The sequence below is a fragment of the Osmerus mordax genome, chromosome 2, assembly GCF_038355195.1.
Source record: "Osmerus mordax isolate fOsmMor3 chromosome 2, fOsmMor3.pri, whole genome shotgun sequence".
NCBI classification, from domain to species: Eukaryota; Metazoa; Chordata; class Actinopteri; order Osmeriformes; family Osmeridae; genus Osmerus; species Osmerus mordax.
In genome coordinates, this window is record NC_090051.1 from 639,986 (window position 1) to 711,235 (window position 71,250).

General features: G+C 47.3%; 5 protein-coding genes and 1 long non-coding RNA gene across 7 annotated transcripts in view; 1 reads left to right on the forward strand and 5 right to left on the reverse strand.

The window, feature by feature from the left end:
* Positions 1–14,097: 14,097 nt before the first annotated feature.
* Positions 14,098–16,898, reverse strand: LOC136933557 (uncharacterized). The gene is made up of 3 exons (XR_010874815.1): positions 16,835–16,898; positions 14,560–14,612; positions 14,098–14,178 (listed from the first exon to the last, which is right to left on the reverse strand). It is a non-coding gene; the product is annotated as an uncharacterized lncRNA (long non-coding RNA).
* Positions 16,899–17,404: 506 nt separating this feature from the next.
* Positions 17,405–23,635, forward strand: LOC136933547 (polypeptide N-acetylgalactosaminyltransferase 5). Its single transcript, XM_067228988.1, has 10 exons — positions 17,405–19,001; positions 19,675–19,841; positions 20,054–20,173; positions 20,780–20,915; positions 21,210–21,329; positions 21,411–21,528; positions 21,612–21,938; positions 22,627–22,710; positions 22,911–23,057; positions 23,378–23,635. Exons 1-10 carry the CDS (start codon positions 17,809–17,811, stop codon positions 23,510–23,512), a joined length of 2,547 nt encoding a protein of 848 aa, XP_067085089.1. The 5' UTR covers positions 17,405–17,808; the 3' UTR covers positions 23,513–23,635.
* A 994-nt stretch (positions 23,636–24,629) lies between these two features.
* Positions 24,630–26,252, reverse strand: LOC136964911 (uncharacterized). The gene is made up of 2 exons (XM_067258878.1): positions 25,836–26,252; positions 24,630–25,636 (listed from the first exon to the last, which is right to left on the reverse strand). The coding sequence occupies exons 1-2, from the start codon at positions 26,224–26,226 to the stop codon at positions 25,347–25,349; spliced, it is 681 nt and encodes a 226-aa protein (XP_067114979.1). The 5' UTR covers positions 26,227–26,252; the 3' UTR covers positions 24,630–25,346.
* Positions 26,253–27,319: 1,067 nt separating this feature from the next.
* On the reverse strand, positions 27,320–31,222 carry cytip (cytohesin 1 interacting protein). The gene is made up of 8 exons (XM_067258958.1): positions 31,013–31,222; positions 30,430–30,476; positions 30,273–30,327; positions 30,004–30,106; positions 29,731–29,824; positions 29,502–29,568; positions 29,141–29,207; positions 27,320–28,784 (listed from the first exon to the last, which is right to left on the reverse strand). Exons 1-8 carry the CDS (start codon positions 31,181–31,183, stop codon positions 28,324–28,326), a joined length of 1,065 nt encoding a protein of 354 aa, XP_067115059.1. The 5' UTR covers positions 31,184–31,222; the 3' UTR covers positions 27,320–28,323.
* A 7,602-nt stretch (positions 31,223–38,824) lies between these two features.
* LOC136957150 (activin receptor type-1C) lies at positions 38,825–53,908 on the reverse strand. The gene is made up of 9 exons (XM_067251183.1): positions 53,818–53,908; positions 50,806–51,033; positions 43,172–43,411; positions 42,547–42,777; positions 42,115–42,282; positions 41,094–41,250; positions 40,604–40,728; positions 40,213–40,343; positions 38,825–39,567 (listed from the first exon to the last, which is right to left on the reverse strand). Exons 1-9 carry the CDS (start codon positions 53,885–53,887, stop codon positions 39,442–39,444), a joined length of 1,476 nt encoding a protein of 491 aa, XP_067107284.1. The 5' UTR covers positions 53,888–53,908; the 3' UTR covers positions 38,825–39,441.
* A 2,902-nt stretch (positions 53,909–56,810) lies between these two features.
* LOC136958747 (activin receptor type-1-like) overlaps positions 56,811–71,250 on the reverse strand; it is a 30,665-nt gene continuing 16,225 nt past the window's right edge. For both annotated transcript variants that reach the window (XM_067252855.1, XM_067252847.1), the window contains 9 exons: positions 70,817–71,110; positions 69,477–69,740; positions 66,997–67,202; positions 62,133–62,232; positions 60,971–61,117; positions 59,982–60,257; positions 59,018–59,215; positions 58,155–58,285; positions 56,811–57,884 (listed from right to left, as the gene is read on the reverse strand). In XM_067252855.1, coding sequence (XP_067108956.1) covers positions 57,750–57,884; positions 58,155–58,285; positions 59,018–59,215; positions 59,982–60,257; positions 60,971–61,117; positions 62,133–62,232; positions 66,997–67,202; positions 69,477–69,740; positions 70,817–71,110 — 1,751 coding nt within the window. In that variant the 3' untranslated portion in view covers positions 56,811–57,749. The remainder of the gene's footprint in view (positions 57,885–58,154; positions 58,286–59,017; positions 59,216–59,981; positions 60,258–60,970; positions 61,118–62,132; positions 62,233–66,996; positions 67,203–69,476; positions 69,741–70,816; positions 71,111–71,250) is intronic.

A 71,250-nucleotide genomic window follows, 5' to 3' on the forward strand; every position in this document is an offset into this window, starting at 1 on the left:
TTTCCCAGAATGCCTTCAGTGTGTCGGCCATGTTGGTGACCTGCAGTCAGGGGCGTCCAGAGGCCATTGTCAGGTCAGACGCTACACAGCCGTGCCGTGTAGGAGGGCCCTGCCGCCTCATTAAGAACAGGACCAGACGTGCTCTAATGAACTTAAGACAACGCTAATTAACGGGAGAGAACAATAGCTGGAGGTTTTTTATAAAAGTCTGCGGGCACTGAGCCTGCTTGTATGACAGCGTCTAAGCCACCTTAATCCGCCGTGCGACGCATCGCGAGGCGCGGGGCCACGGAGGCACCGGGGCACGAGGCGACTCTGGGGCAGGTCGGGGGGAGGTAGCTTCCACTCTGCTGCTGATACAGTCACCTGTGACAGTCCTTTATGGTGTGATAAAGTAAGGGAGGTCCCTGGTGAGGAGGGAGCTGACGGGCCAGGGTGTCTCTGGGGACCAAGTGTCATGGTTGTCTATCAGAAGCTGAAAGGAGGAAGGGGACATGGTACCGGGCACCATTTGTACCGCGCTTGTCATTGACTGATCGGGCCCATTTAGTCGCCTTTCACAGTGAATGAAACCACCTGAATAGATGAAAGAGAGACAGCCTTCCTGACAAACAAGGAGGCCTGGAATATTCATGGAGGGCCTGCAAGGAGAAGATTAATGTAATTAGAAATTAAAATGGGGCCCCCGGACGTATGATCTTGCTCTATCACTTGGCCAGACCTGTGTCACCCGTCGCTAGCTCCTGAAGTCTACTGCCATGCTGCCAAGGTGGAGAGGAATCATCAAGCACCCTGCCATTGTGGTGAGCAGAATAATCAAACTTCACACACCCCCCACCTCTCCCCCCGCCCTCCTTCCCTCCCCCTTCCCCCACCCTCCCCCACCCTCCCCTCTTCTATTCTTCCCCCTCTGCGCTGACAATGAATAATTCTGGAGCCATTTGCAATGTTAACAGCACCTATCTGGGCCATCCATGCCTTTATGATAAGCTCCAAATATGCATTTCAACAGTCTGAACAGAACCTGCTTCACAGGCATTTCAAAGGACACCTGTCACTCATCTGAAAGAGCTGTCAGTCTCTGTCTCACACCCGCTGCCAGGGAAATGGGCCGAAAAGATAATCTTTACTCTCTCTCCATGCTCTTTCTTCCTTTTTCTCTCTTTTTCTCTCTCTCTCTCTGTCTCTCTCTCTCTCTCTCTCTCACCCTTCTCTGTCAGACTGTAACAGTTACATTCGCAATAGAGTGACAAGTGATTTACACCAGAAAAAAAGTCACTGTTTAAACCTGGAAAAGGGTTATTCTCTTAGGCAGGCTTATTCTTCGCTGGTTTACAACTTGTATCAAATATGCTATCAGCAGTGTGATCAGGGCCACGCTGAATGTCATTATGCTTGATACCGCAAGCTGCAGACAGGCTGCTGGGCTGAAAGGTGACAATGATAATTCATATCTCTGTAAACAGAGGGAGCAGGAGACGACCTCAGATGGATCAAACAGGTGTCCCCTCCACAGATCTACCTTCCACGTGTTCCACCTCAACTTCTGATGACTGTGCAGGAGCCTCCCATTAGCACGCATCTCTTACACGATATACAATTACAATATAACAAGCAGTTTAACAGGCACCAAGTGTGTTAAGTCTATGACTTATTCATTGTGAAATCATATAAAAATAAAACATGTTTTCATCATAATTCCTCCTATTCCACGTAAGAACCAGATGTCTTCTTCAGTCTCAGACCTGTGGCTCCATGAAGGCAAATCATCTGTGAAGCCGTTCAGTTGGTGTGCCACAAGCTGTGCGTGGAGTTTCCAGTCCAGTGCAGAGAATGTGTTTGTGCCCAGGCAGAGTAGGCTGACCAGACCTGGGCTCAGTCCCAGATCCCCCTGTGGCCCCTCCAAGGGCCAGGCCACCTCCTCTCACTCACCAGCACATCCCATAATAACACCGACCTCTGTCCTCACATTGGCCATGAGCAGGCACCGTTCAGACAAGTCACATGATTAGGATATTAAGTCACGTGATTAGAATATTAATGGTTTACAAACGCTACTTGCTCTGGTGTGAATCACCTTATGAACAGTAGCATGATGTAACTGGGTGCACACTGGAACATATGAATAGTGACCTAGTGCACCCCCCTGACAGAGGCTTGGTTTGCTCCTGGGATCACAGCCCAGCACAGCCATGTCACTGCAGTGTAAGCCTGAGGGCACACTCCTGTAGCGACCAGCTCCATGGAAAACCCTGATGGAATATGAACGCCCCCCATGCGCACCCATGCGCACCCATGCGCACCCATGCGCACCCATGCGCACCAATACAAAATTCCTCGTAGTTTTTCCAGTGGGTCTGTTCTTTTTCAAAACAGGACAGATTTTGTGTAAAACTAGAATTTCAGACACTCCTCTCCAACGCATAGTTTCCACCCCATCTCTGCTCGTTCTCCTGACAGTGTGGTCATTGTGTTTCAAGATGGGACTCGGTGGATGAATGTTAACTTTGACCTGAGAGGCCGGCAGGCCGGCGGATGTCTGGTCCGCAGCAGGGACCAGCCATGCGGCAGGGACCAGCATGCGGCATGGACCAGCCATGCGGCAGGTACCAGCCATGTTGCAGGGACCAGCCATGCAGCAGGGACCAGCCATGCAGCAGGTACCAGCCATGCGGCATGGACCAGCCATGCGGCAGGGACCAGCCATGCGGCAGGGACCAGCCATGCGGCAGGGACCAGCCATGCGGCATGGACCAGCCATGCCAGCAGGTACCAGCCATGCAGCCTCTCTCCTCCTGCTTCTATATCAACCCTCTTGACTGAAGAACAGTTACATTTTTGCACTTTCACCACAATACTAAATGATGACAGAGACTCTGTAACCAATGTGATTATGTATTAGATTATGAGAAATGACACCCCTGTTGCACTGTGTCGTAACACAGGCAATAAACACTGTAATACTGTTTGAAATGTGCATTTCTGGTCCTTGATTATCATCTGCACTCACTATATGTACTTTTACATAGTTGGTGTGGAGGAAAAAAAACTGTTTTAAATATTATTTGTTTGATTATCTGTTTGTTTGTCATATGATGTTTGTTCATTTGATGAATACATATTCAAAACACATTTAACTGATTTGGTTGCAGAAATTTCAACCACAATGGTCTGGCAAAAAGCGCCTCTTAAATAAATAAATACAATGGAAACATGACCAGATACTGAGCGACACACCAAATGCTGTTGGTACGAACACAACCATGTCCAGGCTGTAGCCATGTAGAGGTTAGGTACAGAGACATGAGTCCAATGTTAGGGCTCGAGAACAAGAGACAGCCCTTATCTCGTCTTCCTTTCTTTATTTGGATTTTTTTCCACTCAAATGGATGTCAATAGATGTGCATGTAGCACAGCTTTCTCAGTAATTATTCAGTGACTACGATTTTGCAACTGGGAAAGACACCGGAACACAATTTACCTGAGTCATAAATGAGTATATAATTGAGTCCTTAGGGAAAATAACTCAGCTTAACTACTGGAAATAATGTGTCAATTCAATACATTTCCTAATGAGCACATTTGAGTTTGCCGCAATTATATTAGCTAGTGTATGTGTGCAGATAGAATTTTGCCGCTGAGCTGAAGTGCACAGATTCAGTGCTCCCATGTATTCATTAGAATTAGCATATGGACCTGTCAACACTTCTCAGAGAAGCATTGTAACAATGCCATTTAGCCCCCCATCCAGCAAGGCCTCTGGAATGAGTGAATGTGGTGGGTAAATGCCCTGCCCCCCCCAGCGACAGGGCTGCACTGGGACTGGCCATGCTGCCTCTGACGGGTTGTTACAGCCAGGATCTGGCCTCTGACCAGGAGACATCCACATCAACACTGCTTACCCTCCACCATGGCTCTGAGCTACTGCTGCATCCAGACCGCCAGACAGCCAGACAGCCAGACAGCCAGTTCAGGGAGAGAAAAGAGGGTGAAGAGGGAAGAGTGAGTGGAAGGGGGGGGGGGAGAGACAAAGACTGGGAGAAAGCAAGAGAAAAAAAAGGCAGAAAGAGAAAGAAACGTAGAAAGAGAGAGTAAGTCAAGTCACAGTCAAGTCCAACAATCTGGTATATATTTTTCTATTCTACATTCTGTCTTTGATATTGTTTTTTATGACAACCACCCTTCATAGGTTGTAAGCACTTACATCCCATACATACGTTCCATCGGGTGAGTTGAAATGAACATCCCCTAAGTTAAATAGCCAAAGTAAAATATTCCTATCAAAAGGTGCCAGATTCAAATGAACAGGCTCCTTTGTTGTTGTTGTGGTGTTTGCGTGGAAGCCACCAGTGAGAGCTGGTATTGTTGGGCACTGGAGCACAGCAGGCCTGCGCGCCATTGTTTGCTGCCAGGATTTTAAAACAGGCGCTAGTTATCAATAGAACACAGACTATTCAACTCACTCAGCTGTGGCTATTGATACACTTCACAACCTCACACACTCTTGCAGCCAGCCATGATCTCACACTATTGGGCCTCTTCTCTGACAGATCCTTTCTTTTACAGATGGAGTCAGGGGTTTCTTTTTGTCTTATTCTTCTGTTCTGTCCTGGATCTCTGTTTTTAATGGATAGACCGGCTCCTCCACCCATCCTGTACTCTGGTTACTCCCTCTAACTATTTTATCGGCTGATCATTATTTCAGAGTGCCAATTTAATGTATTAGTGGCTAGTTTGGATTAAGACATAATTAACCTTGAGATGTGCTTGTGACAGCAGAAAGGTAGGCTCTGGGAAGCAGGCCCTGCAAGAGAAGGGTGAAGAGGAAGACAAGTTCATGGAAAAGAAGGAGGAGGTGGAGGAAGTGGAGGAGGTGGTGGAGGAGGTGGAGGAGGAGGTGGAGGAGGTGAGGAGGTGGAGGAGGAGGTGGAGGAGGAGGAGGAGGTGGAGGAGGAGGAGGACAGATGAGGAGGAAGTGGAGGAGGAGGAGGAGAGATGAGGAGGAGTTGGAGGAGGAGGAGGACAGATGAGGAGGAGGTGGAGGAGGAGGAGGACAGCTGAGGAGGAGGTGGAGGAGCAGGAGGAGGACAGATGAGGAGGAGGAGGACAGATGAGGAGGAGGTGGAGGAGGAGGAGGACAGCTGAGGAGGAGGAGCAGGAGGAGGACAGATGAGGAGGAGGACAGATGAGGAGGAGGTGGAGGAGGAGGTGGACAGGTGAGGAGGAGGTGGAGGGGGAGGAGGAGGAGGTGGACAGATGAGGAGGAGGTGGAGGAGGTGGAGGGGGAGGAGGAGGTGGACAGGTGAGGAGGAGGTGGAGGAGGTGGAGGGGGGAGGAGGAGGAAGTGGACAGATGAGGAGGAGGTGGAGGAGGAGGTGGACAGGTGAGGAGGAGGTGGAGGAGGTGGAGGGGGAGGAGGAGGAGGTGGACAGATGAGGAGGAGGAGGAGGAGGTGGACAGATGAGGAGGAGGTGGAGGAGGAGGTGGACAGGTGAGGAGGAGGTGGAGGAGGTGGAGGGGGAGGAGGAGGAGGTGGACAGATGAGGAGGAGGTGGAGGAGGAAGTGATGGAGAAGGACAGATGAGGAGGAGGTGGAGGAGGAGGAGGCAGGCCGCGCTTGAGTCCTCTGAGCACCCTGACTACCTGCAGCAGAAAAAGCAAATGTAGAGGCCTTGGGCAGGCTTTGATATTTCAGCCTTTCGTCTGCTGTGACCTAGACTGCCTCTAACTGAGGCGGATGGGGTCAGGGAGAATCAGAGGAGAGGAGGGAGAGAAAGAAAGAGGCTGTTAGAAATGTCCCTCCTCCACCTCCTCCTCTGCTGTCCTCCACCCCCACGGGTGCTCCTGAGATGGCAGGGAGAGATCTGGGGGAGACACACACACACACGCACAGACACACACACACACACACACACACACAGACACAAAGACACACACACGCACACACAGACAGACACACACACGCACACACAGACAGACACACACACACACCCACACACAGACACACACGCACACACACACGCACACACGCACACACATGCACAAACACGCACACACACGCACAAACACGCACACACACACACGCACAAACACACAGACCACACGCACACACGCACACGCACACACACACACACACGCACAAACACGCACACACACACACGCACACATACACTTAGACACACACACACATACACACACACAGTGGGCGCATCCGCTGGACTCATTATGCGCACCTTTGTCCAGTATTGTGTTCTATTACCAGTCCCTCCCAGCACTAAAACCATTAGAGCCACCGTCATCCTGTCACACTCCTTATTATAACATTACATATTCACACGTCTGCAGGACAGGTTCTTAATGAGGATGAAGGGAGGACTAATAGAGACTTTCTCTATCCTCTCTTATGACATAAACAGGGCAATAATGAGGAGGAGGAGGAGGAGAGGAGGAGGAAGAGGAGGAGAGGAGGAAGAGAGGAGAAGGAGAGGAAGAGGAGAAGAGGAGAGGAGGAGAGAAGGAGAGGAAGAGAAAAGAGGAGGAGAAGAGGAGCAGACGAGGATGAGAGGTAGAGGAGAAGAGGAGAAGGAGAGGAGGAGAGGAAGAGGAGAGGAGGAGAGGAGGAGAAGAGGAGGAGGAGGAGAGAAGGAGGAGAGAAGGAGGAGGGGAGGAGGAGGATAGAAGGAGGAGAGGAGGAGAGGAGGAGGAGGAGAGGAGGAGGGGAGGAGGAGGAGAGGAGGAGAGGAGGGGGAGAGGAGGAGAGGAGGAGAGGAGGGGAGGAGGAGCATAGAAGGAGGAGAGGAGGAGAGGAGGAGGAGGGGAGGAGGAGGAGGAGAGGAGGAGGAGGAGAGGAGGAGAGGAGGGGGAGAGGAGGAGGAGGAGAGGAGGAGGGGAGGAGGAGGATAGAAGGAGGAGAGGAGGAGGGGAGGAGGAGGAGAGGAGGGAGGAGGAGAGGAGGAGAGAAGGAGGAGAGGAGGAGAGGAGGAGGAGAGGAGAGAAGGAGGAGAGGAGGAGAGAAGGAGGAGAGGAGGAGAGGAGAGGAGGAGGAGGGGAAATCACCACAGTGTTTAGTGAGTGATGTGGATAGCCACTTATATTCGCAACAAATCTTTTTTACCCTGTTTAGATCCAAATATTCCGGTCTACCACATAGTCAAACCAAAAAAATTGAAAATCATTTGACCACAAACTCTTTCTGTGGTCACGGGTGGTGACCAACATATTCAGTCTGACTGAGATTCAAATACACAGCTTCAAATACACATCTTAACAGCTTCCTCTAGCCTCTCTCTGTCTACTTTCAGCTACACTGAATGACCAGCAAGCCTTTCTTCTCCAACACACATTCCCATATAAAGCATTACATTCCCATATAAAGCATTACATTCCCATATAAAGCATTACATCCATAGTTGGATAACAGCAAACAGACACAGACAAAGGCAAATATTTGATGAGTTAAACCTTTGGAAATGGGAGAGTGCAGAACAGAACCTCTTGAATCCTATGACTTTATTCAACATTCAGGGAACTGTGAATGAAGTGAAATAGGATGTTCATTTCTGGAACAAATCAGATTCCTGTCTGGAAATTCCCAACTCTGCTACAACTTCCCATGACAGCTTACAACAACTTTCCTACACACAGTTTTCCTCTCCCCCCTTCTCTCTCTCTCCCCCCCTCTCTCTCCCCCCTCTCTCTCTCTCTCCCCTCCCCCTCTCTCTCTCTCTCTCTCTCTCCCCCTCTCTCTCCCTCCTCTCTCTCTCCCCCTCTCTCTCTCTCCTCTCTCTCTCCCCCTCTCTCTCTCCTCCTTCCTTCTCTCCTTTCTCTCTCTCTCTCTCTCTCTCTCTCCCTCTCTCTCTCTCTCTCTCTCTCTCTCTCTCTCTCTCTCTCTCCCTCTCCCCCCCCTCTCTCTCTCTCTCTCTTCCTCTCTCTCTCCCTCTCTCTCCCCCCCCCCCTCTCTCTCTCTCCCTCCCTCCTCTCTCTCTCTCTCTTTCTCTTCCTCTCTCCCTCTCTCTCTCTCTCTCTCTCTCTCTCTCTCTCCCTCTCTCTCTCATGTGGAGTAATACAACCATGCTCAAATTTCTCTCATCCCTTCAAGCGCAAAATACAAAAAGGCTGGCCTGCCACCACCTGATTCAATCAAGTGTGTTACATGGTATACCCATGGGCTACTAGGCGACTTGTATTTTAATTAATAATGTAATACCCTATTCTCAACGGGTAGGCCCTTGGCACCCTCAACTGAGCCCCCCCCCCACACTCTCTCTCTCCCCCCCCCACACTCTCTCTCTCCCCCTCTCCTGACTCTCTCTCTCCCCCTCTCCTGACTCTCTCTCTCACCCCCCCCCTTTCTCTCTCTTTTTGCAAACACTTTCAAGAAACCAACAAAGATGCTAGGAGCGTTTCTCTGAGTTTGCACACTTTCCATCATGCAACTGTGTTTGATCCAAACATACTTCCTCTTTGGTGGTTTCCAGTGTGTGTGTACATAAAAAGTCGTTTGTAACAACAACTAACAATAAGCCATAAACCAGCCCTGGTGACAGATGCAGCATCAGTAAATATTTACAGTGTATAATAGAGGGATATTTACAGAATTCATTCAGAACGCTCTGAAAAAGAGACGCAGAAAGAGAAGCAGAAACAGAAAGGAGAAGAATCAGAAAAACGAAGAAGAACAAGGGAAAAGAAAGACAGAAAGACCGAGGAGAGGAAGTGCAGAGGGTGTGATGTAACTTCCTGTCTGGGGCCATGAAGACATGGCCATGGCCCCAGGTGAGGGTTAGGGAGACTGAGCACAGTGAAGGGTGAAACGCACGCCTGTGCGGCGAGAACGTCATGAAGGAGCCGTGAGCTAGCCCAGGGGCTTCTGGGATACGGGCTGTGTTCAACCTTTCTCTCCAGTCACAGACCACCCACAGCACATGGTCCTGTTACAGCTCAAGTAATGACTCATTTCTTACCCTTATAAATATCCGTGTGACGGAGAGTGTAAGCTGGAGCTCCACCATGTAGACCATGTGCTGCAGCCAACACTGAGTAGGACTTCATACAGGGAATGCTAAATTTCTGTATTTTTTATAAATACAGTATTAAACATAAGTTAATAAAACCATCCATGTGGTTATAAACAGTAGGATGTGGTTATATACAGTATCATGTGGTTAAATACAGTATCATGTGGTTATATACAGTATCATGTGGTTAAATACAGTATCATGTGGTTATATACAGTATCATGTGGTTAAATACAGTATAATGTGGTTAAATACAGTATCATGTGGTTATATACAGTATCATGTGGTTAAATACAGTATAATGTGGTTATATACAGTATCATGTGGTTAAATACAGTATCATGTGGTTATATACAGTATCATGTGGTTATATCATGTGGTTATATACAGTATCATGTGGTTATATCATGTGGTTAAATACAGTATCATGTGGTTATATACAGTATAATGTGGTTATATACAGTATCATGTGGTTATATACAGTATAATGTGGTTATATACAGTATCATGTGGTTATATACAGTATCATGTGGTTATATACAGTATCATGTGGTTATATACAGTATCATGTGGTTATATACAGTATCATGTATCATGTAAACAGTAGTTTCCCCTACTTGCTACTTTCAGTTTTTTGTTAAATAATGCATAAAAATAGTATACCTGCATAGTATCTCAAAATAAAATTCAAAAACAGCAAGTAGTACATTGCATAATCTATATATTTATATATAAATATATTTAGATTACAAATCTAAATATAATTTAACACACATTACAAAGGAAAAAAACAACAGCATTTTGATTAGTTTGTGTGAGCCTGGATCCCAGTAAATCTGAAGTGATTATGTGTGCCCCTAGAGAAGGGCCCCTGCTCGCTGTCAGAAGGTCAATAATGGCCCCAAACCAGCATGCAGTGACTGACCTGGAAGCACTACTGATGACCCTGCATCCAGGGGCCAACAGAGTTGATCATCTAACATGCAGGCCGCCTGCAGCCATGGAAATCTGACATTTGTCCTTATTCAAATGAACACGAACAATATGCATCTCAGGCCCTTTCCTAACCTGTGCCAAGCAGGAAGACGTCCTGGCAGCCGCATCAGAGCCGCATCCTCCAGACTAGCCAGGCTCAGAATTACACCAGCAGCCTTAACACTCACCGAGCACTGCTCTACACCAGCAGCCTTAACACTCACAGAGCACTGCTCTACACCAGCAGCCTTAACACTCACAGAGCACTGCTCTACACCAGCAGCCTTAACACTCACAGAGCACTGCTGTACACCAGCAGCCTTAACACTCACAGAGCACTGCTGTACACCAGCAGCCTTAACACTCACCGAGCACTGCTCTACAGCAGCAGCCTTAACACTCGCAGAGCACTGCTGTACAGCAGCAGCCTTAACACTCACAGAGCACTGCTGTACACCAGCAGCCTTAACACTCACAGAGCACTGCTGTACAGCAGCAGCCTTAACACTCACAGAGCACTGTTGTACAGCAGCAGCCTTAACACTCACAGAGCACTGCTGTACAGCAGCAGCCTTAACACTCACAGAGCACTGCTGTACAGCAGCAGCCTTAACACTCACAGAGCACTGCTGTACAGCAGCAGGAGTATGATACCAGCTTTCACACTTTACCCATCACATCTATGTCGAGCTGACTAGACAGGGTTAGCGTATGGTGGATAATGTAGGGCCTGTGCTGGCAGAGACAAGCACACTTCAGCATGTTGTAGGAAGCAGATCAGTACAAGGCTGACCAAAACAAGTTATTATAAACGTCAATGCATTTGACTACTGGGAGAGTTTAAACCTTAGTTAACCTCTGCATGCATCAGATTTAACCGTGGTCATTAACCGAGAGAAGTGTTCAGGGTTAAAACATCATCCTACATTTACAACAAAAACAAAAAGCCACAGCATGAGAGGTTAGGGAGAGGGTGGCTGCCACAGGCCAGGTTCCTCCACAGTCAAGTCCTTTTGAACAGCTCTCGCCTGGAGCATTACCTTCCCCTCCAAACGTTTATCCATGTGGACTTCCCATCTCCGGCTGTTAGCTGTGTGTGCAGCAGGCAGGGCGGCTGGGTGATCAGCTCGGGGCTCAGAGCTCAGGCTCTCGTGGCTGGAGGGGGTGCCTCTGTGCATGATCACAAAAACCTGTAGAAAGAACCAACATGAAGCAGACTGTAAAAGATTGAGCCGTAGAAACCCATTCCTCTCCTCCCTGACATCACCTCTCCCTCCTGTTCCACTTCAGTTTTCTATTATGCCGCTTCGGCCGCGTTCTAAAACATAATACAAATCATACTCTGCCCTGGAAAAAAAAATCTAATCATTATATCCCTCAAATGAAAAAAAATGGATAGCCAGTGAAAAATGTAGGGGAAATTGTTATTTTTCACATTCTAATTCACATCACAAAGAAACCAAAAGAAACACATCTATCAGATTGGTTTGGTGCCTTTTGCCTGCAGCCATGCAGTCTGATATTAGTTTTAAATACAGATTTCTGGCAATAACAGCACAGAAGGCTCCTTTCCTGCTGCAGTACACCGACTGGAACCAGGCTTGCTTCCCTATATCTGCCTCTCTGTGAGACACCTTCAATCAAAACAAAAAAATAAAAAAGCTAAAATAAATGTAGTTCTCAGGGTTCTGTCAACTGTAAACGTTTATTGATCCCAACAAATGAAATTTGTTCACGCAGATCGATCAAACACATTATCTGTGTTTTCCAGTCTATTACCAGCAAGTGGAAACTCCAGAGGCATCAATACAGAGAGGCTGTTCACCCAGGACAGAAGCCCTCCCAGCCAGAGGCATCAATACAGAGAGGCTGTTCACCCAGGACAGAAGCCCTCCCAGTCAGAGGGGCTGGAGAGCGGACAGGCAGACATAAGCACTAGTGCTTAAAGGTAATGGACCTGTGTCGTGACTGTGACTGCGCGTTAAGGGCCGGGGTAGCATCTCTGGAGCACCTTCAGTCTGCTAACACCCCCCCAACCCCCCCCAGCATCACACTCACCCCCCCCCAGCATCACGCTCACCCCATCCCAGCCCCTCCTGTGTAAGCCTTCCAGCTGGCATTCAGCTCCTGAATTTGGCAGGTTGGGGGAACATGAGAATTAAACCTATATCGCCCCTGCTACCCATCCTGAAGTATCAGTGGAGTCCAGCTCTTCACCAGGGAACTACAGAGAGGAGAGCATGTCACTGCTACACATGAGACACCCTGGCACTGCTACACTCACAGCTCTGCTGTGAGCCAACAAAGAAGAAAGTTGTCCTAAGAAAGTGTGCTCCAGCCCCCCCCACCCCACCTCCCCCCCCCCCCACCTCCCCCCTACTCTCACCCTAGCAGCAGGGGGTTTCTTCACAAGCAGAAAGAGGAGAGCGTACTGTACAATAGCTAGAATTAGAGATAATTTGCTGTAGTCCCCATACACCAGCCTCAGACAAACACACTGCTCAGCTGCACCATAGACCAGGAGGAAGCTGCAGCCATCATCAGCCGAATTATCAAGTATCCGAGTCAAAACTGTTCCTGTGCAGTGCAATCATTTAATAACAACGTATTTCACGTGGCTATGGCACCTCTTATACACCCATGGAGAACAGAGGCTTCACCTCCCTATAAGGGAGGGACGTACAAGCCTGAGATTGAAAACTATCTTTGTTCACCCTTTAGCTTCTTACTGGGGACAAGAAGTGACAGGCTGTCCACAAACCAAGAGGAGCATCGCCAGCGAGCAGCCAGACCAGCAGCCCTCTGCCTCGATACAGCTCACCTGATAACTCTTTTATTATGGAAAATTATTTTAAACAGCGTAAAACGTTGGAGGCTCCGTTTTTTCCCGTGTTTCTGCCACTATCATCCCGGCTATTGATAAGATGTCTAAATTTATTGCAGAATAATTCTGAGGGAAAAGAGATAAAAGGTTGCTGAATAAAATATGAGCCGAAGGCAGTAAATTGTAGCAATGCATATCATTCCATTCAAATGTAGGACGCAATTACCATCTGCTACACTCATCACGTATCCGCCTTTATGACTTAATTATATGTTTAATGCTATCTGATCAAGAAAAGGGCAAAACAGATGAATAAGGGAGAAAAAGAAAAGATTCCACAACAAGACAAAAGGCAGATGAGAACTAACATAAAGGATGGAATTGATTTCATTTACCGGGAAATAGAAAAAGTTAATTTAGATACAGCGTCCCGTCATCTCCTTTGCCACAGGGAGATAATAAAGTTGTGTAGTTGCCAATAGGCCTCATAGAAATCGCACAAAAGAAGTCAAGTTCCTCAAAACTGGATTTGTGCCTGCCTTCATCTTCAGTAATGTGCCACTGTGAATATTTTAAAACCTTCTGTGATCTGTGCCAAGACCTATGACATCAACACCATTACACCAACTATACAAGTGAACTCAATGGCTTTGATTATGCCGACTCTCTCACATGTTGCATGCAGACAACACGACCCACATGTATGTAACACAGCCCACATGTATGTAACAGCCCACATGTATGTAACAGCCCACATGTATGTAACACGACCCACATGTATGTAACACAGCCCACATGTATGTAACACAGCCCACATGTATGTAACACAACCCACATGTATGTAACACGACCCACATAAATGTAACAGCCCACATGTATGTAACATGTGCACCGTCCTCAGAACACGTCACACACAACAAACAATCATCACGTCCACATGAGGAAAGCACATAGGCAACACAAACTTTCAACTAAACTCAGACAAACTTTTTGTTTATCTTTGTTCTTGTTTGTTTGGATGCATACAGCAATGCTATGCAAAACAACTAAGATGGCTTCCAAATGGCTGTAGGGTAAAAGAGCGCCCAGCGGGTATCCCCGGTGCCAGAGGGCTCCGTCCTGACAGCATACCTTTGGCCAGGACCCATAACAGGGTGACATTTAGGATGGCTCCAGACCATGCCAAGTCAGGCTGCTGGATTGAGACAAATTATGTAGTTATTTTTTTATGTCAGACATTAACTCATGTCCACTGCCAAGTTCAGTGTGTATCACCTTCACATGTCCACTGCCAAGTTCAGTGTGTATCACCTTCACATGACCTGCTGAAGGAACAGGCCTGGCCTCTCCATCTTAGGACTGCTGTATTGTGTTGTTGGTCAAATAAAAAACATAGGATTGTGGATGAAGGTACTTTCAGTTAAAACTACAGTGAAAATGATGGAACCTACCTTAGACAATGTTTACTAGGATTATCTATATACAGTTCATCATGAGTCATGTGATTCAAAGTCGCTCTCAAATATTTATTTTTACTGATTTATACATCTTATTATTTTATTTTATTTGCAACTGATAGACAGAAACTATCTCAGCCAATAATCTCAACAATGAAACATAATTAAAACACTAATACTAACTGATATTAATAATGACTCATTCGTTTATCTCCATAGGAAGGCCATGAACCATTGTATGCAACATTGTAGGCTAGTGTGGGATTGAAAAACTGCTTAACTTTACCTGAACAAAAACGCTGCTGAACGCAGGTGTCCCTCTCCCATCTCCTTCAAGGGCTGAAAAAGGATCAAATACATAATGAATAAACACCCTGAAAACACATAAAACTATTCTTCTTTCATGGTTCTTAATGTAATTGCATAACTCTGGCATAATTGTGTTGAACTAAATTAGGATTCATAATAGCGTTTACATGAGGAAAAATAAATAGCAGAATATCTCTGCACCACAGCCTCTATCCGTAACACAGCGTAATATATATCAGTATCCATCCGTTTCTTGTTCACCCCTTCCAGTTGCTAAGGAGGGTGTTTAACTATGGCACTGGAACGCAGAACTACAGCTCCACCTTGTGGTTGAAGGTGAGTACAGGAATATTATCTGTGCAAGGCAAACTTCGGGATTACAGAACTGTCACCATGCAATGGCAGACACCATGCACTGTCACCATGCAATGGCAGACAGGGATATATCATTGAAAGAGACAAGATATTTGTCAGTGTCAGTCCGTGAAACGAGATTTTCCTGCCATAAATTTAGCATGGTTTAGGAGCGCGTGCAAACTGATGAGTTGGTTCATGTTCATATGTGAAACAAAGACAAACAATAAGCATCGGATGAAGAATATGTTAAGATATTAACAACATAGATAATAACTAATTTAAGACATTTAGAATAAAATCCGAGTTTATCAATGGATATTATCTGCACAAACTGCAAGATCTTACAAAAAGTTTTTTAAAAGGTAAGTAATTGATTTTCAACTAATTGTGCAAAGGTCGCACTGATGGGGCCATCTGTCAAAACAAGATGTGTATTCACTACATCTAATCATAATTAATTAACGGCTAACAAATTGCATACATCATGGTTAACAGTGAGGAAAAACTACCGCAGGAACTGTTATGAAACAAATTAGCTTTAACAATGAAAGAAAATTACATCACATAACCAAATATTACACTCGTTTCCGGGAGCCATATTTCTTAATGAATTCTCTAATTAATTTAATTCACACATTGTGCATAATTTGTAGCTGAAAATGTCAGTGGGTCAGACTTAACCATATTCTTGCTGGCTGTCTGTATCAACGAGAGCCATATTAGCAAAACATGACCTCTATGTAAATTACAGAGACCAACTGTTGTAATTTTAATTCCAAGGTCTAATTAACATGTTCTAAAGATATCAGACAACTACATTCTTACATTGTACACACGGACGTGTCAATTTAAGGGGAATAATTGTCTCTAATTTCTATTTACATTTAATCTCTTTAAGATTCTGGACAAATCTGTTTATTAACAACACAATTTAGGGATGGCAGAGAGAGAGTGTGATCCTGACAGTAGTGTGGACATTCACTCTAACTTAACAACCCAGGGAGAGGGTAGCATCATGGGAAAGGGGCAGACATAGAGGAATTAATGAATACATTTGGCCACAGGAATGGCCCATATAAACTGACACCAGCATTGTAGAGCTTGGGGGCTTTCCTGGGGCCAATCATTTAGCTAACAGACTAATGAAAGCCTGTGTACTGTGGCTAAGGGCAGGTACCAGGGGAGTCGCACCCCGCCTCCCTCCTCGCGCTGGACTGGTAATGGGTTGGACAGAGCCCATGGACTCCCACGAGATGCCTTCTGATGAAGAGGAAAACCTGTTGTTGCCTCCACTAATCACTGCCTAATGACTGCGATAATACAGCTTTTATGAATCTGTGTGCTTGTGTGTGTGTGAGTGTGTGAGTGTGTGAGTGAGTGAGTCAGTGAGAGTGTGAGTGAGTGAGTGAGTGAGTGAGTGAGTGAGTGAGTGAGTGAGTGAGTGAAAGAGAGGCGAGTCATTATTAATCTTATCCTTTAACAACCGCCCACCACAAAAACGTCAGATACAGGCTACACCCGTTTAATTGTATTTGGTTCATGGTAATCAGTCAAGTTTGTGTCACATAAACACATTTGGGGCCACACCTCACAAGCCTGCCGTGTCATTATTACCTTCCACACCTCACAAGCCTGCCGTGTCATTATTACCTTCCACACCTCACAAGCCTGCCGTGTCATTATTACCTTCCACACCTCACAAGCCTGCCGTGTCATTATTACCTTCCACACCTCACAAGTCTGCCGTGTCATTATTACCTTCCACACCTCACAAGCCTGCCGTGTCATTATTACCTTCCACACCTCACAAGCCTGCCGTGTCATTATTACCTTCCACTTCAACTTAATTTGTCGGAAGTGATCTCTTACTATCAGCTATGTAACTTTGTACAGACCTGAGGTCAGCAGACCATAGTACATAACTGGAACGCGCCAACTCGTATTTCCATATGTTCAGTTACAGCCGTGGCCAGAGATATTGGGAGCGACACACATTTTGTGTTTGCAAAGCTTGCTGTACCTTGGCATAAAATGACTGCTAACATAATTTCAGTAAGTCACATTATCAGAACAGGGGAAAGTGTGAACTAGTTCTAGCCAGGTGAAATCACTTTCATTCTGATTGGATTTTAAGAGCAGATTGACTGCTGTAAAAAATGGGACTATTTGCATACATTGAACATTATCGCCCCAAAAAAGCTTTATAAAATATGAAATGTCCCTTATTGTATTCAAGTATTCTATAAAAACGTGAAAACATTTTCCTCAAATACTGAACCAGCAAACTTTGCAAAACACAACATTTGTCATTGCCAAAACTTATGGCCATGACTGTACAGCAGTTTGCATAACATTACACTACCTGTCCAATCACAGCGCTCTTCCATAGGTCAAAGTTGAAACACGTCGTTAATCCAATCTGCCTGAAAGGCGGGGCGGGTGCAGCAGCTACAGCGAAAGTGGAGGACTTTGTAGATGGTTTGCTAATACGTTACCAACCCGTCTAAGGACATTTAATTTTCACATTATTAATAGACTAAACATGTTTGTGACAGCACAAGAATCAAAGTATCAGTGATGTGCTTATAGTACCTCTAGATCCTGCTACACGGAATACAATATAACCCCGATAGAAACACGTCAAAAGTAACAACGTGGATCCCCCAAGTAAGTTTCTCTGACTTTTACGCGTTTATGGTTGACGCGTTTTTTCTTCAAGTATGGAACTTGCATTAACAACAAACCTTTGACGACTCCTCGATAAGGTAATTCGCCCACGTGGAATGCCACGAAGGCAACTAGCCGAGGTCGACAAGTTTTGAGGGAATTCAGTTACCATGAGATTCAGACATTACATTGAGAACTAACGATGTGGACCATAAAAATTAGGAAATATTTTCGGGGTAGTGGGAGGGTACTGGCATTTGTTTTCATTGCTTCTGTCATTTGGCTTCTCTTCGATATGGCAGCGCTTCGTCTTTCAATAAATGATGTTAATAGCCAACTATTGAAAGAACTTATTGTTAAGGAAAGAGAGGCTGTCAAACAACAGTCAACTAAACGAACTGTAATACATAGGGGTTTTAAACACCCAGTGCAGAGAGTTGATTTAGACTTGGACAATGATGACCAAAGTCCCGTCAGAGTTGTGAACAAGGTTGATGAAGTTTATAGAAAGCGGCCCAGAAAAGAGCCCGCGTTGAAGGAAAGCAAAGACGCAGGAGATACCATGAAGTTAGAGAAGGGAAAAGCTGCCATCATGGACCGTCAAGTACAAGTTGTGCAGCATCATATTACATCAAAGTGGCATGTCCATTTGAACACCAATGCACCTGCCAAAAAAGCAGTGGACCTGGGTGTGAACAGGACTAAACCAGAGGAAAAGAGAGTCGTTATAACTCAAAGCCCTAAAAAAGTAGCATTGCCTGTGTCCTTAAACACTACCAGATCGCCCCCTGGTGTTCAGGAAGAAAAGCATGTTGCTCCACCATCTACCTCACACAAGAAACTACAGGAACCGAAGATAAATGTTGTACCACAAGCCAAAGATGTCAACACGGATTCCAAAAATATCAATGTAGAGTCCAATAATGAGAAGGCCTATTCCCAGACAAAAAAGAGTGCCAAATATGCTATTCAGCCAGAAAAACAAGACTACCAGGTAAAAGACAAAGTTGTTGTGGAGCCCTCAGCTAAACCTGTCAAGGAAGAAGCCAAACTCAAAGAGGTGATTAATATCAAAGAAGACAAACGGATTGTTAAAAGTGATGTAGGAACTGTGAAGGAGAGTTTGTCACTGACAGAAAAACCAAACATGCCGCAAAAAGCCTCTGAAGGGAAGGTGTCGGCGGTGCGGAGAGCGAGCGTCCACAGAGTGCAGGCTCTGGACCTGACCGCTGGCCCCAGGAACAGCGGCGCGGTCGGACAGTTCGGCCATGCTGCCGTGGTGCCCAGTGACAAAGAGCAGGAGGTGAGGAGGAGGTGGAACGAGGGGCATTTCAACGTTTTCCTGAGTGACCTGATTCCTCTTGACCGGGCCATTCCAGACACCAGGCCCCTGACGTGAGTCCATCTACACCCTAGATCACTGCAGATCTACACCTTAGATCATTGCAGATCTACACCCTAGATCACTGTAGATCTACAGCCTAAATCACTGTAGATCTACAGCCTAGATCACTGTAGATCTACACCCTAGATCACTGTAGATCTACAGCCTAGATCACTGTAGATCTACAGCCTAGATCACGGTAGATCTACAGCCTAGATCACTGTAGATCTACAGCCTAGATCACTGTAGATCTACAGCCTAAATCACTGTAGATCTACAGCCTAGATCAGAGTAGAACTACCGGTTACTTCTGCATACCACCAGTCTAGATCCTGTTTCTAAACCCACCTCTCCCCCAGCTCCTGCGCTCCTGCGCACAACATAAACACATGAGGGAATACATAATTACCTTCTCTACCAAATTGGATTATGAATGACTTGTTGTTTATTCTTCTGTTTCCCCTTCTAGTTTGCTCCACACCACTAGTTACTGTAATCAGGATGTTATTGTTGCACTATAGTCATTCTTTTTTTCCTCATGGCACCAGTTAGCTGACATGTGGCTAGTAAATACAGTCTATTCCTGGACTCACTTGATGCACTATTTATGTGTTGTCTTGGATAAAAGCTTCATGCTAAATGAATAAATGTCAGATGACTTAGGTCTCATGTGGTTTCATCCAGGTGTTCAGATAACATGGTCCATGATGACCTGCCCACCACCAGTGTGATCTTCTGCTTTGTGGACGAGGTGTGGTCCACCTTGCTCAGGTCTGTCCACAGTGTCCTGAACCGCTCCCCACCCCACCTGCTGCAGGAGGTCATCCTGGTGGACGACTGCAGCACCAGAGGTAGGCTGGGCCTCAGACCAGGGATGTGTCACAATGTGTTTTTATTGAAGTTACTGAAGAATGATCCAGTCAGTCCTTTCACCTCTCACTGCCACCCTTTCTCCATGACCTCATCTGTCTCCCTCACTTTCTGTACCTCACTCTCGTCACTCTCTTTCCTTCACTATCGATTACTCCCTCTCTCACACTCCCTCTCTCCATCCGTCTCCCAGACTATCTGAAGGAGCAGCTAGATGTGTACATGTCCCAGTTTCCTAAAGTGCGCATCATCCGTCTGAAGGAGCGCCAGGGACTGATCAGAGCCCGGCTGGAGGGTGCAGCAGTAGCCACAGGTACACCCCCCCCCCCCCCCCCCCTGGCCCCTGCCTCCTGGCCCCTGCCTCCTGGCCTCTGCCCCCTGGCCTCCTGCCCCCTGGCCTCCTGCCCCCAGGCCCCTGGCCTCCTGCCCCCTGGCCTCTGCCCCCTGGCCTCTGCCCCCTGGCCCCAAGGCCCCTGGCCTCCTGGCCCCTGGCCTCCTGCCCCCAGGCCCCTGCCCCCTGGCCCCTGGCCTCCTGCCCCCTGGCCTCTGCCCCCTGGCCCCAAGGCCCCTGGCCTCCTGGCCCCTGGCCTCCTGCCCCCAGGCCCCTGGCCTCCGCCCCCTGTCACCCCTGCTCAGCTCCCCGACTGACACACACACAGCTGCAGCAAGTACATTTGTGAGTATTCTGTTCCTTCTCATGAGTACGCAGGACTCAATCACTGATAAGGACAATCTTATGATGACGTTTTCACTGGCTTATCAACGTACGTGAAAGGATTCTGTATATTTAAAGGCTGGGTAAAGTCAACAGTCTTGTGCCAACACCCAGAGTCTGCTGTGCCTGTAGACTGTCAGATAGAGAATCCACAGCAGCTGCAGATGGTGTGTGTGCACTACCTGTAGTGTGTTTACCTTCCAGGTGAGGTGCTCACCTTCCTGGACTCCCACATCGAGTGCAATGTGGGCTGGCTGGAGCCCCTGCTGGAGAGGGTTCACCTGGACCGCAGGAAGGTGGCCTGTCCTGTCATCGAGGTCATCAGTGACAAGGATATGAGGTTAACGGCTTGTTCCATAGAAGGATATGAGGTTAACGGCTTGTTCCATAGAAGGATATGAGGTTAACGGCTTGTTCCATAGAAGGATATGAGGTTAACGGCTTGTTCCATAGAAGGATATGAGGTTAACGGCTTGTTCCATAGAAGGATATGAGGTTAACGGCTTGATCCAAACAGGATAAGAATGTTGCGTCACATTGTGGGGTATTCCCGAAACAGTAGCAATGTATTTATTGCTATGTGTTTTATTTTTGAAACGTGCTGCGATGGCTAACTGGGGGTTTTGTTCTCCAGTTACGTGCTGGTTGATAACTTCCAGCGAGGCATCTTCAAGTGGCCTCTTGTCTTTGGCTGGAGCACGCTATCAGAGGAGTACATTAAGAAGAACAACATGACAGATACTGATCCTATTAGGTACTGTACACACACACACACACAGTAGTCCTGTCAGTCTGGCTCTGAGTGGACAGACTTGATGTCCCTGTGGTCTTTCAGATGTCCTGTCATGGCTGGAGGTCTCTTCTCCATAAACAAGAAGTACTTCTACGAGCTGGGAACCTACGACCCGGGGCTGGACGTGTGGGGAGGAGAGAACATGGAGATCTCCTTCAAGGTAACCCTACGCTCCTGTCTGACGGACACTTACCACAACCACCACACTCTGTTTGACCATGTTGGGCCTGGTTGTGCCCTCAGATCTGGATGTGTGGAGGGGAGATTGAGATCATCCCCTGCTCCAGGGTGGGTCACATCTTCCGGGGAGAGAACCCCTACAAGTTCCCCAAGGACCGTCAGAAGACGGTGGAGAGGAACCTGGCCAGGGTGGCGGAGGTGTGGCTGGACGACCACAAGGATCTGTTCTACGGCCAGGGCTACCTCCACCTGCTGGACAGGAGGACCGACATCGGGAACCTGACGGAGCAGATCCGTCTGAGGGAGAGGCTCCAGTGCAACAGCTTCCAGTGGTACCTGGATAACGTCTGCCCGGAGTTGGACGCGCCGCTGGTCAAAGCTGAGGGCCTGGTAGGTAGCAGTCAAAGATGCTGTTAATACACTAACAAGCATGTGTCCCAGCAGGATTCATGTCCCAGCAGGATTCATAGGGTAATATAGTTGTTTTGTTTCTTTGGAGTTATCTGGTCAATACAGGGTTCCTAATGTAAATGAATGTTCTCATGGTTGCTTTAGGTTTCTTGTAAACAGGCTTCTGCAGACTGTGTCTCAGTGCTGACAGGCTGCTGCAGACTGTATCTCAATGCTGACAGGCTGCTGCAGACTGTGTCTCAATGCTGACAGGCTGATGCAGATTGTGTCTCAGCGCTGACAGGCTGATGCAAACTGTGTCTCAATGCTGACAGGCTGCTGCAGACTGTGTCTCAGCGCTGACAGGCTGCTGCAGACTGTGTCTCAGCGCTGACAGGCTGATGCAGACTGTGTCTCAGCGCTGACGGGCTGATGTTTTCTCTTGGAGAAGCTGTTGTTTCCCAGCTCTTCCATGGGCTCAGCAGTCAATCCAACACAGAGACACGATTGTGCCTTCCCCCGAACAAAGACTGTCTCTCAAGGCCTGCATCTCTTCTCTCTCTCTCCACTCTGACAGGCCAGGGTGGAAAGCACATCTTTCTAGTGGCAACAACACAGAATATCTACACATGTCAACACAAGGAAAGAACTTAAGACTGATGTAATGCTTGTGATCCTTGTCTTTCAGGTTTTCAATCGTGGATTGAGGAAATGCCTGTCTGTGCAGAAGGACTCCCTCCTCTCCTTTGAGACCTGTGATCTCAGCAAGCAGGTGAATACTCTCAAATCTGCTGCTGGGGTTAAAACACACTTTCCATGACTAGAACACAACTCCCAGATGTGTGCTCACAATTGAATTCCTTTTCAATTCACACACACGCACGCCTAAACCCATTCCTGCAAACCTGAAGTTACCATGACGCCTAATTACAAGTCTGGCTGTAACTGCTTCTCTGTCTCCGTGACATTCAGAGTCAGCACTTTAACTACACCTGGGTGAAGCTCCTTCGCCATCAGGATGTGTGTGTGGCCCTGCAGGACACGGGCCCCGCCCTGCAGCCATGTGACCGATCCAGATCCGACCTGCGCTGGCAACACAAGGCCTCCAACTCCGGCCTGGTAGGTGTGGGTCTTGGGTGGGGCTGTTTGTCTGCCTTTCTTATCTGTCCAATACATAACCAACTAATGTCTGCCACATGTTCACTCAACCTTTCCGTCCTTGTGAAGGATGTATTGTGTGTTGCTGGGCTGCGAAGATGAGGTTCAGGAGGGTTTAAAGCTGAGCCCATTATGGGCTGGTACAGGCTGCTCATACATAGAATAGATTCACAGTAGCCCAGGTAAGACTCTTGTAAGGATGCAAAAGAATAGTTTTAGGATTCTCACTGTACCTCTCCTTGCATCCCCCCCCACACACACACACACACACACTCACACAGGCGGAGCACCTCGTAGCAGAGAACCACCCCAAAGTCACGTGTCTGGAGGCGGGACCAAAGGGAGACGTCCACATGAGCAGGTGTGAGGCCACTAACACACTGCAGAAGTGGCAGTTCACCCACTACTACACCTAAGAGGAGGAGCCTAGTGGGGAGTAGGGAGGAGCCTAGTGGGGAGTAGGGAGGAGCCTAGTGGGGAGTAGGGAGGAGCCTAGTGGGGAGTAGGGAGGAGCCTAGTGGGGAGTAGGGAGGAGCCTAGTGGGGAGTAGGGAGGAGCCTAGTGGGGAGTAGGGAGGAGCCTAGTGGGGAGTAGGGAGGAGCCTAGTGGGGAGGAGGGAGGAGCCTAGTGGGGAGGAGGGAGGAGCCTAGTGGGGAGAAGGGAGGAGCGGAGGGAGGAGCCTAGTGGGGAGGAGGGAGGAGCCTAGTGGGGAGGAGGGAGGAGCCTAGTGGGGAGGAGGGAGGAGCCTAGTGGGGAGGACGGGTGCAAATGAACTCTTCAGAAGCCCGTGTTCACAACTCTGCTCTGTGGAACAACCTCCTCCACATGGAACAATCTCTCTGTGAACCAAATATGTTAATTGTTGCTCAGTCTGTGTGATGCTGGTGTTGGGATGTGCAATCCTTCAGTGCTTTTTTTCCTTGCATCAAACACGCCATTGTCTGTTGTTATGGTACTCTCAGATTGCTTTGAAACAACAGCTACTTAATGGTAAACCTGTGTTTTAGAATTATTTTATATTAGATTTGATAAACCAAAATGAATCTGTGATGGTCTTTGGTAGACCGTCCGTACACGTGCCTGTTTGCATTGTTTATGTTTGTCCCAGCTTTTCTCCAGCTGGTCACTGGGTTTTATTCTCAGCTAAAGAGACATTTTCAACAAAAATAATGAAACACTATGTTAGAGTTTAAGTGAATGCAATTGAATGCTCAGTTTACTGTAAATAATGTCATAATATTGTGTTTTCATTGTTATGAAGAAACATTATGTATATTTTGGAATGAAATGCATGAAATTGTTTATTAACCTGTGTAGCTTATTCCAACATCACATATCATAGATGTCTTTAAGGAAAATATTTAGCCTAATTTGAAGCCAGGTGACTTTTTGTGCCTTATTGTGAGTCATGGAGAATTGCTGCTCGTTTCTGAAAGTTTGGCTGCAGGTGTTTGTTTTTTGTGTGCAGTTCTTCTTATCGACACTAGAGAGAGCTAAAGCTACAAGCTGTTATAAATACTGTGAGCCCAAGTCTCTCTGGCTTTAATTTTTTTTTGAAAATATGAAACAGTTGTTGGTAAATGTTACAAATATGTAAGCATTTTTCTTCACTTTATTGTTTCATTAGACATGTGAGTAGTCTCTGGATATTCACATAAAGGTGTCATTTATAAATTGTCACATGTTGTTTTGCTTGACTGTACAATACATCACAAAAGGGTTTTTATGGAAGACTTATCGTAATGATTCATGCTTGCAGTGAATTCACACAAGATTCTATATAAGAGCTCTTAGGCAGGTAACAGCCAACATCTTAGTCATAATGTTCGCTTGTCGGATTACAAGCCTTCAAGCCTCTTAAAGTTAATCTGCTGATAAAATACCTGCCTTGCATAATCAAATGCTTCCAGCAATTTTATCAAATAAAGCACTACACCGTGAATAGATTACTAGCTATAATACAACCTGTTATTTGTAATTATTTTCCATCTATTAAGCTATTGCAATACGTACAAGAATCTATGGCAGTGACAAATCCACCTGCTCAATGTGACATTTAGGATTCTTAACATTATTACTTTGGCTTCAGTACGAGCAGAACATCTCATCAGTACAGTTATAACAGCACAGTGTCTGCCACCGGTGTTGGTTACGGTGGGTCTTGAGCAGAAACACAGTCCCTCCCATCCAAGCTGCGACCCCTGCAGCAGGAGAGCGAGCAGAGACTCTGCACCTTTCGTCTGACTGGGGTCAAATGTTCATCATGGACTCAAACTCGTTGATCTTCTTCTGTGTGTTGCCTCTTCTGATCTTGCGGTAGGAGACGGTGTTGTATCTGGAGTGGGTGTGATGGTTGAAGGAGTTCTTCTGGCCATACTTCCTCCCCAGTGACTGAGTGCTCATGGAGGACAGGGAATCCTGGGAGCTTGTGTTCTGCTGGTTGTCCTCGGTCTGGTCCTCCAATACCTCCAACTCCTCAGATTCCTCCTCTGCAGGATTTTGCCGGGCTGATGTCATATCATCTTCCTGGTTCCCTGATGCTGATGTTTAGAAAGGAGGATGGGTTCAAACTCTTTAGACATGACAACTAGTTCAGTTCACAAGAATGGACCTGCTTCCAATGTATTGCATTGTTTGTGTAAAGAGAGTTTAATAGGTTCAGCAAATGCCTATGCAGCCAGTTTTACAAAGTTCCATGATTAAAGCAATCAATTAAACATCATTGACATGTCCTCTCACCTCTCCACTCCCCTGGCCCTGGTTGTGTTTGGAGCTCTGCCAGGGACCATCCCAGGGGCCCTGACCCACGCTCCTCTGAAGCCAGCGTGGCGGCTGCAGGTCCTGCATCACATCTGCCGGGATGGTCTGCCCAGGTGTGGATGTCTGGACGCTCCAGCTCCAACGCTGTGTCAGCATACTGGGGGGGCTGAGGCTCCTCTACAGAGCAGGGGGGTCCAGGGGCCCCTCCTCCCCCGTCCTCGTAGAACACCTCATCGTCCCCCTCATCCTCCGGCAGGGCGGCAGCTCTCTCCACGGCCTCCTCCGTGGGCGCCACGTCTGCCAGGGTCATCTCACTGATGACCTCCACCTGGGGGGTCGTCTTTCCCCCGCTCTCCTGGCTCTCCATCATCTCTGCCTTGGTTGGATCACTTCAACCTCCCGTAGAGCTCCCTCTCGGAGGCTCTTAGTGGTCAGTTGGACTTCTCCTGAACCCCCGGTACTAACCAGTGTCCTCAAACACCCGCCCACCCACTCCAGTCAACCAATCAAAGCTGTCATTTCTGAGTCTCTGTTATCCCATTGGACAGTGAAAGCAAGGGGTGCCATCCCGCATTTTAATGTGTTGTTGGAGGATCAAGCTGTCTCGCAGTGCTAGCGTGCGGTGTGCTTCTCAGAGCAAGTAGAGAACACTGGTGTTGTTCTGGGGCCAGTAAATGGTTCTTTGTCTCTGCTGCGTGGACAAACGGACTGATTGTGCTGTTTCTTTAATCTTTGCAGAGTGACCACCTTCTCCCTGTGACATTTTGAGGCTAGATTAACATTCTGTTAAAGGTTTAGTCCAGTCTACGCCTGGCTGAGCATTAGAGTGGTTTCTATAGGGCTCTGTACTTGTTGCTGGGTTCAGGTCAAAAGGTAAGATACATTCACAAGCCATGCTGGTATATCTGGGGAATATATACAGGTCTGCAACATTGTTGCTGTTGTAAGACTTAACTACACTGGTTTCAGGAAGCTGACTGTGTGTAACTGTAGTCCAGCTTGACTGGCTTCGGTTTCCCTCTTCAAGATTCACTGCTCCAGCCGTCTAAAAAAGCAGAAACTGTAAAAAATGTTTTTATGTACGTAGATGATCTAGACAGATAATTCAATTTAAATCAAATATAGAATTCAGTCTCTGTCGTCAAGGCAGCCAAATGTTTAAATAGATTTTCCCATACTGCCATCTAGTGGATGTAGTTATTGGTGATAATCTGTATTAGTCATAGGCAGCTCTGCAGACACTGAAAAGGCCTTAAACCCAAACTTCACATTCTCAGCACCATGACAACGTGTTGCCGGGGTAGCTGCTGGGGAAACATTGTCCACAGAAGGAAGTTGAGCTCATGGATAAATAATACAAATAATAAATAAAAACGAGTTTTAAAGTCAGTTAAAAAGACATACATTTGTAGTTTACATAGAGGTATTAAACTACAGCTAGTGGACCTAATGGCAAACACTCATCAATTTAAATGTGAACAGTTTGAAGTAACCTTTTATTTACTGCAGTAAGATTTCAGTCTTCACAGTAGCCTAGTTGCCTTGATTTCCATGTCAAACTAAAGAGCACATGACAGCCAGCAAACTGTACTTTCTGACAAAAGAAAGAAAACATCCATAAACGTCGTCAGTGATTTACAAAAAAAAGAGTATTTTATCATACAGTGTTTAAAAACTTTTGTCCTCAGAAGTTTTTATGCAAACGAAAATAGTAAAGAAACTAGCACCTCTTACTGCCACATCCTGTTTTCCTCTGCGGAGGTACCTGGTGGTTTAGAAGCAGTCACATGACAGACGAGCCACACCTCCCTCACAACTCCCTCATTCACATTTATATAGAAATGTATTTATGTATAGTCTCCTTTCCACAAAACATTTACAATTCTAATGAAAACAAAGGCATTGTGAGCCCTGTTTATCTTCAAGATCCAGGATAATTACCCAGCATCAGTGGTCACATTCAGAAGAAGATTGCGCGAGTAAATACAGTACTGTAGCCTTCATTTACAGGGTCCATGCTTTCAGATTAGTTAGCAGAATAAGTATTAATGCTGTGTTAATGTTCGATGGAATAACCAAGACAATGTTCTCCTGGCAGTCTGACATGCTGCCTGCAGTCCATGTCGACAGTCTTAATGGGTGACTCATAAAAGGATCCTCTTTCCATTATAATGCTTCATTTTACCCATGATTCCCTTGGTTGTGTCTGCTACATGACCACAGACTGCATCATGTTAAAAGCTGTTGAGAAGAGCATTCAGAGTCTGTAGTCCACATAATGCACTACCTTCCACCAGGGCAGTGAGCCTTTAACTGCAGATCAACAGGTCCAACGATCAAGCCCCCCCGCACACACACACCCACACAGAGTAAGTCACGTTGCAAGAAAACCCTCTGAAAATGAATGACATGAACACATGAAGTAACCGATTGCCAGTAGAAGGGAAGGCTTCTGTCTGTGTTGGTCTCAGTTGTCCTCCTCCTCCACTGAGCGGTTCAGTCCAGGCAGGAACCTGAGGAGCTGGCGCACGCTGCCATGATGCCGGCCCTTCCTGGGCAGCGTCCCGAACAAGGAGGCGCGGGAGCTCTGCTCACAGGAGGGAGAGAGGGAGCAGCTGTCTGCCAGGCTGCCGCTGCGGCTGCGGTTGATTGTGGAGCGGGGGAGGTCTGTGGAGGAGGAGGGCCGCCCCCCGCCGCCCTGCTGGGGGTCTGAGCTGGGGAAGAAGCAGGAGTCATCGGTGGTGCTGGCGGCGCTGAAGGGGCTGGGTGAACTCAGGTCCCCAAACACGCTGGCTTGGTCGCTGTCCTCCGTCGCCACGCTCCGCCAGCTGCTGTCGCTGGAGAATCGGTGAGCGTGGAGACCCGAGAGAGACATGAGCGACGCCAGTGAGTCCGTGGAGGGGTACAGGCAGCTGTCATTCAGGTTGCCTGGACAAGAGAGAGGGTCTCTTAGATACAGGAGGATACATGTTGTTTTATTGAAGTGCAGTTTATTAAGAGCTACGCTATCTATCCTGGTTTTACCCTTCCCCTTTAAAATAGAAAATACATTTAAAGTACTGAATTAAAGTCAACCTTGAAGGATATAGGCCCCCTGTGTGTTTCGAGTCATGCAGACATGTGAGATAACTTATTGCAGTGACAGGAAGTCAATCCGACAGTTTTTCATTTGATTAATTACCCAAGCAGGGGGAACTCTTAAAGAGTAAGCTGCTTTAAAGTAAGAAAGAGCGAGGTGCTGTGAGAGAGGAAGTGTGGTTTCACAGCTGGAAGGCCCTCCTCACCTCGGGTGAGGCACTTTTCCTGGACACCCAGAGCTTGCAGCTCAGACCACTTCTCTCTCAGGGTTTGCTGTGTAAACAGAAATATAGCATTAAAAGTCAGACTTCATTCTTCAGACTTCAGACACATTTGCAACCACAACCCCCGTTATATAATACTGTCTGTGTTTGATCACTTTACACAAATCAATGGAGGCTTGGGGCTGAATGAGATAGAATAACTTTCAGAGGTTAGCTATCGTCTGGTCTTTCTGACATTCTGCTCTACTCTTCCGAGTGGGTGGAGGGGATGTTTCTGAGAGCATCCATCCGCTGTATGTGAGTTTGGATTCAAAGCTGTTCTGAAGACAAACAGAGGCCCTACCTTGAGCGAGCTCATCTTCTTCTCCAGCTCGATCCTCTTCACTACAGTACCGCACACCGTCTCCACCCTGAAACCACACGCACACACCAACGGATGGGTCATTCATCTGGTATCGAGTATTCATGTTTGAACTACTGTGTGCCGTATGGCTATTCCATGGTCTTAAACACAAGCCACATTTTTGGGGTTGAACTGGTGCACTGCTTATAGTATCATCAGTCAGACTCACTTCAGGAAGTTGGTAGATTCTCGAATCAGGCCAATGATGTGCTGATGAGTGGAACCCTCAATGCTGACCCCATTGATGGTAACAATAACATCACCTAAAATGGAGAGAGAGAAAGAGAGTTAAACCCCATAGATCGTGTGTGTGTGTGTGTGTGTTAGCGAGGTGTAACGGGGTCAGCTTCAGGGGGCAGCGATGTGTGACAGTCTGCAGGATGCTGCAGTCCGGAAACGGGCCAGGAAGTGGGCGAGGGAGGTGGAGGAAGGGGCGAGGTACCTGCGGTCAGCCCTGCACTCTCTGCAGCGCTGTCCTCCTGCACCGTGCACACAAACGTGCACATCTCCATCGCCGGCACGTTTCTCAGCTGCACGCCGTACGTCTGCAACAAGCAGCACCAAGCGGCACCAGACAGCACAGACAGACGAGTCACTAAACTGAGACTGAGACCAGGGGGGTTGTAGGAGCTAGCTGGTGCACTTGTGTTTTATACTTGTGTTTTTATCTCACCTGCTGTGTGTTTGTGGTGTGAAGTTTGAATGTCCTACCTGAACTTCGAAGCCATACGTCTCATTGTCTTGCTTCTCCAGTGTGTGAGTGGTCCTGCACATAGGGGAAAGGCAGTTATACTACGAGCACACCTTCCTATGCACACCACAGCATGAAGGAATGCGTGTTGAACTACTGTTAAAATATGTTATGTACCTCTGAGGGTCCGAATAATCCACGAGTGAGTTGGAAGTTTGCCTCATCTGGAAAGAGAGAAAACCTTCTTGTCAGACCAGCAGGAGAAACACATACGCTACCTTGTTGATTACTCTTTCCTGTCAACTTCAACACATTCAGTGGGTGTAAGTATTTTGATCTTATAGCTGGTCTCTTACATAACCTAAAGATTAGCATTGTCAAACGGATTTATGTTTTTGCAAGCACCGGTATGTACCCTAGTTGCAATAATCGGTTAACATATACAATTTCTATATTTTTATACCAAACTTACTTCTAATTGCTTAAAACCTTATTTATACTGAGTAGAACAAGTTTAGTTCTTTATAATTATAACCAATTAAAAAACAAGACAACTGCATTTGACTTAAATGTTGCAGTTTGGTTGTAATATTGCATAACACACAGTGCCATCTCAATATCTTTCACATTCACACTACCTGAACTTTCAATGCTCAACAAAAGAGTATTTGTGTTTTCATTATGATAAGGAATTAAACAAGACGTTTGCACTGGATCTTTTGTAATCCTCCAGGAGGTTTGTGTGTGTGTTCCCCCTCACCTGGCGGGGGGCCCTGGGCTGGGTCCTTCTGGGGCTCCCTGCTCTCTGCTGCAGCTTCTCCCCCAGGCTCCTCAGAGAGCGCCGGTACCACAGACGACCCTTCTGCCTCAGGGAACCCTCCAGGATGTAGCTGTCCTGGCTGTCCTGCCGCTGGAGACCTACTGAGTTCATGTTGGATGGACCGGAGGAGGCGTACTCACATCACCCTGGTTGCTGTGTTCTTGAGTGGCCCTAGCCTGCTTCAGCTCTCACACTTAACGCAGCGGAGCGGAAATCCACCCCATGTGACTGCGGTAGGGGACCTGTGTTTGCAGATCACAGACACCTCGCCTAGTTTCTTTTCTCACTCACTCTTTTTATCTTTTTTTCTCATGAACCCTTTTTTGTGCTCTCTGCCTGCCAGGAAAAGGAATGTGCTCAGGGGTTTTTCTCTCTACACTTTTTTTTTTTCTACAAACAGTCCCTTTTCTTTGTGCAGTCCTTGCAATTTGATTTATGGTCTGTCAGAAATCAGTAATGCATGAAAAAATGCCACCACCTCTTCTGTGGTCCCTCCACCACCAGTGGCACCTGCTCCCAGCCATTCTCTGGCTTCACTCTGGGTATTCTCAATGGGCCTACCCTGACCTGAGCCGGTGACTGAGCAGAGCAGGGGAGACGTGAAGACAAACAAAAGGCTGTTTCGTTGGGGGCCAGAGGCAGGCTCTCCCCCTGACAGCACGGGTCACTGGACAGAAGCCATCAGACATGGTTAGATCAAGAGAGAAATCACACAGCCCAGCAGGCAGGGGGAAATAAACCACACATCTGATGTGTGATGTGTGGCAGCAAGCTAAGCCATGACACACACACAAACAAGCACACACACAAAAACACATACACACCCACCCACACAACAACAACACAGAGATAGAGAGAAACAGATATACATTGGCCCCTGAAACAAGCTTTAATATTCATACAATGTAAGATAATGGGGAACAAGAACATTGTTGTTATTACATGTGAACATGCCGATTCTACAGAACATGTTAATTTCCATAGAAAGGCTCAGATCATGACTTCAGCTATAAACTCGATCTCTGCTGTACTCAGGATCACCACAGCCGTCAGGTTCCCTCCCTCCCATGACCTCTACAGATACCTTACAGAGCTAAGCTACAACCCTTAGCAACGCCAGTGGACAAGATACCGCTGGGCTTTACGGACCAACATGGACCTCAGATACAGCAACTGTGAGCAAATTAGATTGACTGACAGACAGATTAGTTTGTTTTAGTGAGTTTATCATCCTTGTAAATTAGAAATAGCCTACTATCTGAATTGACAGGGATGTGAATAGACTCCAGGATGAATGCTAAATCCCACCGTAACGCCAAGCCTGACATCAGACAGAAGAATGATACTTTAGGCATTGCGTCCTACTTTAGAATTTTTTGTTGAATTAAAAAGAGGCTTTGTCCTTGTTGAAGACTGATCATGAAATTAACACGAAAAGATTCACTGGTTCTCGACGCTTTTCTCAGTACGTCATTGCGGTGAGGGAAGGCGGAATTGAGACTAGTTTTCTAAAACATGTAACTGACACCGCGTTATCCCCCGTATCTCCTCTCACCTTGCAGAAAAAAACAGTTAGGCCAACATTAGGTTTAGCGATGTTTCTGACTCATATGTGTAGTGCTGACAGCCAACGTGCAGACAATTCACTTCCTCGGTTTAACGGACACACAACTTAGCATCAAACTTGCTGTAAACACAGTTCAGACCAATATGAGCATGAGTCACGCCAGAGGTAAAAAATAAATAAATAAAGAAACAAAAGGGTCTTAAAGGGTCTCATTTCAGGTGACAAACTTGGACACGATTTCACAGAAATATGCCCTTCTTATAATTATGTAATCTGGAATGGAAAATTACATTTGATAACCATTAGCCTGTATTGTGCGTCATGATCTAAATAACCATCAGATATTCATCTAATGAACCAATGAAATTAAACCTGAAACTGAAACATGAAAAATATTTTATTGACTCACTGATGTCACACATTGACTATTAAATAGTGCATGAATGAAAGCCATCGTAATGAAACATTAGGCTAGAAGAAAACCATATACTTCATAACACAATGTACAGTGGTTACCTTTGTCAAAACAAAATATTATGCTAACTCACAAGAGGATGTAAAATCCAACAATAATCTTCTTTATAAAAGTCACATGATCTTACCAGGGCAGGCAAATTTTTTGTGTCAGACACAAAATCAAAAACAACTAGAGAGGGTACAATTTCTGGGGAAATTGTAGGGTGTGCTTGCTTGCGTCGGTTGCACAGGGGTCCGTTTTTGAATGACATTTTTAAAACTGATATTTCTGTATATTTTATATAAAAATGCATACTTATTATTTATAAAGATTACATAGATTTAAAAGCATTTTTTTTTTGCTGCTCATTTACAACTGAAAATACGAGTGAAGTGTAGAATGAAATAGATCTTCTCATTTCCCCTGCAAAAGGCATCCTCATCGTTGAATCAAAACGAATACATTTGGCAGACCGGTGTAAAAATTGACCTAATCTCTATATCTCTATGACGTAAACGTCCTTTTAAGTTTTTCCCTTCTCGTGATATTTTCATGCATTTAGCCTACTCATTGCATTCATTCATGAATAAAGAACCCCCTTCGAAGATTATTCTACAACGTTACCGGCAGTAGAAGATTGAATCACGATTCAAACAGTACCATCTTCTAACTGAAAATATGCCCCCAAAAACGTAAATAAGCTTGACATTTATTTAGTGGAAAATCGCTTTCATGAAAAGCTCACTGGTAGCGATAATTAAGTAACAACAGTAACAACGCAAAGTGCACTATCCCTGTGTGGAGAAGCTGCCTCGGTAAATTGTACTACTACGGTACAGTACTAGACTACTGCTGTGTTCGTCTTGGTAGCGATTGCGTTGGTTGAATTGGATTTTCCGTTGTACGGTTTAGGCTGAAATTAATTATTTTCATGAACATATTGACAAAGTTTAGGCTGTGGCAATGAAGTTAAGGTTAGCAGTTACAGTAGATAGACTTTTGATTTAAGTAAGGGGAGTGCCGAACATGTTCTGTCGCCGTTTGACTTCCTAAACAGCTGTGTAGTGTAGATGTTTTTGTAGTGTCTCGTAGGCTACAGCGTTGCAGTGAGCAACACTGGTTTGAAACCACAGGTAATGATAATTTCACCCACAAATCGTTTTCTAATGTCAGAATAAATCCTACAACGAAAATGTATATGTGAGGAATGTTTATTTTAACAATTGAAAACAGATAACGCTACATAATAGACCACTGTAGTATATGTTGCCCGGGCAACACAGGCTAATGTCATGATGCTAATACTTCAGTGAAATAGTAGACTACTGTTTCCGAAAGTAGATGTACTTCCTTAATAATATCAGCTTATATTGTACATTACACATCACAATTGTGTGTCATATCACAAAGTAAAATGAGTAAATAGTTATCACCCTGGCCTCTTTTCTTGTGGCGTTTCTGCAGCTGCCTTGCAGTAAAGCTATAGTTAGCCTAGCTATCCCCCAAGTTAACAGATGCGAAACGAATGTTCTGCCAAAGGTAGTCACGCGTGTTTTCGTGACGTTAGTGACGCAGTGGCGTTAGTAACGTCAGTGACTGTGGCTAGCAAATTAGCCACCGTTAGCTTCACTTTTCGCCACAAAAACTTAACTTAAGCCTAAACCATGCAACGGAACGTAAATTCCAATAGAAGCAACTCAATCGCTACCAAGACGAAACTTTTGACACCTACGTTGTCTATGTAGGCCAAATATTGACTGAGTTTTAGGGGGGCAAAAAGAAATTTAAAAAAATAACTAGAGAGGATACAATTTCTGGGGAAATTGTAGGGTGTGCTTGCTTGCGTCGGTTGCACAGGGGTCTGTATATTTTATATAAAAATGCATCGGGCCTACTTATTATTTATAAAGATTACATAGATTTAAAAGCATCTTTTTTTTGCTGCTCATTTACAACTCAAAATACGAGTGAAGTGTAGAATGAAATATGATGTCTTCTCATTTCCCCTGCAAGAGGCAGCTGACAGGCTGAATCAAAACGAATACATTTGGCAGACCGGTGTACAAATGGACCTAATCTCTATGACTTAAACGTCCTTTTAAGTTGTCCCTTCTCGTGATATTTTCAGGCATTTAGCCTACTCATATTGCATTCATTCATTAATAAAGAACCCCCTTTGAAGATTATTCTACGACTTTACCGGCAGAAGATAGAATCGCGATTCAAACAGTACCATCTGCTAACTGAAAATATGCCCCCAAAAACGTAAATAAGCTTGACATTTATTTAGTGGAAAATAGCTCATTCATAAAAAGCTCACTGGTAGCGATCATTGTCAGTAACAACTCAAAATGCGATATAGCCCTGTGTGGAGAAGCTGCCCGGTAAATTCTACTACTACAGTACAGTACTACTAGTAGACTACTGTTGTGCTCGTCTTGATAGCGATTGCGTTGGTTGAATTCGATTAAACGTTCCGTTGTACGGTTTAGGCTGAAATTAATTATTTTCATGAACAGATTGACAAAGTTTAGGCTGTGGCAATGAAGTTCAGGTTAGTAGTCAGATAGTTTCCCTACTGAAAGACTTTTGAGTAAGGGGAGTGCCGAACATGTTCTGTTGCCGTTTGACTTAAACAGCTGAGGAGTTGTTGTTAGCTACTCACACTAGTGTCTCGGGTACAGTAGGCTACAGCGTTGCAGTGAGCTACACTGGTTTGAAACCACAGGTAATGGTAATTTCACCAACAAATCGTTTACTAATGTCAGAATAAATCCTACAACGAAAATGTATATGTGAGGAATGTTTATTTTAACGATTGAAAACAGATACATCATAGACCACTGTAGTATGTGTTGCCCGGGCAACACAGGCTAATGTCATGATGCTAATATGTCAGTGAAATAGTAGACTACTGTTTCCGAAAGTAGATGTACTTCCTTAATAATATCAGCTTATATTGTACATTACACATCACAATTGTGTGTCATATCACAAAGTAAAATGAGTAAATATTTATCACCCTGGCCTCTTTGTTTGTGGCGTTTCTGCAGCTGCCTTGCAGTAAAGCTATAGTTAGCCTAGCTATCCCCCAAGTTAACAGATGCCAAACGAATGTTCTGCCAAAGGTAGTCACGCGTGTTTTCGTGACATTATTGCAGACCGGTGTAAAAATTGACCTATTCTCTATGATTTAAACGTCATTTTAAGTTTTTCTCTTCTCATGATATTTTCAGGCATTTAGCCTACTCATATTGCATTCATTCATGAATAAACAACCCCTTTGAAGATTATTCTACGACGTTACCCGGCAGTAGAAGATGGAATCGCAATTCAAACGGTACCATCTGCTAACTGAAAATATGCCCCCCAAAACGTAAATAAGCTTGACATTTATTTAGTGGAAAATTGCTCATTCATAAAAAGCTCACTGGTAGCGATCATTGTCAGTAACAACGCAAAATGCGATATAGCCCTGTGTTGAGAAGCTGCCCCGGTAAATTGTACTACTACGGTACAGTACTAGGCTACTGCTGTGTTCGTCTTGGTAGCGATTGCGTTGGTTGAATTGGATTTAACGTTCCGTTGTACGGTTTAGGCTGAAATTAATTATTTTCATGAACAGATTGACAACGTTTAGGCTGTGGCAATGAAGTTCAGGTTAGTAGTTAGATAGACTTTTGATTTAAGTAAGGGGAGTGCCGAACATTTTCTGTCGCTGTTTGACTTCCTAAACAGCTGTGTACTGTAGCTAGATGTTTTTGTAGTGTGTCTCGCGTAAGCTACAGCGTTGCAGTGAGCTACACTGGTTTGAAACCACAGGTAATGGTAATTTCACCAACAAATCGGTTTCTAATGTCAGAATAAATCCTACAACGAAAATGTATATGTGAGGAATGTTTATTTTAACGATTGAAAACAGATAACGCTACATCATAGACCACTGTAGTATGTGTTGCCCGGGAAACACAGGCTAATGTCATGATGCTAATACTTCAGTGAAATAGTAGACTACTGTTTCCGAAAGTAGATGTACTTCCTTAATAATATCAGCTTACATTGTACATTACACATCACAATTGTGTGTCATATCACAAAGTAAAATGAGTAAATAGTTATCACCCTGGCCTCTTTTCTTGTGGCGTTTCTGCAGCTGCCTTGCAGTAAAGCTATAGTTAGCCTAGCTATCCCCCAAGTTAACAGATGCTAAACGAATGTTCTGGCAAAGGTAGTCACGCGTGTTTTCGTGACGTTAGTGACGCAGTGACGTTAGTAACGTCAGTGACTGTGGCTAGCAAATTAGCCACCGTTAGCTTCACTTTTCGCCACAAAAACTTAATTTAAGCTTAAACCATGCAACGGAACGTAAATTCCAATAGAAGCAACTCAATCGCTACCAAGACGAAACTTTTGACACCTACGTTGTCTATGTAGGCCAAGTATTTACTGAGTTTTAGGGGGGCAAAAAGAAATAAAAATAATAATAATAATAATATATATGTGAGAGAACAAAGGTTGTGCTCTCGCCGAAGGCTTGAGCACACCCAATAATAATATATGTGAGAGAACAAAGGTTGTGCCCTTGCCGAAGGCAAAGCACACCCAATTAACCCCAGTAAGAATTGAAATTAATATCTTTGGAATGACTGATGGTTTTATAAATCAAACTACACGCCATCTCTAACAGTACAACTGTCTCACATTTCTCAAAGTGTACAGCTTTTCTATTTTTATTTTTTTTTGTTGAGAAAACTGACTCAAACATATAGGCCTCGTGACATCAAAAGCTTAACTTTGCAATTTTACCAACTTTATGTAAACGCTAACGTGTCCACTTGATACAGGCAAAGCGTTTCAAACTGCAATACTGCATTCTCACATAATTAGTACAATAAAACACGAAGTGAAACAATAATTGTTCTTATATACGAAACAGAAATATAAAATGACAGACATGTGCAGATATCAGACCAGCTAGTATAGTATATCTGATAGTATAGCAGTACAGTAGCTCATTATAATTATGTAATCATTTTAACAACTAGTGATCCGACTTCGATCATGCTAATTAATGTACTGCCACCTATCATGGTAGCCTACTCCTCACCACCCTCTCCTTAACTTCATGATCCATGGAGTAAAAAATGCAAATGCGGACTATGGTGATTTTACACAGCTCATCAGCATTTGCAATGATATCAAAGTAAACATTCAAGGACAATCTGGTCCTCATAAAAAACACGCACACTTATTAGGGTTAAGTGGCGCTATCAACCTTTTGGTTTGTTGATTGTTCACAAGTGGTGTCCCACACCAGTAATAGTGTTCACAAGTTCACCGGTTGTGCTCAAAACTCAAATCTGTCCTCACAACATAAAATCCCTATTTTGTAGACTCCTACAAATTAAACAAATTGGATCCATAAGCAAAGAAAGCACAGCAGCATTATGTTTTGAGTAATTATGTATTGAAATATTGAATTGTTGTCAGCTATGTATAGTTATATACAGCTTTACAAGTGCACCTTGAAGAAAGAGTGCACCGCTTTGAGAATCTTACAGCAGCAATTTGTATCTGCAGTATACAAATATTCTTTTTTTAAGATATGTTTTCACATAGGCATTTTTATAGTCAGTCTACAAAAAAGTGCAGCATTAAATTAAAGGCTTTGGATATATCATGATATTCATATAGAATCATTATATCATTTTGTAAATCCTATCTTTCTGTTTTCTTGTCTATCAATCTCTCTTACATATAGTAGCACTGGCTGTTTAGCACATTTGAATGTTGTTTAACACTGACTTTTAGAAATGGATGTGGTTGTGTTTCTAATACTAATGTGTAGTTTTGTCATCAGGCATTCTGACTTATCCTCTGGTAGATGGGCGATAGGTGAACCAGTGTAACAGTCAACTGTTCACACATGTGTCCTGTACAATCAGGTAAGAAGTTACTCAGTAACATTCACAGTCAGCCTAGCACAATATTGATAAATACAGTATATGGCACAAAGCAGTTAAATGTGCAACTTCAAGCTTTGGGCACTTAAAACATGTGTGAGGTAGCAAAGAAATCTGTACATTGTGTTTCTCATCCATCTCCTGACAGGTCACAGCTTAATTCCTTCCTACTTCCTGTGGTTTGGCCAATTAAGTTTTGTCACTTCCTGTAAGGTGTGAAGAGACTCTTCCCACAATCCTCTGGCATCCTTAGCTGAGCATGCTCATTGCTGCTTCCTGTTGATGGCATGGACACCACGCGGTTGCCCTGGATGACCAGAGTTCTTTTCTTCTCCAGACAGTCCGGGTGAGTTGGTGCCGGTGCCAGCATGCGTCCAGGTGGCTAATCTTTGATGTCCTTCATGACGTTCACCTGGGCCACCGTCTTCTTGACGCGCAGCGCCGTGAGCCGAGCAGCCGCGCTGGCGTTCCAGCACTCCCTCATCACCTTCCCCATCACCCTCAGAGCCTGCACACAAGCACAGCTCCATCAGTCACCCCCATCACCCTCAGAGCCTGCACACAAGCACAGCTCCATCAGTCACCCCCATCACCCTCAGAGCATGCACACAAGCACAGCTCCATCAGTCACCCCCATCACCTGCACACAAGCACACCTCCATCAGTCACCCCCATCACCCTCAGAGCCTGCACACAAGCACAGCTCCATCAGTCACCCCCATCACCCTCAGAGCCTGCACACAAGCACACCTCCATCAGTCACCCCCATCACCCTCAGAGCCTGCACACAAGCACAGCTCCATCAGTCACCCCCATCACCCTCAGAGCATGCACACAAGCACAGCTCCATCAGTCACCCCCATCACCTGCACACAAGCACACCTCCATCAGTCACCCCCATCACCCTCAGAGCCTGCACACAAGCACAGCTCCATCAGTCACCCCCATCACCCTCAGAGCCTGCACACAAGCACACCTCCATCAGTCACCCCCATCACCCTCAGAGCCTGCACACAAGCACACCTCCATCAGTCACCCCCATCACCCTCAGAGCCTGCACACAAGCACAGCTCCATCAGTCACCCCCATCACCCTCAGAGCCTGCACACAAGCACAGCTCCATCAGTCACCCCCACCTCTGAGCGGTGCTCACCTCACAGCTCTGCCACTGGTTGGGGATGCTTGGCCGCTGCTTCTGGTCACACACCACCCTTCTCATGTCGTCCACAGATGGGTCTGAAGGCACTAAGTCATAGTAAGGCAACTGGAAATCTTCATGAATTCCTGTTAGAATGAACACAGTCTTTATTTAGACAAAATTCCCAATTTTCTGTCAGTTTCCACCATGTAGATAAAGGACAAAAACAGGACAAAACACATCACTCGCTGTGTCCTTAACCTTGCAATGGCCCCACAACGTGGATCTGCTTGAAATAGTCATGTTCCCAGTGTGAATTAGGTAAGGTTATATGAATGCAGTACAGCGTGTGTATGTGTGTGTATGTATGTGTGTGTGTGTGTATGTGTGTGTGTGTATAACACACCCCTGACAGAGCACCTCCTGGAGAGTTCCCAGAACACCAGGCCCAAGGCGTAGATATCCGCCCGCTTGAACGACTCAAAACTGTTCATATTGATGGAGTCGTCCAGGATCTCTGGGGCCATGTACCTGCAGAGGACAAACCTGTTAAAGCTAATGAAGAAGACCAGCAGGAGAAGGACAACCCCTTCTCTCTTCCTCAGGACACAGACTCTCTCATGCTCAGCAGCTGTCCACAAACAGCATATGGTGGCCTAAGAATAGCTAGACATCCTCGAGGCCCACGGTGATGTGAGAGGAGACACCTGTCAGATTGACAGAGCAGCTCCTGGGCAGACTCCTGTAGAGGGGGAGCCCTCCTGATCTGGAGCTCAGGATTCTTTATAAGCTGTGCCATTTCAGGAGGCAAAGTGTCTCCCATGGTCGACGTATCTAGGCAACAGTGTTTTTGCTGTTGTCAAGTGTGGCTGTTGTCAGGTGTGTCTGTTGCGTACCTCTTGGTCCCCACTCTGTGATTGGACGGGATGTCGATGGTGTTGGTGGTGGAGTCGTGCTTCACAGCCAGGCCCAGGTCTGCAATGACGGCTGTCCCGTTCTTCTTCACCAGAATGTTCTTGGACTTGATGTCCCTGTGTGCAATGGCAGGCTTCCCTGTTCACAGATAACACAACCTGATTAGACACACATTAAAACACACACAATCTGATTAGACACTTTAAAACACACACAACCTGATTAGACAAACATTAAAAGACACGTTTTTTGAGAATAGCGCATTGATATTTTGCCAAACAACGTTGTGAAGCTCTCCTCGTTATGAAGTGCATTCTGAAGTGTTGTGCTTCCCGTGATGAATGCAGCACTGATGATGTTACACCACATGAACACAGGCATGCTTTGTTTGTGTACAGCTCCAATTGGAGCAGTGAGATGTGCAGGAAGAAGAGGACAGATGAGTGCAGGTGGGGAGTGATCTCTAACCCTAACCCTCGGCTGGAGGGGTCATTGTGAAAGAGGCTGGAACTTTTGAAACTTCTTATTGACTTGTTGTGGACACTTGAACATTCTTATCGCTGTCTGGTAACCGTGGTAACCAACTCAGGTCAGGGACAGAGCTGGTCAGTGTGTTGTGATGCTCCAAATGAACATGTAAATATGCTCCGTCACTCTCCTCCTGCTCCTCAGCAACCCCACAAGAAGCCATGTTTTTGTTTCGTCTTAATCATCTTGTTTTCCTGCCCAACTTTCTTGTAAACTCACTGCAACCAGCCATGGCATCAGCCATGAAGTGTAATCGAGGCTTTGTGCACAACCCACTTGCATGTGCAATAGTAGATCTGTGGACTGTTCTGGAAGTACCTGTTCTGACAGAACTGCTTCCATGGTGGGCTGGGTGCCATATGTACAATACTTTACATTCATTCTGATTCTGCTTCCTGTTTGGCAGTGGTGGCCTTCAAATTAAAAGTCCCCCTCCCCCGTCCCATTTGTGTAGTACGAGACAGAGACACTCACCCTGGGTGCCAATGATCTCCATGTGGAGGTGAGCCAGTCCACTGGCAATGGACAGAGCCAGCAGCATCATGTCCTGCACGGCGACAGTGTACCTGTTCAGGTAGTCAAACAATGAGCCAGGTTCGTGGTATTCAGACACGAGCCACAGCTGGGTCCAGGAGCCGTTATCTGCATCACACACAGAGGACACAGGTCACACACAGCCTACAGACTGGGTTCAGCAGGTCAGACAGCCTACAGACTGGGTTCAGCAGGTCCAAACTACTTTTTTATTAAAACAGGAAACTAGCGTAAGCAGTTCTAAGACATTGTGTGGTTGCTTAGAAACTGTTTCCCTAACAACCTGTTAACAAAAAAATGTTGTTGGTAGTTTACGGCGAAAAGAACATTGCAGGTTTTCAAATTGGACAATTAAAAGATTGAGTTTGAGACCTTTGTTGTCGGCGGCGATGAAGCCAAGGATGTTCTCGTGACGGAGCATTATGGTCTGGTAGATCTCCGCCTCGCGGAACCAAGACCTCTCGTCTCTGGAGGAGAAGATCTTCACCGCAACGTCCTCTCCTCGCCACTTCCCACGCCACACCTCTCCGAAGCGGCCCTTCCCGATGGTCTCCTGCAGCACGATGGTGCGGGCGATGGTCCTCTGAACCAGGAGCGGGAGGCCTGAGGAAGCGGGACCACACGGGACCACAACACGTCAAGCCTCAAAACATTTACATATTATTTCATCTAACTAGGCAGGAATCTTTGTGTGTATGTGGCTCGATTATTCCGTGAACGGCACTGTATGAAATCCACCGCACTAGCCTAAATAATTATCACATTTGTTTTCTGTTTGTCGATGTCAAGGGACCAACCAGTCCATAATTCTAACAGACAATAAATATCATCCTGGACACAGTAAATGACAATGATGCCTAATTTGCCTGGTGTTCCCCCTCTTCCTGTGTTTCTACATGAGCATAAACAATGAAAAACAGACTTGCACATTGTATGAGTGTGAATGTATGTGTGTGTGTGTCTGCGTGCATGTGTTTGCGTGTGTGTGTGTTCTCACCTGATCCGGAGCCGGAGGAACTCATGTCATAGATGAGCTCTTTGAGACACTTGTCAGGGGCCATGAGGGTGTCCTCCAGGGCCTCCTCTGCACCCTGCTTGTGTGCCCGGCGGTAGGCGCAGCGCGGGCCCTGCAGCACACAAACACCCAGCATGGCACCCACACACAGCAGGCACGACGGCACCAAGATGGCTGCCGCCAGCTCCAGCTTGCCCCAGCCAGGCACCTCCGAAGGCCTCTCTGTGGACGACAACCACACACACACACTTTTTTGGTTAAGATAATATTAATCTGAGCACTCTAAATAATCCGGTAAATAAACACAATGATCACACACACTTCCATAGCTTGGGTAATAATAAAATATAAATGAAAAAACATCACCAGACATCTACACAACCGTTTAACTAGGAATCTAAACAGTACTGTGGCTGCTCCCTCTAGTGGTCTGGTTGAACCACTTCATACCATAAACCATACAAGCTCATACACCAGACATCGTATATTCATATATACTATTAAACACAATTCATATAAACAACAACCAAAAATATGTGTATGACTACATAATCTATTATGTTACCAGTCAACTGAGACTGGACCAACCTTTCAAACACCTCAAAAGATTTTTTTTTTTCTCTGCTTCCAAAATGCCAGGAGTTTTCGACACTGGCCATCAATATTCTGAGGCAATCAGACTGGCCTCCGACAGTGAAAGACTGGGAGGCTGGATTTTACTGGACTTAAATTGCCTTTTTTCTTTGAATGCAGTGCCATGCAGCTAACCTGAAAATGCATTTTAATGATTTCTATTCAGACAGTCAGACCTCCGCTCCTGACCTGTCCCACCTGGTTCATCCTCCCCACAACAACCGTGGAAAATAACAAGCAACGTTTGTCTCTGTCCTTGCTGCTCTTGGTGGGTGGATAAAGTCAACTAGGCACTTTCAGGGGCACTAAAATGACATGTCTTGATGACAGAAAAACATCCGTGAATTTGAGAAACCGTGCTTCACAAGACCTCAGGTCTTCATTTTCTTACTTTGCTAGTACATGATGAGCCTCAGGAAACCTTGGCCACTAAAGTTCCAGAAGTCTCGGCTAAAGTGCAGTCCTGTTCCTTTCTCCTTGACCTTTTGGTTCTTTTCAAATCCTTCAGTCTCCCAACAAGTTTCTCCATCAATTAAGAGGAATAACGACTTGCAACATCTCCTCCAGGTCAAGTTACACAGGGTCAGATATGTCTGGTCTTGCCTAATGTACCCCTGCCCTTCAACCTACTCTACCACCATGTCCAACCAGGGCAAAGTAGACCATGGCATTGTACTGAACAACAGGAAGTAGGTTTGTCTCCTACTCATGACCCACAGTTAAAGCCTTCGAAAAGTGTGCCTCATTGAAGAATTTGCTGCTATCGAGCAACACTTCCAATACATAGATAAAGAATCTTCTCTTCAAGTCAGGTTGTTCTAAATTGATCTTGTCTTCCTTCTGGCCTGACACAGACCTCGTTCAGGAACTTCTGTTTTCAACACATGTACCCCGTCAACTATACCCACTTTCGAATCTGTTTTGAGTATCAAGCAGTTCCTGGTAACTACATTATCAAGCAGTTCCTGGTAGCTACTTTGGGAACAGCAAGGGCAATGGCAGCTATCTGAAGAGCAATCAATCACTCCTGACATGTATTCAAACTTTTCCTTCATCCTCAGTACATTTCCCCTATCTCCATACAGTAAGAGTGTAGTTGCATGTGACAGGACCGTTGACAAAATAGCCAAATGTATGGAAATACATTTAAAAATTGGTTTAAAAATAAGGTGCTGTGTCCTTTCAACGTCCTCCAGTACTAATTCTGACGTCATAGTCTGACTTGTGTGTGTCTGGCTGGGGCAGGCAGGACACACACTGGGGCAGGCAGGACACACACTGGGGCAGGCAGGCAGGACACACACTGGGGCAGGCAGGACACACACTGGGGCAGGCAGGACACACACTGGGGCAGGCAGGACACACACTGGGGCAGGCAGGCAGGACACACACTGGGGCAGGCAGGACACACACTGGGGCAAGCAGGACACACACTGGGGCAGGCAGGACACACACTGGGGCAGGCAGGACACACACTGGGGCAGGCAGGACACACACTGGGGCAGGCAGGACACACACTGGGGCAGGCAGGCAGGACACACACTGGGGCAGGCAGGCAGGACACACACTGGGGCAGGCAGGACACACACTGGGGCAGGCAGGACACACACTGGGGCAGGCAGGACACACACTGGGGCAGGCAGGCAGGACACACACTGGGGCAGGCAGGACACACACTGGGGCAAGCAGGACACACACTGGGGCAGGCAGGACACACACTGGGGCAGGCAGGCAGGACACACACTGGGGCAGGCAGGACACACACTGGGGCAGGCAGGACACACACTGGGGCAGGCAGGCAGGACACACACTGGGGCAGGCAGGACACACACTGGGGCAGGCAGGACACACACTGGGGCAGGCAGGACACACACTGGGGCAGGCAGGCAGGACACACACTGGGGCAGGCAGGACACACACTGGGGCAGGCAGGACACACACTGGGGCAGGCAGGCAGGACACACACTGGGGCAGGCAGGACACACACTGGGGCAGGCAGGCAGGACACACACTGGGGCAGGCAGGACACACACTGGGGCAGGCAGGACACACACTGGGGCAGGCAGGCCACACACTGGGGCAGGCAGGACACACACTGGGGCAGGCAGGACACACACTGGGGCAGGCAGGACACACACTGGGGCAGGCAGGACACACACTGGGGCAGGCAGGCAGGACACACACTGGGGCAGGCAGGACACACACTGGGGCAGGCAGGACACACACTGGGGCAGGCAGGCCACACACTGGGGCAGGCAGGACACACACTGGGGCAGGCAGGACACACACTGGGGCAGGCAGGACACACACTGGGGCAGGCAGGCAGGACACACATAGCTGCATGGTATGTGTCAATGTTGCAGAAAAACTACAACATGTTGTACAACATGTATGACCAGACACATTCAAAATCCATCTGCTGAACTGTAAATGTTGATCTAGACATCAAGCAGGTAAATAATGTACTTCTTTGTTGTGATTCAAGTCATGTGCCGTACAGTAATTGCTTTACATAAAATAAGTACTCGTGTTTTTCACATGATACAGAATAATCACTGAGTATTTTTTTACGAAATCAGTTGTCATGCGATGGTAAGCATAATATGACACCAGGCCTTCACACAAGGAGAACACATGTACAGGACTATCAATGTAAAATATGTTTTTGTTGTTGATTTCATTCATTCAACATGTGTTCGGTATGTCCGCAAAATGAAGACTGGGATATCTTAATGAAAATCTAAAGTGTAAAAACAGATTAAGTCCTGACACAGACTAGCAGATTTGGAACCAGATAACCCCAGTGGGGAAGGAGTCATTGATTGGTGGGACAACACCCAACACAGGATGACATAAATGGCAGAATCACCTCCTGCTCAACCTCCAGTCCTCCAACCAAACAGTTTCATGAACATGGACGTAGCTTGTTACGACCATGCTATCCATGGCTTCTCCTTAAGTGCCTTTTAAACATGACCCTCTGTATTTACACTCTGCCCTGCGCAGAGTCATCTGGAAGGACTCGGGTGTCTGTGTGCCTCTGCATACAATCTATGTGGTAACCAAGGGAACGGGTCGTAATGGGCCAAGCCCAAGGCACTGGAGGACAAATCCCCCCTCACCTCCACCAGACCAGACTAACCCTAACCCTCACCTCCACCAGACCAGACTAACCCTAACCAGACCCCCTCACCTCCACCAGACCAGACTAACCCTAACCAGACCCCCTCACCTCCACCAGACCAGACTAACCCTAACCAGACCAGACTAACCCTAACCAGACCAGACTAACCCTAACCAGACCCCCTCACCTCCACCAGACCAGACTAACCCTAACCAGACCAGACTAACCCTAACCAGACCAGACTAACCCTAACCAGACCCCCTCACCTCCACCAGACCAGACTAACCCTAACCAGACCAGACTAACCCTAACCAGACCAGACTAACCCTAACCAGACCCCCTCACCACCACCAGACCAGACTAACCCTAACCAGACCAGACTAACCCTAACCAGACCAGACTAACCCTAACCAGACCCCCTCACCACCACCAGACCAGACTAACCCTAACCAGACCAGACTAACCCTAACCAGACCAGACTAACCCTAACCAGACCCCCTCACCACCACCAGACCAGACTAACCCTAACCAGACCAGACTAACCCTAACCAGACCAGACTAACCCTAACCAGACCCCCTCACCACCACCAGACCAGACTAACCCTAACCAGACCAGACTAACCATAACCACCACCAGACCAGACTAACCCTAACCAGACCAGACTAACCATAACCACCACCAGACCAGACTAACCCTAACCAGACCAGACTAACCATAACCACCACCAGACCAGACTAACCCTAACCAGACCAGACTAACCATAACCACCACCAGACCAGACTAACCCTAACCAGACCAGACTAACCCTAACCAGACCAGACTAACCCTAACCAGACCCCCTCACCTCCACCAGACCAGACTAACCCTAACCAGACCAGACTAACCCTAACCAGACCCCCTCACCTCCACCAGACCAGACTAACCCTAACCAGACCAGACTAACCCTAACCAGACCCCCTCACCACCACCAGACCAGACTAACCCTAACCAGACCCCCTCACCACCACCAGACCAGACTAACCCTAACCAGACCAGACTAACCATAACCACCACCAGACCAGACTAACCCTAACCAGACCCCCTCACCACCACCAGACCAGACTAACCCTAACCAGACCAGACTAACCCTAACCAGACCCCCTCACCACCACCAGACCAGACTAACCCTAACCAGACCAGACTAACCCTAACCAGACCCCCTCACCACCACCAGACCAGACTAACCCTAACCAGACCAGACTAACCATAACCACCACCAGACCAGACTAACCCTAACCAGACCCCCTCACCACCACCAGACCAGACCCCCTCACCACCACCAGACCAGACTAACCCTAACCAGACCCCTTCACCTCCACCAGACCAGACCAGACCCCCTCACCACCACCAGAACAGACTAACCCTAACCAGACCAGACTAACCACAACCAGACCCCTTCACCACCACCAGACCAGACCCCCTCACCACCACCAGAACAGACTAACCCTAACCAGACCCCCTCACCACCACCAGAACAGACTAACCCTAACCAGACCCCCTCACCACCACCAGAACAGACTAACCCTAACCAGACCCCCTCACCACCACCAGAACAGACTAACCCTAACCAGACCCCCTCACCACCACCAGAACAGACTAACCCTAACCAGACCAGACTAACCCTAACCAGACTCCCTCACCTCCACCAGACCAGACCAGACCAGATTCCCTCACCTCCACCAGACCAGACCAGACTCCCTCACCTCCACCAGAACAGACCAGACTCCCTCACCTCCACCAGAACATACCAGACTCCCTCACCTCCACCAGACCAGACCCCCTCACCTCCACCAGACCAGACCCCCTCACCTCCACCAGACCAGACCCCCTCACCTCCACCAGACCAGACCCCCTCACCTCCACCAGACCAGACCCCCTCACCTCCACCAGACCAGACCCCCTTACCTCCACCAGACCAGACCCCCTCACCTCCACCAGACCAGACCCCCTCACCTCCACCAGAACAGACCAGACTCCCTCACCTCCACCAGAACAGACCAGACTCCCTCACCTCCACCAGACCCCCTCACCTCCACCAGACCAGACCAGACTCCCTCACCTCCACCAGACCAGACTCCCTCACCTCCACCAGACCAGACTCCCTCACCTCCACCAGACACCCTCACCTCCACCAGACCAGACCAGACCCCCTCACCTCCACCAGACCAGACCCCCTCACCTCCACCAGAACAGACCAGACTCCCTCACCTCCACCAGAACAGACCAGACCCCCTCACCTCTACCAGACCAGACTCCCTCACCTCTACCAGACCAGACTCCCTCACCTCCACCAGAACAGACCAGTGGAGAGGGAGAGGTAGAGGTGATTCCCTCACCTCTACCAGACCAGACCAGACTCCCTCACCTCATAATTTATTTCATTATTTGATGTCAAAATGCTTATCCAAACAACGTCAATTCCGGCACTGCACTCCGTTGGGTTATAAAGAGGACACATAAACTTTGCAGAGTGCCCGGTTCTTGAGTTGATCGTCGGAAACTAAACCCATTCTAATTTGTACACACACACACAAAGATTCCTGCCATTATTAGAGAGATACAGAAAACAACACATTTACATTTTACATTACATTTAGTCATTTAGCAGACGCTCTTATCCAGAGCGACTTACAGTAAGTACAGACATTCTCCCCGAGGCAAGTAGGGTGAAGTGCCTTGCCCAAGGACACAACGTCATTTTTGGCACATCCAGGAATCGAACCAACAACCTTCTGATTAATAGCCCGACTCCCTAACCGCTCAGCCATCTGACCCCCATCTGACACACAACATCGTCCACACAGAAAACACAACATCATCCACACAGAACACACAACATCATCCACACAGAAAACACAACATCATCCACACAGAACACACAACATCATCCGTGTGTGTTTGTGTGAGAGTGTGTGTGTGTGAAGGGGGGTGAAAATAGATGTCTGAGCACAGTAAAACACACCACAATTGAAAATCACAATGCTCGTCCACACTGAGTGTGCAAGCCCTGACAACAAATCAATTACCTGCAGCTTCAACCACCCCAACTCTCTGTAAGCCCTAGCCTACCTGCAACAAAAGAGGATTTGCACCCCACACTGCCCCATGCCTGATGAGGTATTTATAAACCTGAGGGGAAGATCACACATTGGCCGCTGGTAACCTCTGCCAACAATATTATGTCACAGGATATGCAAGGAGGATCAGTGCTTAGCTTGTCTGGCCAGACTGCCTCAATCTAAGCACAGGGAGTGGAATCCCATGGCAACGGGTTGTTGTTGACTGTGTGAGGTCACGTGTCCCACTCCACCCCTCCCTTCTCCCTCTCCACCCCTCCCTTCTCCCTCTCAACCCCTCCCATCTCCCTCTCCACCCCTCCCATCTCCCTCTCCACCCCTCCCATCTCCCTCTCCACCCCTCCCATCTCCCTCTCCACCCCTCCCATCTCCCTCTCCACCCCTCCCATCTCCCTCTCCACTCCTCCCATCTCTCTCTCCACCCCTCCCATCTCCCTCTCCACCCCTCCCATCTCCCTCTCCACCCCTCCCATCTCCCTCTCCACCCCTCCCATCTCCCTCTCAACCCCTCCCATCTCTCTCTCCACCCCTCCCTTCTCCCTCTCCACCCCTCCCTTCTCCCTCTCCACGTGGTGAAGGAAACAGCTTGCTTCAAGGGGATTCAGACACAACTATGGTTGCAACTGCACCTAGATCAACAGAATTCCCACCATCTCCACCTCACACCATTAGGCTTTAGGTTTAGGAAGTCTACCGCCATCTCCACCACTGAAACACCATGACACACGGCAGAGGAACCTACCTTGATACAGGTGCAGGTTCTCGTTGTTGCAAAAGTCAGTGAAGCAGCAGTTCCTCTTGGACACGTTCCGGGAGCTGTAGCAGTACACCTGGTTTTTCTTCTCAGCAGACAGACAGGACTTGTCCGTCTCCTCCTTGCCGTCGATCAGCATCACAGAGTTCCAGCACGCTCCGTCCGCGCTGGTCTCACAGGTGTTGTTTTCACACAGCCGGCACACACACTTGAGAGCTGGAACACACGACAGCAGCACGTTAGCCTACAGCCCCCTTTGTCACGTGTCACCTCTGGATGCCTTGTGCTTCCAAGACAAACATTGGACCTCCACTCTGGCTAGATTATATAGTGTGTGTGATTCTCTCTCAATCCATATCCAGTGTAACTAAACTTTCTTCTAATCCTAAACAAACTTTCCATTCATCCGACCATTTCTTGTTGAAACAGAAGGGTGGAGCCCAGTGATGGTGCCAACAAACCAAAGTCCTGTAAAGACCTCTTAGACTGGGGGACCATTTGGCTCTTTCAGGCAGAGAAGGTTCCTGAAGGTTCCTGTTATGTAACTCAGGTCTGTGGCCTTATTTGTTTGGAGAAACCAGAATAATGCCTCTTAGTTTAACACCCAGATAATCTAACGCTCTTCCTGGAGCTCCTGTCCTGCCTGGTAAGGCCATGTGAACTGGACAGGCAGTCCACTTCCTGATGTGACAGCCACAGAGCTGGATCAAGCATCTTTCTAGCTTTGTTTTGCCCAACATACTTGTTTGAGAAGTGTTGCCATGCGCCTTATAAAAAAAATAGTCAGTAGGGTTAGGGTCGTTTTTAAGGCAGTTCTGCTGGTTCGAGTCTCATGGTTTTAGTGTCATGGTTGTAGTGTCATCAAGGCCAGATTTGAACTCTAAAGGGCCCCTGGGCACTAAAGACCCACACACACACAATCATACTTCATTTTTTGTAAACAACTTTTATTTTATTCTGATTGTATAATTTAAAAAATTGAGAGCCAAGCAAACCTTGTGTAGACAGTTTTTATGTAGACAAATAAAAAAATTAAAAAAATAATACAAACTGTGAGCACGTAGGGCACCTGCCCAGATCGCCCACATGGTAGATCCGGCCTCTCAGCCTCCACTAGGGCTCTGTTAGGATTTCTCCCAGAAACACTACAGAACACCTCCAGTATTAATACAGATGAACGTTATCTTAATTAACTTTGTGAATACACTGGGCAGAACATCCAAACTGGTTTGTGTCAAGTCTTGTCGAGACTGTCTAATTTGAATTATCGACATGAGGAATCTATCTGGCTCCTGAGAGACATGAGAGTGTCTGCACTTGTCACCCCCATCAGGAGATGAATAGAATGATCCACTGCAAATTGATTTCTGGTTCTACATCGCAAAAGGTAGAGCCCATTTGTGGAAGGGATATATGGGCCAGTTTCCCTACTGCCATTAGCACTTGTTCCTTTGCCCTCCTTCATCACTCACTGTAAAAATCACAAGAATATCAACAGAATGTTCTCAAGCAGCCTATGACTACTGTGACCGCACCAGGAACTCAATCATGAAACCAGTTTATGAAACAAATTCATGTTTGGGAAACAGGGACAAGTCAAGATACACTTGTCTTAAATTACTATGAAACTAATTGGAAATGGAAGGCTCTGGTAGGGATCTCATTCATTGCAATATGCTTTTAACAATTTTAAACATGCCACATAAATGGAAGTTGCTGCTGGCAAAATAAAGGTTAAAAAACCTTAAAATTACCAAATAATATCCCTAAAGCAACGTACTGTAAACTTTCTCTTAATATTTCACTAATAAATAATAATTAATAAATAATAGCTACTTTGGCCCCAGCTCTCTAGTCGTCATGTGTTCAGAACACATAGCAACAGTGTCTGACTTCTGGGAAAGACACAATGTAAATAGTCCCTGTAGGAGGTTCAGGCCACGCACATGCACACATCTCAAACCTGTATACTGATCACATCACAGCCTTGGTGTGTTGTGTTGCCCCCTCATTAGTGTCTGTAAGAGAGGCCTGGCCCCGCCCCCTCATTAGTGTCTGTAAGAGAGGCCTGGCCCCGCCCCCTCATTAGTGTCTGTAAGAGAGGCCTGGCCCCGCTCTTCACGGGCCTGGCTACAGCTACAGGCTACAGCTACAGCTTTTTATTATATGGACATGTTGCAGTTTAGTTAATACTAATTTATAATTCAAACACCATTTGAAAAAATAATACACTGAACGTTTTGTATTTATCTTGTTTTGTCAATAATTTGGTAATTAACTTCATACAGTAGCAAGACTCCAATCAGTCTGCCACTCCTGATGAAAAATACTATCCTTGATAGAATAATCTTGAACAAAAAGAACTGCAAAGCCAATCCTCATGTCATCCAAGCTTTACATAATATACAAATAGTATTTTTTTGTTTATGTTTATGTTGTCTAACAGACAACATATTTGTCTTCTTTATGATACAATACTAACAAAAGTTGACAAATACAGTGATCCAGACCCACCTAAACCAGTCGGGTCTGAACCATGACTGAACCACCTGTATAACGACTGAAGCACGCAGCACCTGTGAACGGGCCCTGCAGTATTGTGATTATTATAAACGACAGTAGGCTACAGACTGATCTTTTGACACGCGCTTAAGATGCTTTCAAATCAGTTATGTAAGATGACAGTTTAATTGCATAATGTTCACGGTACACATGTGTTAACACACTACTAACTATGTAGGCTGCTGTAACCGTGTAAATGTGAAGAACAGGAGTGTGTATTCAATCCACGCAGGGAAGCCTGACTGCCTTTAAGTTTCAAGTCCAAACGCAGGAACGCTGCAGAACGGCGTACACTAGCTTAGGCTACCACCTCAACAACATAGTTTCTCCACAAGACCACGCAGACGATCACACAATAAAACAAGGACACACTAGATTTCGATGTTAAAAATGTAAAGCCAGCTGAATCAAAGTAAGACCTGTAAAAGTATCCAGTACCTGTGGTAAGCTGTGCGACCGATAGAAATATCAACGCCGCTTGAAAGGTGTGATTCTTGGGACGAGTCATGGCCGGAGCAGCATCTGCTCGGTTTGCGGACACACTGCCTACACAGTTTCCCCCGAAAAAATCATTACACTTACACAGTAAAGTCTGTCAACCACGCACACTCCGCATTGCCCCACACTCTAAATAACCGGAGAGAACCGAATACGCAATAGGCGATTTGCTCCGCCTCTGTCGACCGGAATTTAAGAGGATTACCGCTCCAGCCTACTGATACAGACATGTGAATGAAAGAGTGCTGAACGTCCTGAAGTGTCCATTACAGCGCCAGTCCCTCAGCGGCGGCAAGCCACATGTTAACAGACTCAAAAGTAGGCTATTCATATTCCAGTCTGCAAAAAAAGTTTAAACTCATTCCTCTGCCCGTGCTCCTTTAATAAGTCGGTGTATTGCAGTGGCTGTCAGTAGGACAGTCGGATAGCCACAATCTTCACCTTGTTTGAATATGAGCACATGTGGATTTGAGTCGTGTCTCACACCTGTTCAGACCCTGGCTGCTGACTCAGCAGACTGATCTCTCCTGCCAACAGCTGTACCGCCACAGCAGCAGAGGATCAATGTTGTGACAAGTTCAACATCCATCCAGTGGAGTTAGCTTATCAACTAGTAGACGGCAGATGATCCGACCTGAAGCTGAAAATATGTCTCATCCACTGTTACACCATGACCATCCAGTACAGGCTGCAATATATGAAAACAAATCCACACATATCAACACTCCTCCAGGACTCTGCTCCAGTCCCACCCAGCACTGGACTACCACAGGATCCTCAGCCCCTATACAGGTTAGATGTGAGGGCAGTTGCTTTCAGCCTGCAGGGTGGCCGGTGGGGCTAACTGTAAGCCACTTTTCAACTAAGTGTTCAACCATTTTTCAACTAAGTGACAATGGATTTTGGTGTTTCAAAACCCATTGACACTGTATGACTATGTTTAGCCTGTGTTCTGCTCTTCTCTCTCAACAACCGTCTCTAGAGGAGGGGATCCCTCTCTGAATTGCTCCTCCCAAGGTTTCTTCCATTTTTTCTCCTGTTGGGAGTTTTTCCTTGTCTTCCTTGAGGGTTTAGGTTGGTTGCGGGGCAGTTCTATGGGCGTATGTGAAGCCCTCTGTGACATGCTTGCGTGTAAAAAGGGCTATACAAATACATTTTGATTTGATTTGAACTAAGGCTACATAGCCTACATATGAGAGACATATTTGTGAATTCAAAGAACTGCTTCAATGTGTCAGTGTGTTTTGAAGGCAACATGTATCTTTTAGAATCATAGCAGTGGATCCAAGGAGCTTAGATGCATCTAAGGTCATTTCTAAGTGCAGATATTGCTGAAACAATGACTGCAAGCCTACAAACCGGATGGATAGGGATGAGAGAGGTGGCTATTAGCATTCATGATAATTCATTCATTCACAAGCAGTCATGTAGGTGGACATGACTGGGTGATATGCTTGCTAAATCTACAGATAATTAGATGCCTGCCAGCAACTGTTTCTAGGGAAGTTTTAATATGTATCTACATACTCAATGAGGATGGAGACTGGTTTTGTATATCTCATATTGACAAATGTTTAAGGCTCTCCCAGGCTCCTGTGGTAACCCTGGTGTGCTCCCGTGGTAACCCTGGTGTGCTCCCGTGGTAACCCTGGTGTGCTCCCGTGGTAACCCTGGTGTGGATTCCTGACAGTGGGCCAGTCTGCCAGAAAGCAGACAGCTCTATTTCTGTACAATTCATCTGACCCATTTTTGGTTGTAAAATATTAATCACCATTACAGGTTTAGTCAGGAAGCTGGTTTACAGAGAGGTTGTGGCTGCTGCTGTGAAGGCTGTAGCCATGAACATTTAAAAAAAAAAAATCCTGCAGGGTTGGAGCTGTGTTCGATTCGGCATGAATTAACATGCTTGGCATACTTTTCTGTATTACATATTTGTTAGTGAAATCAAGAAAAGTTCCTTTGTACAGGGAGCTGGACAGATTTCTGAAGCAACCGTAGCCAGGGACTGACTCTCTGCAGCCAGGGACTGACTCTCTGCAGCCAGGGACTGACTCTCTGCAGCCAGGGACTGACTCTCTGCAGCCAGGGACTGACTCTCTGCAGCCAGGGACTGACTCTCTGCAGCCAGGGACTGACTCTCTGCAGCCAGGGACTGACTCTCTGTAGCCAGGGACTGACTCTGTAGCCAGGGACTGACTCTCTGCAGCCAGGGACTGACTCTCTGCAGCCAGGGACTGACTCTCTGCAGCCAGGGACTGACTCTCTGCAGCCAGGGACTGACTCTGTAGCCAGGGACTGACTCTCTGCAGCCAGGGACTGACTCTCTGCAGCCAGGTACTGACACTGTAGCCAGGGACTGACACTCTGCAGCCAGGGACTGACACTGTAGCCAGGGACTGACACTGTAGCCAGGGACTGACTCTGCAGTCAGCAGAAGGAGGGAGGGGGGGGTCAATGGATACGCCGTGATGCCGTTCAAATCCAAACATGATCTGGTTGTGTATGGCGGTCTGCTTGGCTCTTTCAACAGGCTTCTGAACCGCATCCCTGGATCATGAAGACAGAAGATGGCATCCCTGGATCATGAGGACAGAAGATGGCATCCTGGATCATGAGGACAGAAGATGGCATCCTGGATCATGAGGACAGAAGATGGCATCCTGGATCATGAGGACAGAAGATGGCATCCTGGATCATGAGGACAGAAGATGGCATCCCTGGATCATGAGGACAGAAGATGGCATCCTGGATCATGAGGACAGAAGATGGCATCCTGGATCATGAGGACAGAAGATGGCATCCCTGGATCATGAGGACAGAAGATGGCATCCTGGATCATGAGGACAGAAGATGGCATCCCTGGATCGTGCATGTGTATGTAGCGGTGACACCACCAACAGATGACACGGACATAAACAACAAGTTTTTTCCTCTCTATTTAATCAATTGCACTACTTAATATAAAATATTAAAGAAATAAAAAAGGTTGAAGATCGACTTCAATTAGACAATGCACGCGTTAAGACTATAGTTTAGCTTCACAGACAATCTCTGCCCCTGTACAAAACGAGTTCAGCGTCATCTAAGTTAATATTTTATTTGTTCTCTTAGCATTTGTCTGGATAAAGCTGATGGAGCAGATAACAGACAGGTACATAACGTCATGTGAAATGTACGGTAATATACAAAGTTTATGCGACAGGAGTACGTTAGACCACACCTCAGCAGGAAGAGAAGTGACTATAATTGTGGTGAATTACCAAAAGACTTGTTCCAACGACATGTAAACAACGGTGCTCGAGATGCAGTAAGAGTAAACCATAACACTCCCTTTTCAATGCTTTCCGACAACAGTAAAGAAATCGAGTTTGTGTATAAAACAAAAAAAGCTAATTGTTTTTGGCAAGTTGTGTTTTTGTTTCCCAGATGCCTCCTATGCAGTGCCAGTAAGGACTGCTAGTGCAACAATGGAGATAAAGCACAGCTGACAGTGATAAATGAAATGTGTTCAGAAATGTCTTCAAACTAAAAAGTCAATACACCTGCAGTTCTATACAAAAGCGATATACTCAAGATCTAAAGTAACAGTTTCTTCCTTGATGAACGCGTTCCATTGGTGCAGCTCTTATCTGTATGGATCTCCCATCCCTGACCAACTGGCTGAGAAATGCCCTGGAAACCATCTTTGGATGCCAAAATGTGTCCCGCAAAGTGTTTCAAATAAATACCATGTGCCACTATAAGGGCACTGACCCCATCCCAGTCCCTTGTTTCCTCTGTCTACCTCAGGCAACATCTTAAAGGCCTTCAGCATTGTTCCCCCTGAGGGAACATCTTAAAGGCCTTCAGCATGGTTCCCCCTCAGGAAAGAGTCAGCAGTCCACTTTGATTTTGTCCAGAGAGTTGTCGATCTTTGTCAGAGTCTTTTTGATGCGCAGTGCTGTTAGCCTGGCTGACGGGTTCTGAAACCAGCACTCCTTCATGAGTTTAGCAATGGAAGTTAAAGTCTGAAAAACACAGAGGAGATGGGTCAGCACCAGGAAACTCGTTAGTCACTTAGCATCTATTGTTGTCATCTATTGTTGTCATCTATTGTTGTCATCTATTGTTAGCATTTTACAGATTGACAATGACAGCTAACAAAGCATTGTGCTGTGTTCAGATGGGGAGTTAAGTACAGCTGGAGACAGTTCTGATCGCAGGCAGCAGAGCAGGACTCTGCCCCTCCCCTCTCGGCATCCCCATCTCCATGACAACAGTTTCACCACTCCACTCACCGGGTCGGAGAACCAGCGGTTGGGGATGTTGGGTCGCTGCTGGTCCACACAGATCACCTTCTTCATGTCCTCAAAGCTGGGGTCGCTGGGGACCACATCATGGAAGGGGGGCTTGTAGTCCTCCACGATGCCTAAACCACAAGAAGGATGGTTAGGCTGTGGGAATCATGTTCATGCTTACTTAGAAACACTGCCTCAAGGACAGGATGAACCCCCTGGAATTAGCTGGAAAGATAAAAGTAAATCTGTAACACTATCATTTATTTTCTGGGCTGGAATCACTTGCTATAGTTGAGCAAGAGTGAAAAGGGAGTGAAATGCGTCCTGCAAGAACCAAGGACCAATACGTTAAATATCTGCAGTCCCCGTGTCCGGACCTTTAAGTGTGAGTGGAAAAAGCAGGAAGTAACCCTAAACAGCAGGATCCATTTCAGACAAGTCATCACAACAGCACCACCCCGCACGCTCCGCCCCGCCCCGCACGCTCTGCACGCACCACCCCGCACGCTCCGCCCCGCACGCGCCGCACACTCCGCCCCGCACGCTCCGCCCCGCACGCTCCGCCCCGCACGCTCCGCCGCACACTCCGCCCCGCACACTCCGCCCCGCACACTCCGCCCCGCACGCGCCGCCCCGCACGCGCCGCACACTCCGCCCCGCACGCTCCGCCCTGCACGCTCCGCCCCACACGCTCCGCCCCGCACACTCCGCCCCGCACACTCCGCCCCGCACACTCCGCCCCGCACGCGCCGCACACTCCGCCCCGCACGCTCCGCACGCCCCGCCCCGCACGCTCCGCACGCCCCGCACGCTCCGCCCCACACGCTCCGCCCCACACGCTCCGCCCCGCAGGTGCTACTGACCGTTGCTGACGGTCCTCCGTGCGACCTCCCACAGCACCAGGCCCAGGGCCCAGACATCCACCCTCTTGAAGGACTCGAAGCAGTCCATCTGGATGGAGTCATCCAGCACCTCAGGAGCCATGTAGCGCTTGGTTCCCACCTTGGGGTTGTTACCAACATCCAGCTCGTTGGTGTCCTGGAAATGCATCACAGCCAAACCTGAGGGGGAAAAAACACAAACCAAGTTGAGACAGTTAAGGTTGTCTGCTGCCTTGTTGGATGGAAAATCCGACAAAGTGATGTTGAATTCTGTGTTTGTATTAACTTACAATGCAATAAAAACCCATTCTGATTCTGATGAGACTGAACTATTATAAAAATATGTTATAATGAAGGTAAAGTGCACCATTACGTGACATAAGCATCATGATGAGGAAAAATAACATCTCCATTGTTGTCACAGCCACCACAAAAACTACCTCAAATGTGTTTTCATGAAGAGCAGCCGTAAGACACAAAAACAAGACAAGCACGTTGATGTTGCTGCTGTTGTGGTGAATCAAGGTAGATTACAGGGCACAGAATTAGCTCATGTTCCCATGATTACTGTGAGGAACACCATGGGATGTGACCAACACTGAGTGCTCCTTAATGCATTTTTGGTTAAGCTTTGAGAGCCACCTGTGCAACAGACCACTCCCTCTAATGAACAACACTTGTGTGGGAGGACAGAGGGGGGCATAGAGGGGGGCATGCTGGGAGTGATGATGACACACAGGCCTGGCCACTTCCTCACCGCAACTTAAACTACACACTCACCGCAACTTACCATGTTGCCCGTGGACACACTCTGTCCACGGGCAACATGGTAAACAACACAGAAGAACGTAAATAACCCATAACATCCGTCTGGGCTGAAAGCATCTGTTAAAGCCACTTTGTAATGGTAATGATGTAGTCCAGTCTGATTTAGACTGGTCCTTACCCAGGTCAGCGATGCAGCACTGGCCGTTCTTGTTAACCAGGATGTTTTTGCTCTTAAGGTCTCTGTGTGCGATGGCGGGCTTGCCCTGGGTGCCGAAGATCTCCACGTGCAGGTGGGCCAGGCCACTGGCGATGGACAGGGCCATGCGCAGGCAGCCGGAGGCATCCAGGGTGCTGAGCTGCAGGTAGTCATACAGGGAGCCCATCTCGTGGAAGTGGGTGATGAGCCACAGCTGGGTGCTGGAGTTACGGGAGGTCATGTCAGACGCGATGAAGCCTGGGGGGGGAGGGGGGGATACGCACACCACACACACACCACACACACACACACACAGAGACGCACACACACAGAGACACACACACACAGAGACACACACACACAGAGACGCACACACACAGAGACACACACACACAGAGACGCACACACACACACACAGAGACGCACACACACAGAGACGCACACACACACACACAGAGACACACACACACAGAGACGCACACACACAGAGACGCACACACACACACACAGAGACGCACACACACAGAGACGCACACACACACACACGGAGGCACACACACGGAGGCACACACACACACGGAGGCACACACACACACGGAGGCACACACACACATTTAACCCACGTGCAGTGGAGTGGAGCTTTTCAATCCACAGTCACAGTCAATACACTACCCACATGTGCTTATTACTGTGATTGTGAGAAGATGCATGTACAAATAACATTACTATGTATGCAGTTACAGGTCAAGTGTATTAGAACTGTATTTTTAACTCTAATACTGTAGTGTTAAAAACTGAATTCTGCTACTAGAGATGCTGTTCCAAGGGTAAGCAACTCCATAATTAGCCTTCAGGAAAACAACAGGAGAGCACGATCTAGATCTGGGGTGAGAACTTCCCTCATCAAGCACAGCTCTCGCTGGACTCAGGAGGAGGGAGGCGTCTAGAAGGTTCTGGAAGCTTCCACTCACCCAGGATGTTCTCATGCCGGAGCAGGACGGTGTTGTAGATCTCAGTCTCTCTGAACCAGGACTTCTCGTCTCTGGAGGAGAAGATCTTTACAGCCACACTCTCCCCCTGCCACAGGCCCCTCCACACCTCCCCGTAGCGCCCCTTACCTGGGGGGGACACCAATCACAACTGACGGGTTAGGGGAAATTAGCAACACAAAAGCCACACTAAATTACAAGACATTTATAGTATAATTGTATTTGAGTACAGCTAAAAAAAGCTTTCACTAGCTTAACCTTTCACATGAATAACTATATCCCAATGACACATGATCAAACAAACATGTTAGCCAATAATATAATTCCCTGGCTGCCCACGCTGGACTTTGTTGCTAAACAGGAGGAAATGCTGCTCTGAGAACTTGCTGGCTGGGTGTCAGCAGAGCTTAGACACCAGGGTCAGAGGACAGAACCAGGAAAACCCACCAGGGTAAGAGGACAGGACCAGAAACACCCACCAGGGTCAGAGGACAGGACCAGGAACACCCACCAGGGTAAGAGGACAGGACCAGGAACACCCACCAGGGTCAGAGGACAGGACCAGGAACACCCACCAGGGTCAGAGGACAGGACCAGGAACACCCACCAGGGTCAGAGGACAGGACCAGGAACACCCACCAGGGTCAGAGGACAGGACCTGGAACACCCACCAGGGTCAAAGGACAGGACCAGGAACACCCACCAGGGTCAGAGGACAGGACCACCAACACCCACCAGGGTCAAAGGACAGAACCACCAACACCCACCAGGGTCAAAGGACAGGACCAGGAACACCCACCAGGGTCAAAGGACAGGACCACCAACACCCACCAGGGTCAGAGGACAGGACCACCAACACCCACCAGGGTCAAAGGACAGAACCACCAACACCCACCAGGGTCAGAGGACAGGACCAGGAACACCCACCAGGGTCAAAGGACAGGACCAGGAACACCCACCAGGGTCAAAGGACAGGACCACCAACACCCACCAGGGTCAGAGGACAGGACCAGGAACACCCACCAGGGTAAGAGGACAGGACCAGGAACACCAACCTCAAGCCCGGCCTGGCCGCCTCTGTAAGAGGGAGGAGGAGGCTCTCTGGAACACTGGCTGAGACCGGGGGCTCTGATTGGGTACTCACCCACACACTCATTGAGGGTGATTTGTCGGGCGACGGTTCTCTGGACGAGGAACGGAAGCCCTGAGCCACTTCCTGATGTGCAGGAGTGATCCAGCAGGTCCTGGGGGGGGGGAGGAGGGAGAGACCCAACAGGAGGGAAAGAAAGAGGGAGAGGGAGAAAAGGGAGGGAGGGAATATAAAAGGGAGGGAGGAAGAAAGATGAGGAGAGAGACGGAGGGAAAGAGATGGAGGGAGAGAGGGGGATAGACAGATGTCATGAATAAAAAGCAGGCAGTGTTTGTAATTGTGTATTTTTGGGGTATGGATATAGGGGTGTGTGTGGAAGGGTGTAGTGTGTGTGTACAGGAGTGTGTTTCTGTGTGAGAGTGTGTGTGTGTTGGGGGGGTTGTGCAGGGTGTCTGGGGGAGACGGGGGCCCCCTGCTGGGAAAACAGCAGCAGCCACCCCCCTCGCTGATTACTGAGGGGGCTGGAGATTTGATCTAATCCCACTGCCAGACACACAACATGCACAACGGCTGCTAAGCCTTTTATTTGATCTCCTCTCCAGGATTGCAGTGCCTCCTGACAGACACAGGGGGGCAGTGTTGAGCAGCGGACTCAAAACTAACTGGGAGAGCTGGGCGGATCCCACAGAGAAGCACATGAATAATACAACAGCTATAATAATAATACTAAGAATAATAATAATAAAACAGCTATAAGAATAAGAATAAGAATAATACAACAGCTATAATAATACTACTAATAATAATAATACTAAGAATAAGAATACTAATAATAATACTAATACAACAGCTATAATAATAATAATAATACTAAGAATAAGAATACAACAACTATAATAATAATATTAATACAACAGCTATAATAATAATAATAATAATAATACTAAGAAGAAAAATGCGACAGCTGAGCAGAAGGCAGTTTGGAACCCAGAAGAACTCTAAAACAGGAGCCTATGAAACAAACACCAAAGTGGTTTTGCTTGCATGGAGTCTTGGTTGTTGGCAGCTTGGACAGGTCTGGACTGTGGAGCAACCAGCAGGTCAGCAGCCTGACCCTGAGCTGCAGAGAGACAGGGACATGTGCTGCAGAGAGACAGGGACATGAACTGAAGAGAGACAGGGACATGAGCTGCAGAGAGACAGGGACATGTGCTGCAGAGAGACAGGGACATGAGCTGCAGAGAGACAGGGACATGAGCTGCAGAGAGACAGGGACATGAGCTGCAGAGAGACAGGGACATGAGCTGCAGAGAGACAGGGACATGTGCTGCAGAGAGACAGGGACATGAACTGAAGAGAGACAGGGACATGAGCTGCAGAGAGACAGGGACATGTGCTGCAGAGAGACAGGGACATGAGCTGCAGAGAGACAGGGACATGAGCTGCAGAGAGACAGGGACATGAGCTGCAGAGAGACAGGGACATGAGCTGCAGAGAGACAGGGACATGAGCTGCAGAGAGACAGGGACATGAGCTGCAGAGAGACATGAGCTGCCGGCTCATGCTTCACAGCCGTCACTGGTTCTAATAACCCTCCTCAGTGTGCATGCTAAGCTGCTCTTAGTTACACCAAGCATTCTGCGGATGCATATCTGGGCTTTCTGTTGCCAAGTGCTGTGACGGGGCTTTGAAAACAGCTTGAAATAGATCCAACATCAGCCAACACACAAACACCCACAGTCACACACACAACCACACACACAGAGAATGGTCATACTTTAGAGTAAACAGTTGGCCTGTTCACCCTTAAAGTTTTTAATTAAAAATAAATGGGATTGTCTGGGCTTAGGAGTGGGTGGAACTGCTGAAGTTTATTAAACTAATATTGATTACAGTGTGGGCTTGATGGATTCTCTCATTGCTGGCCAAGAATCTTTAAACAAAACAGTTAATCTAGTTCCAATCGTATGGACCGCCACACACATGCATCTCTGTAGAGATTGTAGCACAACTCTCTGAACTAAAATAAACACCTTTTTAAAAATCCACAGAATGTTTTCTGTGGGAATGATGGCCTGCTAGTTTGCTGAGCACGCAACAGGATTCTTCAGAAACGCAGGAATGCCAACATCCACACATGCCAGCAAGCTGTTTGTGCTCTGCATACCTACACGCTGAATGTGGTTAGTTCTCATTCAGTTCCACTGAGAAACACAGACCTCCACCCACTAGACCTCCACCCACTAGACCTCCACCCACTAGACCTCCACCCACTAGACCTTCACCCACCAGACCTCCACCCACCAGACCTCCACCCACCAGACCTCCACCCACCAGACCTCCACCCACCAGACCTCCACACACCAGACCTCCACACACCAGACCTCCACACACCAGACCTCCACACACCCAGGCCTGGGCTCTGAAAACACCATCTGTTTTCTAAACCTTTTGTGTTACCAGAACAGAACAGCCCGCAGAGTGGGTTAACCTTCTATACCATACTAACCCCTATACTATACCATACTCACCCCTATACTATACTCACCACTACTATACCATACTAACCCCTATACTATACTCACCACTACTATACCATACTCACCCCTATACTATACTCACCACTACTATACCATACTCACCCCTATACTATACTCACCACTACTATACCATACTCACCACTACTATACCATACTCACCACTACTATACCATACTCACCCCTATACTATACTCACCACTACTATACCATACTAACCCCTATATTATACTCACCACTATTATACCATACTAACCCCTATACTATACTCACCACTACTATACCATACTTACCCCTATACTATACTCACCACTACTATACCATACTAACCCCTATACTATACTCACCACTACTATACCATACTCACCCCTATACTATACTCACGACTACTATACCATACTCACCCCTACACTATACCATACTAACCCCTTTACTATACCCCCCACTACTATACCATACTAACCCCTATACTGTACTCACCACTACTATACCATACTAACCCCTATACTATACCATACTAACCCATATACTATACCCCCCACTACTATACCATACTATAACCCCTATACTATACCCCCTATACTGTACTCACCACTACTATACCATACTAACCCCTATACTATACCATACTAACCCATATACTATACCCCCCACTACTATACCATACTAACCCCTATACTATACTCTCACTCACCCCACTCACTGTACTCCGGGATCACAATGACTCTTATTGAGAGACTTGTTGCTCTTGTTGGTTAGTTGTAACTGATTTAAAATTATTGTACGCTTGTATTTTGCTATACTCACCACTACTATACCATACTAACCCCTATACTGTACTCACCACTACTATACCATATAACCCCTACACTATACCATACTAACCCCTATACTGTACTCACCACTACTATACCATATAACCCCTACACTATACCATACTAACCCCTATACTGTACTCACCACTACTATACCATATAACCCCTACACTATACCATACTAACCCCTATACTGTACTCACCACTACTATACCATATAACCCCTACACTATACCATACTAACCCCTATACTGTACTCACCACTACTATACCATATAACCCCTACACTATACCATACTAACCCCTATACTATACTCACCACTACTATACCATACTCACCCCTATACTATACTCACCACTACTATACCATATAACCCCTACACTATAGAAGAGAGACACACAGTCACAACGTCAGCAACGACACATAGATACGCCGTTCTAGACAGACAGCGATATCAGCGAGCCCTCAGCATTAGTACCATGAACGTCTAGGAAAGTTGAGGTTACTTTTCGCTATGTACCTATGAACATGTCTTAATCTGCTAGACAAGTGGGTTCCTCTTTGTTCTTTTGGTGAGAAATCTCACGTGCCCTACTTACCGGCGTCATGGAGCCGACCAGCTAAATAGTTATTTAGCACTAGCGTTGCTACCTGCATACGGCTGGCAGCTCCGTTTTTCTCCTAGATTCAGACCTAGCCCCGGCAAATTGTAGAGCTAGCTAACTACTACACTTCTGTAGTAGTGCAGTAACTACTACACCCCACAATTTCCCCAGAATTATTTTCAGGCTTCAACCAGTGCTGCTCAAGCAGAAAGACAGGGTCAGGGAGAGAAAAGAGAGAGATTCGTTAGGCATTGAAGAAAGAGTAGGAGAGGAGGACAGCATCCAACATGCTGCTGTGAGAGAGCCAGCTGAAACAACAGGTGATTTGGACAAACAGATGTAGAAACAGGCAGGTAAGAAAGCAGGTCTCAGGATAAGGGAACTCATTTCTATTCTTCCGTTTCTGGCAGATAGGACTTGAATGGGGTGTGAATTTTGTATAGGGTGTTAAATGTGTGTATTTTGGGTTGGGCGTGTGAACCATTTTTGATTAATATTATTTAATATAATAAAGTTCTGTGTAACAAATTATTAACGAAGGAATTATTTTGAACCCCCCCCCCCCACCACTCTACTATACCATACTAACCCCTATACTGTACTCACCACTCTACTATACTATACTCACCACTGTTCTATACTATATGCACCACTATACTATGCTATGCTCACCACTTGGGTTGGTTAGCCATCTATTCTGCTTTCCATGGTGCATGGTTAGTTAGTCTCCAGGATGCATGGTTAACTAGTCTCCAGGATGCATGGTTAACTAGTCTCCAGGATGCATGGTTAACTAGTCTCCAGGATGCATGGTTAACTAGTCTCCAGGATGCATGGTTAACTAGTCTCCAGGGTGCATGGTTAACTAGTCTCCAGGATGCATGGTTAACTAGTCTCCAGGATGCATGGTTAACTAGTCTCCAGGGTGCATGGTTAACTAGTCTCCAGGTCTCTACTCACAGCCAGGGTGCTCTCTCCCACGTTGGAGGCGATCAGCCCGTCAATGGTGCCGTACTCGGCATCGCGGGCCGTCAGTCTCTCCATCTGGTGCTGGTGGATCCGCCTGAACACCAGCATGGCCGCGGCTGACAGCACCATGAGCACCAGGATGGGCGCTGCGATCACCACGGCCAGGGTGCTCACGCTGTAGCTGGGCACGTCGCCCGCTGAGGGAGGGAGACAGGGAGAGACAGGGAGGGGGGAGAGATAGATACTGAAGGTTTCATACTGTTCAATCCAGTGTTCCAGACATGGATTAAGCCATGTCCTACACTATGAAACATGTCAATGTAGATCCAAAGATGAAAGCAGCTTTAGTGTCCAGTCTGCCCTGTTTGTTTTCGCTGGCTCATAAAACCAACAACAAACAGGAGGATAAATCCATGGAAACACATACACAGTAACATCAGTTCCACACAGACAGATCCTCCTAAATCCAGCTTGTTTTCCAGGAAGGCGTGTCTACATGCTTCCTTCTCCACATAACCAACCCTGGTGATAAACACAGACTCAGACACGCATAATCCTCAAATGCTCACAGTCCTTTACAGAGTCTAACTCTATTCTGAGAACAAATGAATGAAACATGTTGTGTGTATTCAGAGTGCTTCACAGCGCCGCCAGGTGAGCGCTGCCCGGGGTCGACCTCAGCAGTTACCAAAGCCCCCTGCTTAGACGGGCATCATTCAGGGAGGCGATGATAATTAGACACGCTGAAGTAAACATTCCCACCCACAGCTGCCTCGTCAGACGGACCACACAGGATGGCAACCCTGGCCCCCAGGATCGGGGGCTGTAGAGGCTGTGGGACTGAGGCTATGAGTCTGTAGAGGCTGTGGGACTGAGTCTATGAGGCTGTAGGTTGTGAGGCTATGAGGCTGTAGAGGCTGTGGGTTGTGAGGCTATGAGGCTGTAGAGGCTGTGGGACTGAGGCTATGAGGCTGTAGAGGCTGTGGGACTGTCTATGAGGCTGTTGGTTGTGAGGCTATGAGGCTGTGGGTTGTGAGGCTATGAGGCTGTAGAGGCGGTGGGTTGTGAGGCTGTAGAGACTGTGGTGTTTTGTTCACCAAAAGGATTTGGAAAGTTCCATTGAATGTGATTCAAAGTACCGAATCAGTAAAAATATTCAAACTTCCAATCTCTAAGACAGGGCTTATTCTGCACACACACACACACACACACACACACACACACACACACACACACACACACACACACACACACACACACACACACACACACACACACACACACACACACACACACACACACACACACACACACACACACACACACACACACACACACACACACACACACACACACACACACACACACACACACACACACACACACACACACACACACACACACACACACACACACACACACACACACACACACACACACACACACACACACACACACACACACTCCAAACATTCCAGGACAGAGCCTGCCCAGTCTGCAGCACAGACAGTGCTCCCCTTTTCTCCCTCAAACACTGAAGGCTGGCTGTCGTCCTGCACACCATCATAACTCAAACGAGCGTACCTAACTTGAGACAAATACAGAACCTGTGTCCAGGGCTGGACTGGGACAAAAAATGGTCCTGGCATTTTTGCTCAGCCACTGCATCTGACACAAGAAACAGAGGGGGAGAGGTGGAGTCTGTTAAGAGATGTGATTGGGCCAGCCCAATGTCAGTATGGAAAATGAACCAATGGGCCGCTGTCCCTGCTTTATGGGCCGGTCGTTGGCCAATTTTAAGTTTATAAAAAAATCAAATATATCATATTGGCCCCAAGTGCCCGGTATGCCAGATTACCAGTCCAGGCCTGCCTGTGTCTAAGTAATATGTGTTAACAGATGGATATTCAACATGACAAAAACAATATAATTATTGTTGAACAGACAGAGAGAAGATAAGCTTCATAGCTGATCAAGACAATCCTGTGGTTTGAGAAACACTTGCTTGTAGGTGGCTTGTGAAGTTGTGCCCTGGGGGGTGGGGGGCGGAGTCAGAGGTGGAGACTCCACTGGACCTTTGGTCACTGCAGAACAACCCTCTCCTTTCCCAGGGGGCTCTGCCCCCTCCTGCCCCCCCCCCCCCCCCCCTCAGCCTACCCTGGCAGGCTGAGAGGACACAGGGAGAAGTGGACCATGACTAAACAATATTCACAACCTCGTCCTCCTCCTCTCCCGCCGGTCCAGCCCCACGGCCTGCCAGCTCAGGGTGTCATGGCGGAGGCCTGAGGAGCTCGACCAATAGCACTCTGGCAAAACAGCGATGGCAACACAGGTCACTCTTCCCTCTGTGTGTCACACGTGACACACGTCCTACACCACACAGGTCACCTTCTTTCACTCAATCTTTTTTTTTTTTTCCTTCACAATACCAACGAGGGTCGTGTTGTGTTATGGGTAGTGTAGTTTATTACCTTGGACGGGAAGCGCCACCGAGATGTTTATGTTGCACAGGTGGCCGTGGCAACACTCGACGATCTGGTCGCGGGAGGGGGGGGTCTTGCAGGTCAGCCTGCTCTGCTCGTAAACCTTGAAGCAGCCCTTCTGGTACACCAGCACGCCTGCGTTCACCGTCAGGCTGGAGAAGCACTGGTGGCCCACACAGCGCTGGCTGCTCCCACACGAGCTGCCCTCACACACACAGTCATGCTCCCGGGCCACCGGCCTCACCTCCTCCCCTGCACACAAGTACAAACAGAGAGAGGCTGGGAGGGAGGCTGATGGAGGGAGGCTGGGAGAGAGGCTGGGAGAGAGGCTGGGAGGTTGATGGAGGGAGGCTAGGAGGGAGGCTAGGAGGCTGATGGAGAGGCTCGGAGGGAGGCTGGGAGGGAGGCTAGGAGGGAGGCTGATGGAGGGAGGCTGATGGAGGGAGGCTGATGGAGGGAGGCTGGGAGAGAGGCTGGGAGAGAGCCTGGGAGAGAGGCTGGGAGGGAGGCTGGGAGGGAGGCTGATGGAGGGAGGCTGGGAGGCTGATGGAGGGAGGCTGGGAGGCTGATGGAGAGAGGCTGAAGGAGGAGTGTGAATGCTGGTGTTCCTGAATCTAGCTCTGCTTCCCTTCTTAGTATGGCACAGTAATTGTGGTATGTACTAGTAAAGGTACCGTTCATTAGACTAAGACAGGCGTCTCCAGCCCTGTTCCTGGAGAGCTACCTGCCTGTAGGTTTACGCTCCAACACTAACCTAACACACCTGATGCTAATAATGAGCTGGTTGATCAGGTAACTAGTGTTGAATCAGGTCAACAAGTGTGGGTGGAGCAGAAACCTCCAGGCAGGTATCTCTCCAGGAGCAGGGCTGGAGTCCCCTGGACAGGAGGTCTATGTGCTTCAGTAACCTTAGGCTAAGAAAGGCAATATGCTGATTACATTTGCACCACAGAGGCAGGTGAGATGTGTGCAGTGATGCACCACAGAGGCAGGTGAGATGTGTGCAGTGATGCACCACAGAGGCAGGTGAGATGTGTGCAGTGATGCACCACAGAGGCAGGTGAGATGTGTGCAGTGATGCACCACAGAGGCAGGTGAGATGTGTGCAGTGATGCACCACAGAGGCAGGTGAGATGTGTGCAGTGATGCACCACAGAGGCAGGTGAGATGTGTGCAGTGATGCACCACAGAGGCAGGTGAGATGTGTGCAGTGATGCACCACAGAGGCAGGTGAGATGTGTGCAGTGATGCACCACAGAGGCAGGTGAGATGTGTGCAGTGATGCACCACAGAGGCAGGTGAGATGTGTGCAGTGAGTGTTGGCGTACCTTTGCTGGAGCTCTCCCCGGTGATGTTCATGTTACACAGGTGACCCTGGCAGCAGCTGACAGCGTAGCGTGGCGAGGGGGGCGTGGCGCAGAAGGCGGCGGCGTGGGGGTCGGCCCTCAGACAGCCCCTCTGGAGCAGCGTGGCCCCGCCCCCTGCCGTGGCCCCGCCCTCCGTCGTGCTCACAGAGGAGAAGCACTGCTGCCCCATGCAGCGCTGGGCGCCGTGGCAACGCCCACCCTCACACACACACTCCTGCTCAGTCAAGACCGGACGGCCGGCGGGGGCGCCCTCGTCTGGGAGGGATGGGAGGGGAGTCCGTTAGGGTGTGCGGTACACACACACACCATCAGAATAAGATATCTGCTGCTTTTCTCTTCACATCACAGCTTATAGTGATGTTGTATATCACATCACAGCATATAGTGATGTTGTA

Coding starts and splice junctions, on each gene's coding strand:
- LOC136933547 (XM_067228988.1), top strand. CDS start 17,809: ATGTGGACCATAAAAATTAGGAAATATTTTCGGGGTAGTGGGAGGGTA. Junction 19,842..20,053: donor GGACGACTGCAGCACCAGAG/GTAGGCTGGGCC, acceptor TCCGTCTCCCAG/ACTATCTGAAGGAGCAGCTA. Junction 20,916..21,209: donor ATCAGTGACAAGGATATGAG/GTTAACGGCTTG, acceptor TTTGTTCTCCAG/TTACGTGCTGGTTGATAACT.
- LOC136964911 (XM_067258878.1), bottom strand. CDS start 26,226: ATGATGGAGAGCCAGGAGAGCGGGGGAAAGACGACCCCCCAGGTGGAG. Junction 25,637..25,835: donor AGGGCCAGGGGAGTGGAGAG/GTGAGAGGACAT, acceptor TCTAAACATCAG/CATCAGGGAACCAGGAAGAT.
- cytip (XM_067258958.1), bottom strand. CDS start 31,183: ATGAACTCAGTAGGTCTCCAGCGGCAGGACAGCCAGGACAGCTACATC. Junction 30,477..31,012: donor AGCCCAGGGCCCCCCGCCAG/GTGAGGGGGAAC, acceptor CTCTCTTTCCAG/ATGAGGCAAACTTCCAACTC. Junction 30,328..30,429: donor GATTATTCGGACCCTCAGAG/GTACATAACATA, acceptor CCCTATGTGCAG/GACCACTCACACACTGGAGA.
- LOC136957150 (XM_067251183.1), bottom strand. CDS start 53,887: ATGACTCGTCCCAAGAATCACACCTTTCAAGCGGCGTTGATATTTCTA. Junction 42,778..43,171: donor TTCCTCCGGCTCCGGATCAG/GTGAGAACACAC, acceptor CCGCTTCCTCAG/GCCTCCCGCTCCTGGTTCAG. Junction 42,283..42,546: donor CATCGCCGCCGACAACAAAG/GTCTCAAACTCA, acceptor TGTGTGATGCAG/ATAACGGCTCCTGGACCCAG.